Here is a 72,089-nt window from a genome sequence, read left to right as displayed (position 1 = left end):
TCGGCAGCAGTAGATCTTGGAATGACTGGTAGTGTTTGTCGGAAATCGCCAGATAATAAAATCATTGCACCACCAAAACATCTCGAGTCATTGCGCAGATCTTTTAATGTTCGGTCTAGATCTTCCAATGCGAGTTTGCGAGCCATTGTGCATTCGTCCCATATGGTGATTTTTGATGCTACTAAAACTTTGGCCATTGCAGAGTGTTTCGAAATGTTACATGTCGGTTGTTCAGTAGTTTGAAGGTTTAATGGCAATTTTAACGCTGAGTGAGCCGTACGGCATCCGTGTAACAATTTGGCCGCTAATCCAGAAGAAGAAAATTGCTACTGCAATTTCGGATCTCGCACGTACAGTGGCCAAAATCAATGACATGAGGAATGTCTTCCCAGTTCCACCGGGGCATCGAACGAAAATAAGCTGCTATTTTCATTAATCGGTGTATTATAGACTTCTATCTGCTAAGGATTCAACAGAGGTACGTTCGTTTGAACTGATTGGATTAGTTCATGTGGATCATATTCACGTTCACGTTCCAATTCTCTATTAAATGCGTCACTCATTCCGCGACCTGGCGCTGGCATTCCTTACCTAATTAAGAAACTGCCGCACATAACACATATCTTCGATCAAGAGCAAAGTGTGGGATGGAATCGGCTAAGGTGATTGTTGATAAATGACAATCAAAATGATCGAATTTGATCTACATAAGGTGATAGTCAAATTGATACCTAAAAAGCTATCACAAAAAAATGTGATAGTCGTTTTCAAACAAATTTGTTTATTCCGAATAGAGCTATCAGACGCTTACACAAACGACTGGAAAATTTTCTTAGTTCACTTTGTTTCTTTTAAAAAACACATTCCTGTGACCGACAAAGCTTACGACATTCGAAAAAAAAGCAAGAAAAGTAAGAATTTTATTCAAAATCAGTCAATTTGAAACTTTTATTTAGATATTTTCTAAGTATCAATTTAAAATTTCACCAAGGCAACAACGAATTTTGACACTTTGAATCTGAAATTGTTCAATCGAATTGAATTGAGTTGAATCATCTTACACAGAAGGAATGAAAATGATAGTCAATTTGACTATCAAAAAATTGATAGTCAACAATCACCTTAGCCGATTCCACCCCTGGTTATGGATTTCCTCATTCACCTCAAGATCGGAATTTCTTGAGCTGACGCGAATTCGATGTAAAATATCTTCTGACATGTTATCTTTGTATTTGTTCCACAGGTCACGTGGGTTCGATGGGAAGCATGTTGAAATGATGATAGCAAATAATGTGCGTATCTGACTTGGAGATGCAGAAATAATTGCTTCAGCGATTGTTGTGTCCTATTATTCTGTTGCCTAATTGCATTACGGCTTCGCTGGGAAAGATTAGATCTCCTAGGACGCGGCATTGACAACCTACAAAAAGACAATTTTCGGGAATTAAAAATTAAATAATTAATAAATAATTTTCGAAATTAATGTCTAAAACAAACACATATAACAGTACCTGAACTTTTTAGATATTTTACAAAAAATGAACGCACACATGATGCCTTCAGAAAAAAATAAAGTTGTGGCTTAAAGTACTCAGCAACCAGGCCATAAACTCCAACAAAAAAATAGTTTTTACTCAATTTGACAGGATTGGACAACAAATGTTTGACATATAATAAACAAATCAGCATCTATTGAAATGATTAAGTATTCACTACACATATCGAGTTTTCATTGTTTTTAAGATGTATTCTGCTATTCAGGACGGAAACAAATCCAACAAATCAAAAACTATGGCAATCGCGCCAGCCGTTCTCGAGTTATAAGTGTTGTAACAAACACGACTTTCTTTTATATATATAAGATATAAGTAACATTTCAATTTATTTCAGAGTGAATTGTTATTTCAATGGCAACAAAGCGAAGTCGATCCGTTAACTGGACACCAGCAAAATAAGTGCATTCAGTCGGTCTCAGAAGAAAACTGGTAGGGGAACACCCCCAAAGAACCTTCTGAGAAAGACATTGAAATATCTGCAATGTCGTCAGTGGACTTCCAATTAGATAATGCGGAAATTGATAGCGATGCAATTCACTCATATGAAATGTAAATTTATTTTCCTATTAAAAATAAATTTATGTTGACATATCATCTTTTATATTCCAGCCAAAACATACCACCACCTGAAACTGATATCAGCTGATGCAACAAAACCACAAAATTAATCTGAAATTTTTTCGGTTTCGAATACGTATCTGTTAGCATCCCGAACAAGGGCAATGTTATTTATATTGTAGATAACTTAATAGAGCACAGTTTAGTTAACGACGTTTGATTTCAATATCTTTCCTAGTTCCCGAGTTGGTAAGTCCAAATCCAATTTGTACCAATTTCGGTATCATTTTTTATAAATGTTCTAGTTTCTTATACAAAAATAAAGATTGGATTTATTTAACATATGTTATTTCATATTAAAAATAATATTTAGCATAAAATTATATAATTTTGAAATCAATGTTTTCATTTATTGTGGAGATTATCGAGCCGAAAATCTGTTTTTTTCTACTAAAATAAAATACTAATAATTGAAATTGAAAATATTCTAAGAACAAAATGCTTACAATATTGTTTGTCTTCAAAGAAATTTTAATTCAATATCTTGTCAATTGTTGCCAAGATATTTTAGTATAAAATCAATGTTCACGTATTTTTTTAGGTTTTCGTTTCTTGTAAAAAAAATGTCACTTCCATTTTTCTTCAAATTTTCGGGGCCGAGGCATTGATTCCATGCGCTTAACGTAACCCAGTCTTAGTCGTTGGACTTTTATCCTTTTGGCTAAGTCTACGTCGCTGTACAGCCCGTACCGCTCATCGTTCCATCTTCTCCTCCACTACCCTTCGATGCATACGGGACCGTAGATCACACTAAGAAATTTTCTATCTAAACGATCCAAGGTAATTTCTGCACCGTATAGCAAGACGGGGATGATAAGGGTCTTAAAGTTATTCCTCCTTTAATATCAGCGTTGGTGTAGTTTCCTGCCTAGGTAGACGAAGTCCTTAACTACCTCAAATTTGCGTGTGCCGGTGGTGAAGTTTTGACCGAGACGTGCGTCGGAGTTGTAAGTCCTTTCTTGACTACAGCATGAACTTTGTTTGGGCCTCATTAACAAATTTGTAACGCCTCTGCCTCAATACTCACAAAAGCCCTTTGATATCACTCTGAGTTCTTCCGATTATGTCAATGTCATCAGCATATGCTAATAGTTGGACAGAATTTTGAAAGATAGTGCCTCTAGTGTTGACGCGGGAGCTCTGCACTATTCTTTCAAGTACGATGTTAAAAAAATCGCATGACAGCACATTACCTTGTATACAACCTTTTTTGACATCGAAAGGTTCTGTGAAGTTATTTCCAACGTTTATGGAGTAGCGTGAATTCTCCATTATCATCCTGCGCAAATGGACGAGTTTGGCAGGGATGCAAAAACTATACATGGCTTTATACAGTTCGTCCCTGTAGATTCTGTCATACTCGGCCTTTAAGTCGATTAAAAGATCTGCCGCAATGTAAATATTTGATCGACTGTGGACTTTCCCGCTCTAAAACCACACTGATAAGGACCTATCAGATTGTTGACAATGTGCTTTAGACGTTCACATAGAAGATTTTCTAAGCGATATTAAGTATACTGATGCCTCTATAGTTAGTGCAGTATAGAGGGTGTCCTTTTTTGATAATCGGGCAAACAATACTAAAGTTTCATTCATCGGGCATGCTCCTAACCAAATAATCTCCAGCTGCTTTGAAGGGTTCAGCATTCAAGCCATCTGCTCAAGTGGCCTTGTTAGACTTTAGCTTAAAAATGGAAATCTTTACTTCGTCTAAATGGGGAAGAAAGGATTGTTGGCTTTCGTCGTCTATGTTAAATGGATCTTCCTGCGTGACAGCGGAAATTGGTTCGTCGTTGCCGTTATAGAGTCTGCAGAATTGGTCCTTTCATATCCTCAGCATTAACTGCGGTACTTATGAATTTCGTTTCAACTGTTCATACAAATTTCGAACTTCATTCCTGCTTTTGAACCTCTCAACATCTTCAACCGCACGCTTCTCATACTCTTTTATTTCTCTCTGAGATATCGATGTTCCTCTATCCTCTTCTGCTCATAGAGCTCATGAGCAGCGCTCGTCCTTTTAGTCAGCGCCAGTTTGCGTGCCTGTTGTTTGGCTGCATTTGCCTGCCAATATTCTTTATCAAACCAGGGGTTCCTTGTTGGTGGTTGCTTGAAACTTAGCACATCAGAGGTGGCTTCTCTGAATTCATCTTGGCAATGTTGCCACTGGTTTTCGATACATTGTGTTGGCGGCAGAGAACTTCAAGAGAGGTTATTTGTAACTCGGTCGGAAAAGGATTTGGCGATCTCTGGCGATTGTAACCGTTCGAAACTTTATCTTCCACGAACATCTGTTTGTTTTGCTTTGTGTCCATTTACCCGAAGTGCTACCTTGGCTACAACGGAAAATTCGGACATCCATGATGCTGGAAGCGTGTCTAGCGTCGATCGCAATATGGTCAATCTGGTTGACGGTAGATTGATCTGAAGAGCTCCAATTTTGTTTGTGGATGTTGAGGTGTGGAAAACACGTACTAGCTGCCATGACGTTTTGCCCCGCAGAAAAGTCGATGAGCCTGAATCCGTTGTCGTAATATGTCTTCCCTTCCTAGCTTGGCAATAGAATCACCAAGGAATATTTTAAGATCGTAGCTAGGACACTGTTTATATATTTTGTCTAAGAGCTCGAAAAACATATCTTTGGCGTTGTCATCCTTCTCTTTTGTGTGCATATTAGTTTAATGTTGCCAAATTTAGCTTTGATGCGGATTGTCATGAGGCGCTCGTTAATGCTCTTATAGCTCAAGACCTGTTTTCTAATTCTTGTTCCAATGATAAAGCCACATCCAAATAAGCGCTGTTGGTTTTCTCGTTAGCAGTCACCATAGTAAATATCGTAGTTTTCCATCCTCTTTTTTCCCAGCCCATCCAATCGTATTTTCTGGATGGCGGTGATGTTTGCTTTATAGCAGTCTAGGGCCTCAGCTAATTCCTTGGCTGCACTTTGTTTGTTAAAGGACCTAACATCTTACGATATGCAATGCGATATGAAGTTCCTGGTAAATTCCTTCACTGTCGTCTGAATGAATGGAGAGCTGTCTTAGTTGAAACACCTCTCTCCTAACATTTTAGTGTTTTAGATTTGATATTGGTTCGTTGAAAAGCAAAGAAAGTTGAAAATTGAAAGCAGTTTTATTTCCTTAGAATTAAAGGTACATTTTTATTCCGATTTCAGTTTTATTTATTAAACCTCATTCAACAGTGTCCAATTTTCTTCGGTTTTTACATTTCAGTTCGGACATTTTTTAATTCGATTGCTTGTAAAATAAGCAACTTATTCAACAGTTGGCTTATGATCTTTGATTTCAATATTTAATCTTTACTTTATCAACTTTTCAAATACCTTAATATCATTATGCGATTCGGATGAAATATGTTCTCTTGGTCGAAATAAATATTTTTGTTTATTTGTTTTTTAATAAATTTATATCAATACACTAAATAAATTCTGAACATGAATATTAAACTAATTCTATTCATGTGCGAACAAAATATTGTTTTATATTGTGTTATATTTTTACACATGACGGATATATGAACTATTTACAAATATGTATCTACCCAGTTTGGTTTATATTTTGATTCATGTATTGAAAAATTCAATAAATCACATCTATTTCTATACCCCTACAAGATTGATCATTTCAATTCGGATTTTGGTTCTGGTTCGACAAAATCGAATGAAAAGAGCATTACTGATGATGGTACACAGACGAAAGTATAAATCAGAATCAATTACCTATATATCGATTTGATTTGTGTACGAATATCAACTGGTATTGAAAATACAACACATGTAGGTACTAATATGGGAACCAGGATTTAAGCTTCCTAAAGGGAGAAAATATTTTGTAAAATAAACTGAAATACGTTTTTTTGGTTGTAGTGTAACGAATTTGTATATGATATATTCTGTTTTAAAATTCCCCCTTTTCCTTCACATATTTTTGTTGTAAAATTAAATCAATGTTTCCAATCTTTCACCTAATTCTAGGAAGAATGAAAAGTATTGCACCCACAACTTTCCTATACCGAAATCCGATCTATCAAATGTCATTTTGTAAACAAAAGCGTCCTTAAATTGAGATGAATTAATGATATCAAACAGGCTGGTTCCCATTTTCAATTGACCTTATTCCTTCGGCCCCTCAATTTGACTTGAGTTTTAACTCGACAAACAATAACAATTAGACACCAATTAGCATTGAGCTTTCCTAATAGAGTTTCATTTATCTTAAAAGAAAATAAATTTTCTCAAAGGAAAAAGAGTGTGGTTTGTCCTTAGAAATGTGCCTATACTTTGTTTCTATGCAATGTGACGTACCTTACCCTGCTTACTTTTTGGTTAGGTATTTCTTCTTTTTGTAAATTGTGAAATCCTATTAATTATAATTGGTATTGGTTTTGCTTTTGTCAACCACCAAAACACCCGGTAACACGTGCCATGCAACATTCGTTGAGTATTATAATAATAATTCCCTTTTTGGTTGGAATATCCATTTATTATTATCCTAGGGATAGGTTCTCGTATATTCTTTCATCTTACTTTCTACACACCCCCGCCCTTACCCATGATGGACAGAGCATATGACGACATTTATGAAATAAGTTGGTGGTTTTTCGCGTGACTTTTGATTTATTTATACTCAAAAAGATGATACTTTTTTTGCGCGTTACTTTTCATTCGGTAAACATGACGTCCTTAAATTAAATCTGGTATTTTGTTCTGAGGTGATGCAACTTCATGGAATAAAGATTGAAATTTTTAATAAATTACAAACATTTCTTTTCGAATTCATGTTTTTTACTGCAGAACATAATGAACTCTCATGTATACGTTAAAAAAAAACGAACTCGGATGTAAATTCTTTCTTTGGGAACTTTATTCATTTGGCAATTCATAGTAATAGCTCTGGTCGCCCGTTTATCAGATACAAAGGGTTATGAACGACTTAGCTCGATTTCTGCTTTAAATTAACTCCATCAGGTCAGATTCTATTAAAATTTTGAAAACTACATTTTCATCAAATCATTTTTGGATTTTCCAAGCCTCAAATTCGACACTTCGGCTTAATAACATCACCTTAATTACTCAAGGTGGAGCTATAGTCCTGTGTGAACTAAGGAACTTCTCCCTCTAGCTCGGTCCTAACTAGATGTCTCTAGTTGCGCACTCCAAGTTGGATGAGGTAACTTTCCACTTATACGTGCCAACTGATCACCGGTCTTCCTCTACAGACGTGGATTCGAAGACTTTTGTCTTAGTCCATGCTTCTGCACCACATAGCTGGACAGGGATGACAAGGGCCTTATATAGTGACAATTTGGTCGCTCGAGAGAGGGCTTTACTACTCAATAGCTTTCTTAGCTCAAGTGCGCTAGTGTTGTCGTCTGTGTTCATAGCCTAGGAGCCTTGGTAGCCAAAGTCATCTAAATTACGTCTGTCGATGACGACTGTTTTAACGTGACGTCGTTTGGTGATGTAGATCCTTTTATGATGACAATATGTACTTTTTGTTGCTCCCATTACCGCTTACCATTTTTACCGCTCCTGCCTCAATACTTACAAAAGCCCCATTGACATCACGCTGAGTTCTTCCTATTATGTTAATGTCATCAACATATGCCAGTAATTGGACATACTTCTGAAAAAAAGTGACTCTAGTTGTAACGCTATGCACTATTCTTTAAAAAACGATGTTAAGGAAATCACATGACAGCGCATCACCATGTCTAAAGCCTTTCTTGACATCGAAAGGTTCGGTTCAGTTGTTTTCAACCCTTATAGAGCAGCGTGAATTCTCCATGGTCATCCTGCAGAAACGAACTAGTTTGGCAGGGATGCCAAAACTAGACATCTTTGTAGGTGCTGTTATACAAGGCCTTGAAATCGATACAAAAAAAAAAGATGGTGGATGTCAATTTGATGTTCTTGGGTTTCGTTGAAGCAGAAAATAACACTACTGATCATCATTAACTTTTATTTTTTAAATGTTGTAAATAAGTCTTAAATATCTTGGATTTAAATTCAAATTCTGTAACTGTCGAAATTTACTTTTTAAATTCAAATCTGGCACTCACATTATACCAATCCCCATCTTTTTTATATTTATAAATTCGCCTTAAAAGTTTTACTGAAAATGTAACGTAATTTCTCTTTCGAAATTACATACATTTTTGTATGAATACCTTCTAACGAAATAAAATCTGCTGGACTCTATTGTACAACCCTTAGGGGGAATCGCTGTCTTTTTTCTTTAACAAATCTCGTCGTTTTATTTCGGTCGCTTTGATGGTCTTTATTCGAAAGCCATTCAAAGTCCTCGTTGTTTTTTCGCTACTGTTGATAATTCGATCAACCCATCAACCTGATCTAAAATCGTACTGATAAGGTTGTTGACGATGGGTTGTAGATTGTTCACATATAGAGAATATTTTGTAATCGAGGTTAAGGAAACTGATTCCTTCATAGGTGAGCAGTTTAGAATATCTTCCTTTTCAGAATACTGAGGTTCCAGACTTCAGCTTCAATAAATTAAAATGTCTCTTCTGAGTTGAAATTTGTACACCCAATCAGGAAAACTACGATATAACCAGTAGTCCTTTTGCTAACTGAACTTTAAACCCTTGTCTCGGGACCTAAATCCTTATGCAAAATATAGTTAAATATCATTTGTATGAAACAAATAATTCAAAAGATTGACGGTAAATGGACAAATCGGGGTTTTTGTCAAGACTACATGGGCTACAGCAGCAATACTCTCCATTTTTCTGAAAAAAAGAAGTACGCCTGGCATGATGGTTAGATCGTTGGACTGGGATTAATTTCAATCCTTGCATGTGCCATCTAAAGTTTTTTTCACTTGTGCTGCCTCTTAAGGAATTGACAAATCCTCCAAGAGTAATTCTTGTCATAAAAAGTGCTTTCTTCAAATTAGCCGTTCGGACTCGGTTTTAAATTGTAAGTCCCCTCCATCCCTGACAATAATATTGACAATAAAAAATGCTTGAAAGTTGTAAGTCACTAGGCTCTAGTTTTCAACGGACTGAAACAAAGCACACGGTTTCGATTCTTCTCATTACTTACAATCATTCTATTTTTAGTGATAAAGTAGTTTTTACTTGACAACGACTTTAACCTCTTTGGCAGCTGCTCAAATACCGAGATATTCAACCTAACACAACTTATTAGAAAACACTCCTTATTGCAACTTGTGGAACTGTTAAACTATGTTTATTACATTTTTTACGACTTGACCGTTAAAGATTGTTTTCTATTGATGATTGTGTGATGTTTACATGTCAATCTTAATAAAACAACATAAAGGCAAAATCTATTTACCCATTAGTATGCTTGTTGGTCCTAAATTATAGTTGTTGTCAATATAGCGTTTAATGTGTTAGCAGAGCACTTGACATAATAAGACAAGCCAATTCCAAATTAAAGCCAAGTATAGTAACAATAACTAAAACGCATGTTAGCTTGCCTCAAACACATACATATGTATAAGCCAGCAACGGATATATGTATGTACTTATATACGATGCGTCAGTTAAATTACTCAATTAATTATGCGAACACACTCGTAAATAGATAAAGCATTTGTAAACGTCTGATGTGTGTGCCTCTACCGTAATGGCCAATCAATCGCAAATTAAGGCCTAACGAAGGATGAAATGGTTTTGGATGGGGATTTCTTAAGGATACTCGTACACATGTTCATATGCATATATAGAATAGCATATTGAACATTATTAACCAAAACATTGTGTTAGTAGAGTTGGCAATTCAATTGTTTATTTATTACCGTTACCTATGTTATCAATACATTATAATGGGGAGGTCTAACTAAGTATAATTCAAGCTGATATTTGAAGTAGGTAACACTCACGGTTAAATTTGGAGATTATAATTGTTTACCATAAGAAGAAGATTCAAATTGATTTAAGGGAGATGTAAGTGATTTAGGTATTTTAGATATTACTTGCCATATATTGTAGGTGTACAAAATATTATGGTGTTCAAACAGTTGTGTTTTCTAATATAAACTTTTTTTTAAGTCTAACGATGTTAAGGTATAGTATTGGGAAGTTTTGGATTTAAAAACAAAATTTAAACCAACATTTTAATCATACTTTACTTCAAATTTGACGTAACTTGAACGATTTTACAGGTCCTAATTGATTCCTTAAGAAAAATTGCATTTTCTTCACACAAAAATATGAGGTACCTATCATTCCTCGAAAATTTAAAGAAAAAGATTACTATATATAGAAAAATATAATTTTATTTATACATATTTTTATATAATGAGTGGGGTGACCTTTAAAAATGTTAAGTTTTATGTTAATCTTTTTAATTTATTAACTTAAATAGGACGTCATTGCAATGGATCCGATCTGTCAAATTGAGGATTTTGACATTTCTCGACGTTGCAATTCAAGGTCCCTATAGAGTCAAGATAAAAGATTTTTAGATGTCTGTGCGTGCGTGTGTAAGTACGTCTGTACGTCCGTTCTTCCGTATGTCCGACTTCAAATAAATGTAATTATACAAATAACAATGCAGAAAAATGCAGAATGGGCTCCCAAGAAAATTGCGTGGGTGGTTTTTTTACCATAGCAGTTTAAAAAAAGTTGAAAATTTTGTTTAACCCTAAAGTTCAGTTCTTGTTCTCTTTAAAGACAGTTCTATACTTTTCTCTCTCTATTGTTTTTAATACTTTCATTATGGAAATCCAATGTTCCGAATGTAACTTCTTAACTTCTAAAAGTGATTTGATTCTTTGCGGTGTTTGTCTTTCCGGTTTTCATTTTAAATGTACAAAAATTAGTGTAACCATACGGGCTACCCTTGAATCAAACGAAAATATTTTTTGGAAGTGTGGTACCTGCATAAACATTTCATTCTTAGGTTGCATACCCAAAATTAAAGAACTTTATCAATTCTTTGTTGAGAATAAATCTGAGTTCGATAATCTAATGAAACCCCCACGCTTAACTCGCTCTCAGTCCAAACCGACGGCTGTTGAACCTAACAACAACAATAAACAATTACAGCTGTTTACAGGAAAAAACATTCCTTCTTATACCCGATCTCTTTACTCGCCTATGCATAAAACTTCCTCCGCTTCATCTCCCGCACTTAAAAGTGGTAATAACAAAACTCTTATTAAAAATAAAAAACCGATACCAACGTCTAAGCAAGGCACAAAGGCAACGGGTAAGCCACACTCTTCTTCACAAAGTGATGATTTTGCTAATGCTGCTCTCAGTGCGAAAGCTATGATCTCCAAAGGGTTTGTAACGACCGCTGCTGGTGTGCTACCTGTTACTCCATCCTCTCTGTCTGCTGGTCTTGACAGAACTGAAATTGATGATATGCAGGTTAGCTTGTTAGCTAGTGCCAGCAAAACTGATTCTAGTCACACAAATGAAAAAAATGATGTTGTTGTTGTTGATGATGATGTTCCTGCTATGAAGGAGGTTTTTGTTGTTGCCGATGGTGATGCTACTAAGAAAGAGGTTGTTGTTGTTATTTCGAGTGGTGCCGATGAAGCTGCTGCTGCTGTGGGTGATGTTGGGGCTGTAGATGATGACGTTTCTTCTAATATTTTCACTGATGCTGCTAGCAATAATGGGTTATATATTGATGATGCTGGTGCTGCTCTCGTTGACGTTGATCGTGCTGCCAATATGGATGCTGTTTTTAATAAAAGTGTTGCCAATGTAAGTGCGGCTACTACGTTTAATAAGAGTGCTGGTGATAGTGAATTGTCTGCCCCTAAATCATTATCTCTATCTGATTCTAAATTATCATGCCATAGTGATGTGAATCTTCGTGCTGTTATAAATAATAACCCTCAAAATAACGAAATTATTCCTAAACCTTCGATTAAAAACAATAACATTAAAAAATCCAAACTATATTATGGTACGGATGCTTTTTCATCCCTGAATGATGCTGCTGTTAATCGTTATAATTGGTTTCACCTGTCCAAATTCAGGGTTGGTACAGAACCAAATTTACTAATTGATCATATTGCTTCTAAAACTGAAATTCCTATCAATGATATAAAGTGCTTCAAGTTAGTGAAAACCAACTCTGACCTGTCTAATTTGAAATATGTTAATTTTAAAATAAGTGTTCCATCTAACATGCTTTCTATTGCCATGGATCAAAAGCTTTGGCCTAGATCGGTCCAAATTAAAAAATTCATTTCGCGGAAAAAAAACGAAGCGACTCCGGGGAATACCGAAACAAGTATTTAGGGACTACATCAACTAACTTAAATACCATATGCAACCTCTTTGCAAATTTTTTTCAATCGGTTTACTCCCCTCAACATGTTCCTCAAAATTATTCATCAGTTATAAGTGATAATTCCATCAATATAGGCAGCTTAAAGTTAAGCTGCAAAGATGTTGAGTCAGCTCTAAGGAATCTCAATGATGATAGTCAACCGGGACCTGATGGCATTCCACCAATTGTATTGAAAAACTGTGCTGCTGCTCTTTCAGGGCCATTAACTCTACTGTTCAATGTTTCTCTCGAAAAGGGCCTTTTTCTTGACGATTGGAAAATTTCCTATATTATTCCTATCCATAAATCTGGCTCTAAACAGGATGTTTCAAATTATCGTCCTATAAGTAAATTGTCTACGATTCCCAAAATTTTCGAGAAAATAGTTTATGATAAACTAACCTTTATTCTCAAAGAAACGATTGCGCCATCTCAACATGGATTTATAGCCGGAAGATCCACTACAACAAACCTATCTATTTTTTGTAACCAAATTACTAGAAATCTCGAAAATTTATTTCAAACTGATGTAGTCTTTACTGACTTTTCAAAGGCTTTCGATAGGGTCAACCATTTTATACTATTAAAAAAGATGGAATCTATCGGATTCCATTCTAATAGTTTAAAATGGTTTGCGTCCTATCTCATAGGTAGAACACAGTTTGTCCGCGTTAATGATTTACTTTCTGAAGTGATTCATGTAACTACTGGTGTTCCTCAAGGAAGTCACTTGGGACCCCTTCTATTCCTGATATTAATCAATGACATACCAACGGTTATCAACAATTCTCACTGCCTAATGTTTGCGGATGATATTAAAATTTTCCGCTGTATCAAATCCTTGGACGATTGTCTTTTACTTCAAAGTGACCTTGAGCGCTTATCTGTATGATGCACTGCTAACCAGCTTTTCTTAAATGTGTCTAAATGCCAATCTTTATCTTTCTCTCGTAGTCTTAGTCCAATTTGTTTCGAATACGAAATAAATAAAACAAAACTTACTAAGCTTAAAGAAAAGAAAGACCTAGGTGTAATATTTGATTACAAACTAAACTTCAACTCCGATATTGATTTTGTTGTTGCTAAAGCAAATACTATGCTAGGGTTTGTGGTTCGCAACTCAAAAGAGTTTAAAGATCCATTTACCCTTCGGTCATTATTTTATGCTTATGTGAGATCTTCCCTAGAATACTGCTAACTAATTTGGAATCCTTTTTATAAAACTCATTGTTTAAGAATTGAAAGGATTCAGAAAAAGTTTTCGCGAATTGTAGTTCATCGACTAAATTGGAACATTGAAATGCCTTCTTATGAAACCAGATGTAAACTACTTGGTCTAACACCACTTGATATTCGCCGTCGGTATTTTTCAGTGGTTTTCATACGTGATATTATTACTTCTCATATAAACTGCCCTTTACTTTTGTCCTTAGTCGATATATATGCTCCGTATAGGCAAACGCGATCTTCTACTCTATTTCATGAACCCTATCATAGAGTAAACTATGGTTTCAATGAGCCTCTAACTCGATGCATTAGAGAATCTAATATCATTTGTAATCATGTTGACTTCTTTTCCTACCAAAGTCGAGAATCTTTTAAAAAATATTTATTATATTTATTTCTTAATTCCTACACTGGTGGTTCAAGTTTTAGCCTTACATAATTTGATATTTTTATTTATATTTCACTTCTTTATTACTAAAGTTAAAACCTTGTTTCTGTAGTCTGTAAGATTATATTTTATTTGTTAATTATATTATATTAATCTGCTTGATGAATAAATAAATAATAAAAAAAAAATAATAATAATAAATATTTAATGAACAAATGACGCTAGAGACTTGAATTAAATTTCATATTATAATATTGTAACGTGATACAAAACAAATATAATTTTGGAAAAAATCCAATTAACGGTTTTTTTATAAATCAAAAAAACTGAAAAAAAATGGTCACATCGAAAATTTTACATTCAAAATATGATTTCATCTTCAAAACAATTTTGTGCAACGAAGAATAATGTTTGTGACATCTGAAAAAATTTTAAGAAAAATCTAATTGACAGTTTTTTTTTATAAAAAATAAAAACCTAAGAAAACATTACTTAAAATTGGGAAAAATTAAATTTCGACTTAAATATCTTTTCAAAACTTTGAGATATTGGCTTTAATTTAATTTTTTCTTTCAAAAAATATTGTTGTCAACATTTAGTAAAATTTTGAAAAAAATCGAATTGACATTTTTTTACAAAAAAATAAAAACCGAAAAAAAATTAATAAAAGTTGGTAAAAATGGCTTTCGACTCAAATATCTTTTCAAAAATTTAAGATAATAGCTTCTAACTAATTTTTGCTTATACAAAAATATTGTTTTCAACATTAGGACAAATTTTGAGAAAAAGCGAATGGACAGTTTTTTTACGAAAAATGTATAAAAGTTTTTAAAAAATTGATTTTCGACTCAAATATCTTTTCAAAAATTGTAGATATTGGCTTTGAACTTCTTATATCTTTCAAAAAATATTGCTGTTAATATTCAGTAAAATTTTGAAAAAAAATCGAATTGACAGTTTTTGTACAAAAGATTAAAAACCGAAAAAAAATTAACAAAAGTTGGTAAAAATTGATTTTCGACTCAAATATCTTTTCAAAAATTTGAAATGTTGGCTTCAAACTTATGTTATCTTATAAGAAATATTGTTTTCAACATTCGATACAATTATGAAAAAAATCGAATGGACAGTTTTTTTTTACAAAAAATAAAACTCTTAAAAAAAAACAATACTTAAACTTGGTAAAAATTTACTTTCGACCCAAATAGCTTTTTAAAAATTAAAAATATTGGCTTTATACTTATTTCTTCTCACAGAAAATATTATTTTCGATATTCAATATGATTTTTATACAAAAATCCCCTTAACAAAAGTAGATTTTGTAATCAAACTATATCATCATATGCAAAATATTGTTGATAATTTAATATTTCTTTTTTAATAATTCAACTGATTATTTTAACATAATTAACAAAAGTTTTAACAAAACACGAAGAACTGAAAACATTATAAACAAGACAAATCGGCAGACGGGATGGTAAGTTATAAGTGTGGGTTGCAACCCAGCCTTTTTTTTATTTTTAGGTAATTTAACTTTTTTTTAAATAATTGTGGAAAGAGGATTTAATTAGTTTCTTACTTGGTTTTAACATTTTTACGAATGTTTGGTGAAATTTTTAACTTTTATTTGATTATTACTCCCCTTTGGATTTACTAAATTTATTAATTTAATAATATTTTAGTGTTCTTTTATCGATGTTTACCGTAGGAAAAAGGTGCACTTACTGTTTTTTTTGTTTCAACAAAAAATTCATGTGTAATTTTTATAATCTCCCAGGGACTTACTAATTTTTAATCATATCCTTTTTCTGTTTATTTTAAATTTTAATTTCACAGCATTATCTGTCTACTTATATTAATACAATCCTTTATTTTGTTTTTATTTTTTAATTTTTTTTGTGCAACTGGCTTTTAACCTAATTTGCGTTTTAATTGAAATTCATAATTTATACATCCCCAACACCATCATGCACAAATGTTTGATTTATATAAACATACATCTATAGATAAATTATATCGAAGTAAAAAATCAAATGAATAATAAATCACGTTTAAACCACTCATGGGACATTTACATGACTGTCAGTTTTGTTACAAAGCATATTTATATGAATTAATATGCTTTTGTGTGTGTGTATGAGGTCCTGTACTTTCATCAATTATTATTATTTTCCAGAATGAGTTAAAAAATTTAATACCTTCAGTAGCAGTATATATGTATATGTGCCTACCAGGTACCTATGTATATGGTATACGAAATCAATCGACCCTTATTTGTATTATTATACAAATAGAGGAGGCAATTATTATAAAACATGCTCATTTTTTAAACATTTTTGTTGGTTTGTGTTTTTATTTGTTATTAATGTTTTGTCATCATTTTCATTTATCGTTATTTTAAATTTAGGTAAATATCAGGAGGCATATTAATATTCAATGTTCAATCAGTTTTATTTTCATTATGAATTTATGTTTCAAGTTTGACAGTTGGGTTCACCTTCGATTCTATAAATACTTAACTTTAAAATGCGATTTTAAACTTTCAATAATATAATCACATGCTGAAATGGTATAGGAAAGGGTGTCTTTTTTTAACACTTGAAAATACTGTATTATAATTGAGAATGTCTGCATTTTGACTGACATACAGTGTTGGGCAAAACATTAGCTCATCTTTTGTCATTAAAAAATCAATAACTTAAACAAATCAAGAAGACCACAAGAAAATATAGTTTTCATAACTTGAGTCAAATTGAAATATCTGAAAATATTCCATTCCAAAATCAGTGATTTTTTACAAAAAACCAAGCTGGAGAGTTTAAAATTTCCTTATGACCACATAAATATGGCCCTTAGAAAATGGAGGAACGTACTCTTTTTGGACGAGTCAAAATTCAATTTCAAGGGTTCCGATGGTTTTCGTCGTGTTCGCAGTTCAGCAAAAGAGTCACTAAATCCACGTTACACCAACGTTACTGTAAACACAAAAGAGGTAGCTAAATGGCGTCGGGATGATTTTCAGATCATGGACTGGGATCAATTCACCAAAAAGATTGTACAATAAATGGTGTTATGTACCGTGACATTTTTAACTTCCCATAGGTATAAAGTTATTGTCCAATTAAAAATGTTGACATTTCTTGACGTTTCAAGGTCTTTCGGAGTCGAAATAAAATATTTATAAAAAGATGTCTGTGCGTGCAGACATCTTTCTGCAAAAGATGCAGAAACGGCTCTCAAGAAAATTGCAAATTTGAAAACTTTGGCTAAATACCTAACGAACCAATAACGCTTGACACTTGAATTACTTTTTATATTATTTATTGTAACGTAATATTAAACCAAATGCAGTATATTTTTGGACAAAAAATCCGTTTTTTTGAAAAAAATAATTTGTAACCTCGAAAATTTCGAATAAAAAATGATTTCATCTGCAAACCAATTTCTTGCAACGAAAAAATAACGTTGTTATTATTTAATATAATTTGAGAGATTTTTTTATAAAAAATAAAAACCTAAAAATCATTACTCAAAGTTGGTATAAAATGAATTTCGACTAAAATATCTTTTCAAAAACTTGAGATTATGGCTTCCAACTTATTTTATCTTACAAGAAATATTGTTTTCAACAATCAGTAAGATTTTAAGAAAAATTGAATTGACAGTTTTCCTGCAAAAAATAAAAACTTTAAACAAAAGTTGGTAAAAATTGATTTCCGACTTTAATATCCTTTTTTTTTTGACTTTTAAAATGTTTTTGTCAACATTCACTAAAATTTTAAGAAAAATTCAATTGACAGCTTTTTTTAAAAAAAAATTAAGACCAAACAGAAAACAATACTAAAAAAAGGAAAAATTTACTTTTGACTCAAATAACTTTTCAAAAATTAAAAATATTGTCTTCAAACTTTTTTTAGTTCACAGAAAATATTGTTTTCAATATGCAGTAGTTGGTTCTTTTATAAAAATCTAACAGTCCGTTTTTTTTATAAAATAATAAAATATACAAAAAAAGTTCGCAGGTTTTAAAGGAAGGCAAATCGACAGACGCGATGGAAAGTTATCAGTGTGGGTCGGATCACAGCTTCTTTTTCAAAATATAATGCTGCCACACAGGATCACTGACCTAAATGGATATTTCAGCAGGACAACGACACAAAGCACACGTCCAATATGGTTAAGATGTGGTTTCAAGAAAACCGGATTGATGTGTTACAATGGCCAGCACAGTCCCCAGATTTTAACCCCATAGAAAATCTATGGGAAATTGTAGATCGATGGATTGCAAGGATTAATTGCAAAAATACGTAAGAAAGGATACCCCTCTAAATTTCGCCAATTACAGAAGCAACAGCCTCTTGAACATTGCATATAAGATCCTTTTTGCCGTATTATTTCAACGTCTGTAGGCGTTCGTCAACAACCTTATTGGTCCTTATCAATCAGTGTGGTTCAGACAAGGAAACTCCACCATTGACCAAATATTCACATTACGGCAGATCTTAAAAAAAGCCAGGAACTTCAAATCGATACCCACCACAAATGACTAGTTTTGGCATTCCTGTTAAATTTATCCTTTGGTACAGAATTAAAGTCCAACAACTTAGACGGATGGCTCATGAAGACATGTAGAACGAATGAACATCAACGCTATTACAGGGAAAGATTTGTCACAATTTGGGATGACCAGACCACAGAGAATTGGGAAAGTGAGCAATGATTTAGTTCGAGAACTAAATTATGACTCTGTCACTCTAGATAACAGAGGATGTTCCACTTTTAAATTCAGAACAAAAAATAGTTTTTGATACAGTTATACACAAGGTAGTTTGCTATATTGACAATATGCCACTAAATAAATAAAAATCGGAGAAGATTGTATGCCAATAGACTGTAACGGCTCGATTACGTTGACTCATGAATTCTGTCAAATGGTCTGTAGCACAGATGAATTAAAAAGTAATGTCTATCCAAATAGGGAGTGGTTGTGTTTTCCAGTCTTTTTAACGAGAAACCTTAACGCACAAAACTGTGTAATGGTACACGGCTACAGATCATTCACCTAGGACGAAGTATAAAAGCTATAATCAGGCCTGGAATAGCCAAAGGAAAAAATGTTTTCATTCGCATCATTCCGATTATTCTAAACGATTTGCCGTTTCAGTTTAAATGAGTGCAATTTCCTCTGAAAGCAGCATTGGAATAGCAATAAGTAAAGCTCAGGACAAACGCTGAAAGTTATAGAATTTATAAATTTGGTCGAGTCTCAAACCGACAAAATCTTTACGTTTTGGCCTAGGAAGAAAAAACAAAAAACGTCGTATAATGTATTGCAACGTATGGCCTCATCCCATCCCGGCACAATTGAAACATACGCACAAAAAAGTACAGCTTAGGTTTTTTCATGCTACTATCCAAAAAAACTATCTAATGGGGACGAAGTCGCGGGTAAAAGCTAGTAAAAAATAGACTATTGATCAGCTCTTGAACTGTGCAAACTGTTAAGTAGTTTTTTTTTCTTGTCAATGGTTATAAACTTAAGTTAACAACTTCAAAGGTAACATTGTTCAAAAACTAGCAGTTCCCTTAATTTAACTTTTAGCAATTCTTAAGCTTCTGCTAAAAGACATTTTAAATATTTAACAGCATAATTAAACGAATGCAAAGTTAGCACTCCAACTGAAGAATGCTCGACTTCCAACTCTGTTGTCTGTCCAATTCAAACAAAAATAAACTGCATATTTTGGCCAAAACTTAGGATACCAGCACCACCGCGAAAGATAAATAAGAAAAAGAAAAGTTCTTTCTCTTATGCACTTTAAAAATAAATGTTTTATTTTTTGCTTTCAGCTCCTCATCAAAGCGTCCTTCAGTCCAGCAGTAGGTACTTACCTACCAAAATATCAACAAAAAAAAAGAAGGAAAATATTCAAATTCCAATAAATGTACCTGACACCTAAAGAGTGAGAATTCCTTTTAAACTCGAAAACTTTTTTAACGTAATTTAAAATCCGTCAAAACTCGTTCCAACACTTAGGAACGCAAGCTGGAAAAAAAACACACAAAAATATAGAAAAAACTTTTGACGACTAGCCGTGTTCCGCCTCCGCGTATATCTACGCTAAAATATTCTCACATTTTTACAGCTGCTTCTGTTGCTGCTGCTATAGCTTCTATACTTCTGCATTGCAGTTTTCCATCAGCTCCTTAAAGACAAATCTCAATGCATTTTAACTCTCTCCTGTATAGTATCCAGAACGAAACGACATCCTTTTTAGTTTGGAGCGAGCTTCTTTCTCTAGCTACAGCTCGCGTCCTTTTTCTCATTCTCGTCCTAGTCCTTTCGATTCAAGTTCTTCAGTGTTAAGTTCAGTTCAGTTAAGCTAATATTTTTGTTTTTCCTTTCCTTCGTCATCGTCATCCTCGTCGTCCTCGTAAGTTTGATCGTGTTTGTGCGTTTTTTGTTGTTCTCATTTTCATTATTACTTTAGTACTTTCGTAGAGCTAGAGGAGTAGTTGATTAAGGACAGAAGATGGAACTGCAAGCGACTAGCACAAGTTGAGCACATACCTAGCTATCAACAATTTATAAAAGCAGCGTGACGAATCCTTCGTTAGGTAGGTACTAGGTAGATATACCTACGTTAATATCAACTTGAAGAAAGTTTTAAAATTCAATTCTCCTAAAATGGATGAAGAAAAACAAAATTTTAACTGAACTGTGCAAACTTGGCGAGAAAATAGTTCTTCAAAGTCTCTTTAGCCAGCCATAGCCATGGCCATCATCCAGCCAGATTACAGATTTCACAGAGGGCCTGAGGACCATGATGATGTTCTTAACTGTCCCCAAAGAAATTTTAAGCGTGGATAATTGCATAAGCAAAAAAGTGTCAAGAACACAAATTGATAAGATGTCAATGGTAATTCTCGGTTCAAATGGGATTATCAAGTGATTACTTTCAGTTTTTTTTTAATGTCGCCTTCCAAAATCCGAATCCCGAAATATAATGCAACTGATTGGAACCCGAAAATATTGGGAATGACTTGTCTGTCTATATGACAATTGCTTTGGGAAAACTTTTCCTTACTTTTCACCATCAAAAGCTTATTTTATTTGTGTTTGTAATTAAAATATTAAAAAAAGAAATAATTTGATTGCATTGATATTGATGATTAATACCTTTAGCTTTCACGTCATTTTCAAACCCCTTTTTTTCCCTGAACTTGCACTTAACCAAAACGAAAAACGAACTATTTCCCGGACAAACTATATACAGGAACAGGAGCAGCTGCATCCCAAGTCCCAATTCCAATCCCAGTACCAATTTCATTTCCAATCTGTACTCGTTAAGGATTTACAATTTTTCTCTGCTATTCGCATGAGCTGGAGTAATTTTCGCGTATGCCATTATCTTTGATGTCAGTGTCTGACTCTCGGGTAAAGGGATTGCAAATCGCTGATGCAAAGCCACCATTAGAACCAATCAACTACGTCGAATGGAATTCTTCGTTCCATTAACTCATTTGTCTACGATAACTAAAAGTGCAGAGAATTTATGTACAAGGGAAGCAGAATTCTGCGTCTCACACCACCTACATAAGCGCATATGTAGGAGTAAAGCATTTGAAACAGCCTGGTTCATTCGATTGGGGTTGGATTTTAAGTGACTTAATAAAGAGTTTTAAAACGATATGGCTTTAGAGACATCTTTTTTAAAACTGTTCTTCCATAATATTTCAGCAAACAAAATATTGTAAAATTAAGTTTCATAAACTAAAGTTAACTAATTTAATAATAAAACTCGCACAATACTTTTGAAAACAAACATTAAAGCCATTTTCTGTTCACTAACTTCCTAAAGAGCCAAGTTTGATTTTAAGAAAACTCTTAGCTTCCAATAACTTGGGGCTTTATTTTTATCAAAAACAGTGGAAATTCCACAAAAATTTGATTTTTTATTACATTTCTTAACCTTTAAAAACTAAAATGGCAGGCTGGGTCACAAGTCGTCGCCAGAACCCTTCGATGTCAAAAAAGGTTTTAGACAAGGTAATGCGCTGTCATGTGATTTTTTTAACATCGTGCTTGAAAGAGTAGTGCAGAGCTCACACGTAAACACTAGATGCACTATCTTTCAAAAGTCTGTCCAATTACTGGCATATGCTGATGACATTGACATAATCGGAGGAACTCAGCGTGATGTCAATGGGGCTTTTGTGAGTATTGAGGCAGAGGCAGCAATGGGTTTAACAGTTAATGAGGGCAAAACAAAGTACATGCTGTCGTCAAGAAAGGACATACAATACCGACGTCTTGGTCAAAACGTCACCATCGACAGACGTATTTTTGAGGTAGTCAAGGACTTCGTCCGCTGTAACGCAGAAAACAACACCAGCGCCGAGCTCAAACGCATTATAACTCTTGCTAACCGCTGTTTCTTTGGACTAAGAAAACAATTAAGTGGAAAAGTCCTCTCTCGAGGGACCAAAGCGTTGCTATAAAAGACCCTTATTATCCCCGTCCTGTTATACGCTGCAGAAGCGCGAACTTGGAGACATCTAGCTAGGGACCGAGCTAGATGGAGAAGTTTGTTGCGTAAGGCCCTAGTTTGCACAGGACTGTAGCGCATAGAAAAGAAATACATCAGATCTTCTGGATCTTGCCGGACAGTTTAAAATCAACATTTTATTGTAAATTCGTTAAGCAAGTTCCTATAAAGCGAAGGCGAGTACATGATTCGACAAAAAAAAGAGGCTGGGGTGCTACCCACACTGATAACTTCCCACCCCGTCTGTCGATTTGTCTTGCTTAAAAGTTTGTCTATATGTACTCGTATCAATTTTTACCAAATTTGCGTACTATTTTTTTGTAGATTTTATTTTTTATGAAAAAACGGACTTCTGGATTAAAAAAAACTACTTAATATCGAAAAGAATATTTTTTATGAAATAGTATTGTTTTTTTTTTAGAGTTTTATTTTTTGTAAAAGAACTGTCAATTGGACTTTTTTCAAAATTTTATCGAATGTTGAAAACAATATTTCTTATAAGATAAAATAAGTTTGAAAAGATATTTGAGTCGAAAATCATTTTTTACCAACTTTTGTTTTTTGGGTTTTTAATTTTTAGTACAAAAACTGTCAATTCGATTTTTTTTAAATTTTACTGAATGTTGACAACAATATTTCTTGAAAGATAGAAGTATATTACAGCCAATATCTCAAAGTTTTGAAAAGAAATTTGAGTCGAAAATCAATTTTTAGCAACTTTTATTAATTTTTTTTTAAGTTTTTATTTTTTGTAAAAAAACTGTCAGTTCGATTTTTCTCAACATTTTTCAGACTGTTGAAAACAATATTTCTTGTAAGATAAATAAGTTTGAAGCCTAAAGTTAACTTTTTATTCGAAATTAAAATTGATTCTTTAATAGGCAAATTTATTTTCAAATACAAAATAAAAAGAATATAAAATAACAATCAAGTGATTCGAAGTGTTCATCAAACACGCCTCCATCAGTACAGAAATTTCACAAACTAAAAGTAAACGAAGAATGGGTTCAATTTTCATCAAAATAAGGAAAGGGTAAAGCAAAATGTTAGACGAAAAAAACTGCGGCAAAAAGTCGAGTTGCGTCAAAAATATACGAATTCCCATACTTCATAGTTAAGGTGACCATACGTTATAAAATTTCAATAACTTATTTTTTAAACCCAAAATATTATTATTATTATACTTTATTGAACAATAATATAATTACATAATTCAAAAAATATTTATCAGAGCATTAGTTATCACCTCAAAACTCAAAATAATAAATCGTTAAATTATTGTTTTAAGTTTGAAAATTTCACAAGTTAGTTTTCAAAAAAAAAAAAAAATACCAAAAAACTTTGACATTCATTTAAAAATATGAATTTTTGTGTAATGCTTCTTGTATGCATCCTTAACACTTTTTAAAAGGTCCCAACATTTGGAGAAAAGCAAATCGGTTTAGTTTGGTAAGAGAGGCTGAAGTGAAGTCTTATCGTAATACCTTGAAATTTTGAAGATCTATCAAACATTTTAAGACACTTGTTGTCACAGCGTTTAGAGGTGTGGTTTTCAATACTTTTTTCAGTGCTGTACTTGTACTCAAATTTGTCTACTATTTTATAGCAACTATTTCCCGAATGAATGTTCGGTTCGAAAGACAAGCCATACAGCTAATGAAACAATCAATTTTTCGGAAAATTCAACATCACGGTGGGGGGCTTACTTCTTAACCATACAATTAAATATAATGCATTTTATTTCTTCTTAAAAACCACGCTTCCAAAAATCACACTTTACAATTGATAAATGAAGAGTAAACGATCGAAAACATTGTGATAAAATACATTAAATTCCAAAATCCATACAAAAATGTAAGACAATTATATTTATGATGTGGACATTTTCTGGATTTGTTATGTTTGGATAGATATTTTTGTTAGTAAAAAATCACAATGTGTTTCCAAAAATGCCTCTATCTTCTAAAAATGGGTAATTTGCTTTAATAAATGCAAATACATTTCTGTTTCATAAAATGACAAGTTAATGAAGTTTGAAATCATATTTTTTCTAAAGTTGTTTTTAATTCAAAATGCGGGTTGGAAGACTTACACGGTGCTACTCGTATGTGATGTACAAGGACTTACATATAAATAAAATCCTCTACCTAATTGCAATTTTGAAACAAGTCAATTTTTATGATTATTTCTGATTTTAAAAATTTACGTCAAACACAAATACATACAAAATATACAAACAAGAAAAAAAATTTCCATTCTACTTGACATTTAATTTGTTTTAACTTCCAATAGTGTGTCGACATTTTGTGACGTTTCAAGGTCCTAAAATGAAAAAAGAGGTAAGGATGCGACACACACTTATAACTTCCCATCCAGTCTGTCGATTTGTTTTGCTTAAAACGTTAAAAAACGTTCAAAGCAATATTTGTATGAAATAAATAATTTAAAGTCAATATCTCTCTGTATTTACCTTCACCTAATCCTTTAGTAGAAAACCATTTCTTATCAGTTTTTTCTTGTTTTGTAAAAATAACTTAGAAACAATTTTGTTTTCTTTTTTATATTGTAGGCGCACTCAAGGGGATATGAAGGGAATACCCTTATACTGATTATACACAGTGCGAGTAATTAGGAAGGGAGGATAGAATTTGAAAGGAGATACCGATGAACATTGGTGGGAAATATTTAGTCTGGTAAAGCATTCAACATTCGTATAGTGCGACTAAATAAAGCATCTCTGTACTTAAAAGCACGACCGAAATTAAGCCCAAGGGTAAACTGATGGGCATTCCTAAAAGAACGAGTATTGCGGTGCTCGACGGTGCTCGAGAGATGCAAAAGTTTCAGTTAGACAACGGACACCTATCATTTTTAGAGCTCTCTTTTGAATTCTGTCCAAGAGACTCAAGTGGGTTATAGGAGCACCTGCTCAATTGGGAATTGGGAATTGTACTCAAGTTTTAGACGAATATAGGCTTTATAAATTATAACCAGATCAGAAGGGTTAAAAGACTTCTTGCATCGTCGGAGAAAATCTAAACACTTAGCAGCATTTTTGGCGAATTCAAATATGTGCTCACTCCACAACAAGTGGTTTGTAATGCACATACCTAGGACTAATAGCTGTTCAGTCTCCTCGATGCAAGTACCACTCATGGATAGTGGTATTGGGGGAGGGTTACGCTTTTGCGACAGTAGACAGCATTGAGTTTTCGAAGCATTCAATTCTACACGGTTTTTGATTCCCCATTGAACAATTCTGTCAAGATCAGAATTTATTGAGCAAGAACAAGGATGAGAACATAAAAACGAATATGAAAAGCTGAGGGTGCTGTCATCCGCGAAACAATTTAGTGGGTTGGAAGTTTCAGACAAAAGATCATTTATAAAAATGAGGAAGAGCGTCGGAGACAAAACGGAGCCCTGGGGAACACCAGCGAATTTTGTGAATATCAGATTTGAACCCGTCTAATACTACTTGAATTGAACGATCCGAAAGGTTATTTCTAACCCAACGAAGAAGGGATTCATCAATACCAAATGCTCGCATTATCGGTAAGAGAGCTTGATGCCAAACTGTATCAAATGCTTTTGAAATATCAAGTGCAATAATCTTACTTTCTCCAAAACGATGTAAAGATTTGTTCCACTGTTCGGTGAGATAAACCATGAGATCTCCAGTAGACCTATTGTAACGAAAGCCATACTGGCAGTCATTAAGAAGCTTTCGTTCTTCAAGATATTTCTTAAGTTGAAAATTGAAAAGCGTTTCCATGACCTCGGACAGAAGGGATGTTAATGCAATTGGATGATAGTAGGATGGTGAGGAGGATTCGCCTTTTTTAGGGACAGGCTGGACAAATGCAGTTGTTCATCCACTCAGAAAGAGACCTGTAGAATAGGACAGATGGGAAAGCATTGGTTTTGCCAGCGTTGAAGAACACCTCTTCAGAACAATAGCGGGGATACTATCCGGGCCAGTGGATTTGTGTATGTCAAGATTTTTAAGTACTCTAGTAACTGAACGAGTGCGAAAGAAGATTCGTCCCATAGAATCGTTAGCCCTTTCAAGTACAGGCGGAGTCATGTCACTCACTGGCAGCATCGAATTAATAGCAAACTTTGCTGCAAGCTAATTAGCTTTATCAATCGAGCTTACATAGGGAGTGTCATTGGAAACAAGAGTCGGAACCGACGAAGACGTAGTGTTACTCACATTTTGTACAGTGACCAGAAATTTTTACTTACATTGGGACACTGTAGTATATTTTGCCGTAATTTCTGGTTACAGGTCTTTCTAGATTGTTTGAACTTATTCAGGTTTTACTCAGTTGGGTTGGCTTTGTAATTCCGGAAACTTAAATTTTTGATCCTAATAACATCTATACAACTCGGATCAAACCATGAGTTTTCTTTGGGTTTGATAGATTTTACCCAATTCGGGATAAAATTTCTCATTCCGCAAAGAATTAAGTTTGTAATCATATCTGCACTTGAATCCACGTCGCTATCGAGAAAGCATAGTGACCAGCTAAAGTTCCTGAAAATCCGAGACCGTCCCAGTTGACTTTCTCATATTGCCAAACGGTTCTCGTAGGCGTTTTAACATTAACTGGCGTTTTTTGGCATGAGAAATTTGCAGATATGACACCATGGTCTGATATGCCTAAAAGCGATAATACACTGACAGTATATTTATTAGGATCAGAAGTAAGAAACAAGTCTAGAGTGTTGGCAGATTGACCTGCAACGTCAGGAATCCGAGTTGGCTCGTCAACTAACTGAGTCAAGTGGTTTAACTCAGCAAAAATCTCGACATACCTTCCTTCGGATGTTGTCTGACCCGAATAACGCAGCCACGCGCGGAAAATGGGATACAATTCTCTGGATAGAATCGGACAGCGCATCGAATTTGTTACCGAGTATTTAGTCGAAAACCAATGTTTACGAATTTTAATAGCATTTTTCTTAGTTTACAATTTTGTATATTCAGAATAAAATCATTTTGAAGTCAATACCTTTATTTATTCACGAGATATCAAGTCGCACATCAATTTTTACCAATTTCGCGTATTATTTTTTGTAGATTTAAACTTTTTTTTAAATACAATTGTTGAATTTTTATAAAAAAAAATACTTAATGTCAAAAACAATATTTTCCATCAGATGAAATTAGTGTGAAGCCAATATTTTTTTAATTTTTGAAAAGATATTTGAGTCGAAAATCAATTTTACCAAGTTTAGGTTTTTATTTTATGTAAAAAAAACTATAAGCACGATTTTCTCAAATTCTTGAGTCGATGTCAATAACGTTATTTTTCGTTGCATAAAATTATTTTGGAGATAAAATCATTTTTTGTTGGTTAGTTAAAATAATTTTTTTTTTAGTTATTTAAGACTTAGACTGTGCTATGTCATATATGGACCTTTGGTGTTTTGTGAATAATGCTATTGAAATGTGTATAGTGTTTTTGTCTACCAAATTGCAGCGTAGTGGAATTTTTTTTTAAACGAGTACATTTTTGTGGTAATTTCTGATTTCGTTTGTCGGCCATTTTCTCTCACAGTATAAGAAAATTAAAGATAAATGTTAATTTTATTACAATTTCCTCACATGTTAAATTCTTAAAAAACATAATTTAATTTTTGCTGGAGCAATAAATCTGATGGACGCGTTCAGTGATGGATACATTCAGAAAAATTTCAACTATGTTAAAGCATAAATAAGGGATTTTGTCAATATTATCTGTCGTTACTGAAAAAATTAAAACGATGCTTTTATATTTAAAATTAGTAATTTAATCTACATATGTATGTATATGTTCCAAATATCCAAACATATTCCCACGAAGAGGGCAATTGTCATTAATAATTCATCATGATGTTTAAAACATTAAAACTTACGTATATTCTGTTCATCGATTCGAATCCGTTTGATAAATATTTTATTAAAAAAAATATGGTCACCAAAATATAGTTTGGAGGGATTGGTATATATTTTTGATGCAAGTTCCTAGCCATGCAACAAACCAAAAATACCGAATGACTGACTAACACGACGACGACGACGTGGTCTGGTACCAACTACATTATACTCGTACTTTTATATCTACGTATGAGCATGAGACGAGAATACCTTCTATAGTGAGTAGTGAGTATAGAGTACGTATAGAATTTCGATTTAAGAGTTGAACTCCATGAATAGACAATATTGCAATTGCAACCTACCACCCACTTTCCACCTCCACCCCCCGCTGTGCTACCGCTTTGCAATTTATTGTGATATCACATTTTATACTGCGCTAGTTTTGTCTTCCCTATAAACTATTCAGCTCACATATACCTACACAAAAGTCAAATACAAACATACACCTCCTCATTCAATGCGAGTAATATGTGTAAATTTCAATTTCATACTACATTACAATGATTTATTTTGTTGAATAATGGAATTTTGAAGTTCGTTTTTCTACAAAATGGATTGATATGGCGAAAATAATGACAAATTACAATATTATGGAGGTAGCTAGGTAAAGGTAAATGGTGACGTTTAATAATTTAATTTTGATTATAAGTTAGCTTACCTGTGAAGTTCGGAGGAAAATATGTATCAATGTTAAAAGTTTCACGAATTAAACATGTACATAATAATATAGAAGCTCTAAATAATATAATACGGCAGTGTATTTCTGTCTTCATTTAACGTGAAGTATATTAATGAAAAAAATCGTTGATTTTAATGTATGGATTTGTAATTCATAGTAATGGAGGTTTTCCGATATAATTTTTTCAATAAAGCTAAAAATATTTAAAATATTCCACAAATTGTGTTATTTATTTAAAGTTAATACATAGCCTTTCTCTAAGCTCTGTTTACACATTTTTGAAGGGGTTGGGCGTAAGACCCAGGAAATTGAAATACATACCAAATGAAAGCTAAAAAAAGACTGAAATGCGACCCACACTGTCCACTTCCCATCCCGTCTTTCGATGTGCTTAAAAGGTTTGCAGTTTTTCGTGTTTTGTTAGAAAAGTTATCATTTAAATTAATCTAAAAATAATTGATTGTGTTGGATTTTAACATCTATTTTTGTTAACGAGATTTTTAGTCGAGATTTTTACTAATTTTTGTAGCATTTCTTCAAGTTTTTATTTCTTACGTAAACAAATACAAACGAATGAAAGAGAGATATTGAGACTCTAACATTAATTTTTACCGAATTTGCATACTATTTTTTGTAGATTTAATTTTTTTATGAAAAAACCGACTGTTAATGTTGAAAACAATATGTTTTACAAAATAAAATTAATTTGAAGCCTAATTCTTAAATTTTTGAAAATCAATTTTTATCAACTTTTGTTAATTTTTTGTAAAAACCTGTCAATTAGATTTTTCTTAAAATTTTATTGAATGTTGACAATAATATTTTTTAAAAGATAAAAAAAGTTTAAAGCCAATATCTCAAAGTTTTGAAAAGATATTTAAGTTGACAATCAATTTTTACGAATTTTGAATAATGTTGGGTTTAGGTTTTTATTTTCTTATAAAAAAACTGTCAATTTGTTTTTTTTTTTACAAAATTTTACCAAATGTCAAAAACGTAATTCTTCGTTGTACACAATTGTTTTGGAGATATAATCATTTTTTATTCGTAAAATTTTCGAGGTGACAGATTTTTGTTCAGTTTTTTTTTATTTATAAAATCCCGTCAATTAACTTGTTTGGTATCACGTTACAATACATAATATAAAATTTGATTCAATTCTCTAACGTCGTTGGTTCGTGAGTTATTTATGGTTAACCAAAATGTTCAACTTTTTCTAAAACTGCTATGGTAAAAAAAACCACCACGCAATTTTTTTGAGAGTTCTACAGTTTTAAGCTGAATCCAAACGGATAGTTTTAGAAAGCACTTTTTATGAAAAGAATTATTTTAGGAAGATTTGTCCATTCCTCGCAAGAGGTACTACCAGCGAAAAAATCTTTAGATGGCACAGGCACGGATCGAAACTAAGACCACTTGCATAACAGTCTACCGCACCACGGTTACTATACCAAATAAAAGCTAATACAATTTGTTTATTGAAGACATACCTTTCATTTCTAATATGAATTGTACAGGAACAATAGATAAACAATGGTGGATCGAGAGGGAGCGGGTGCCGTAGGGACATGTCTCCCCCATGTGAGATTATTTTTTTAAATTTCGTAGGAATTCCTCTGAATTCAAAACTATCGTATCGCCTTAATGGATATGGTCCCCTTAATATTTTTAATTATTTTTGTTTAATATATGAACATAAAATTTCTACCTTACTGTTTAAACTTAGTTACTTTTGACTGAGGACTGGGACAATAACAAAACTATGAAGCGCTCAGCACAAATTCATCAACTTTAAGGGGGTTCAAATGAGCCATAAAATAAAAACAAAATCTTTGTTCTTTAATGATCGTAAGAAGTAACTTTTAATAGGAGATCGCCAATTTAATATTAAGTTAATGTTAAATTAATAAAACTCGTTTTCAATTCCATGATATTTTTGTTGGCGCACATAAAAAGTGTAAAGCTTTCTTAAAGTGTTTTTTATTTTCAATTTGTTTTGGATGCTTTAAAACTAAAATTTAAAGACAAATCTGTGGAGATTTGAAGTGAATAGAGGCTATGCAACTTGTAATTTGAGAGTGAGACACTCAATTTTTCCCAACTTATTTGCTCACGTTAATTTGTTTTTATTTAATTAAATTTAATTTTGGAGATATTATGTACTCAAATGCATATTTTTTCTCAAATTAAGAACCAAACATTTTGTTCTTTACAATTTTTAAGTTTTGTGGACTCCTTAAAGATCAAAATATTTTCAAAAGATAGTTTATTACAATTTGTCTTTTAGAGTCCGCTCCAATCTACTAGTACGCAGACTGATAACGATAGTTATAATACACTCCCGAAAATTGAGTCCGAAAAATTTTTCACATAGGTACTGTTTTATTTTCTTACGAAAAAATATCACATTTTTCCTGCAAAGTTTCTAATTTTCTGGGCTCTTTGATCTATTTTTTTTGAAGCGTTTTTCGCATTTATAGAAATTCCAACAAGAACAGAATATTAATATTTTTAAAAAAAGGGACCTTTCTAAACAAGTTCTAACATTTCTGCATGAAATGCACCAAAAACCCTCTTAATTATTGTATCTTATTTAAGCATATTTAAAAAAAAACTGGTGGAATCTTGGAATGCTTTCATATGAGTTGTCCAATTTAAATACATAGACCACATTTTGCTAATCTAAATCTTATAACTAAAATAAGAAATATGTAAACGTAAGGTTTAGATACACAATTATGTAATTTAAATTTTGTCAGCCTCTTTAACAAAAGATTAAAAATTTTAAGCGACGCTCAAAGACTTGTCATATTCGTATTATTTTTCTATATCCTAAAATTATAGAAAAAGTCCTAAAACTACCCTAAAGCTTTGTTGTGTTCCTCTCAAAGTGTCAAAACAAAAAGCCAATAAAAAAAAATTTAAGAATTGCAGAATTGTACCACTTTTGTAAAAACAAAATACGATTTCAGCAACAACAGAAAGTATATGATGTACAAAATCAAAATAAAACTTTTAAATAAAAATGTACTCTAACTTTTAAATGAATTCAATGATTATAAACATTTAACGAAAAGTATTTTGTATATTTCATTTGTTACAATTAGTTGGTACACTTTTTTCAAAGATCAAAAATACACGGCTTGTGTATGAGGACAAAAAAACAATCCACTGAGTATCTAAGGTTTTCAAATTTATAATACGTTTTTGATTATCATATTAGTAAACTTGTTGCACCTGGTTCTTACTCAAAATAAGTTGAGATATTAATAACTGTATTCGACTTATTCCTTGTCTGACAAAAATGTAAAGAATCTTCTAAAGTCTCCATTTATTACAAAATTATTCCACGTTAAGTATTTTTACTTGAGACATATAGACGAAAAAAGTGGGTCCTCCAATTCCGTCCGCCTGTCTGACTGTTCTGGCCCCTACACAGCCCATCGCATTATGTCGATTGACTTGCAATTTATAAGTACAAAAATTAAATATCTTAAGCAAAAACTACCAAAGTTTTCTGAAAATTATTTCAATCGATAAAAATATTGTTCTTAGCATAATATATTTCTCTTAGAAAAATAGTGGTAGTTTTGTTATAAGAAATACATATTTTCAAAGTTTTCTATTAAAATATCTCAGGAATATAAAAACTAATAAAAACAATTTTTTTCGACTCGAGTATCTTGGAAAAAAAGACGGATATTTATTCCAAACTTTTTTTTTATCTTTCACAAAATGTTGTTATAAATATTTTGTAAAGCTGGTATAAATGTTAATAGGCGGCCATGGAATGAAAATTTTTTTATCAGAGTAAGTCACATCCCAGCCGCATTTTTAACTTTCCATAGAATATTATTGCAATCGGTCCGATTTGTCAAATTTTGACGTTTCAAGTTCTCTAAAATCAAAATAAAAGATTTTTAGAGAGATGTCTGTACATGTGTATGTACGGTCCAAACGTCCGTATGTCCGCACGTTCTTGAGCTTTTTTTTGTCGTTCATAGCTGAAGAACTATAAGAGATATCGACTTCAAATAAATTTTGTTGTACAGTAATAATAGGGAATAATAGTGTTCATTTTACTTATTAAAACTAACCTTTCTTATTAATTAACTGTTATATAGTTTTAAGTTTAAATGATGAATAAAAATACAATATAATACAAAATACGATACAATACAAAAATACAAAAAATGCGCAGAAAGATGAAGAAAGATAGAGAAGAAATGATTCTCAAAAAAAAGGTTTTTTTTTACCAAAGCAATTTTAAAATAAAGTGAACATTTATCTCACGAACCAATAATAATAGCAACTTGAATTAAATTTTATATTAGGTATACAATTTGACGTGATACCAAACTTATAAAATTTAAAAAAAATCAATTAAATGTTTTTTTATAAATCAAAAAACTTAAAAAAAAATAATATTTAACTCGAATATTTTACGAACAAAAAATGATGTTACCTCCAAAATATTTGGAATAACGAATAACGAAGAATTACTTTTTTGACGTCAGGTAAAATTGTGAGAAAAATGGAATTGACAGTTTTTTTACAAAAAAATAAAAACCTAAAAAAAACATTACTAAAAATTGATTTTCGACTCAAATATCTTTTCAAAAATTAAAAAAATTGGATAATTTTATTTTTTATAAACGGTGATTTTTTAAGAGCTTGAGAACTTTTTAAAAAAAAAAAACGCATACAATTTTGCAAAATCTCATCGATTCTTTATTTGAAACGTTAGATTGGTCCATGACATTTACTTTTTGAAGATAATTTCATTTAAATGTTGACCGCGGCTGCGTCTTAGGTGGTCCATTCAGAAAGTCCAATTTTGGGTAACTTTTTCGAGCATTTCGGCCGGAATAGCCCGAATTTCTTCGGAAATGTTGTCTTCCAAAGCTGGAATAGTTGCTGGCTTATTTGTGTAGACTTTAGACTTGACGTAGCCCTAAAGGCGTCAAATCGCATGATCTTGGTGGCCAACTTACCGGTCCATTCCTTGAGATGAATTGTTCTCCGAAGTTTTCCCTCAAAATGGCCATAGAATCGCGAGCTGTGTGGCATTTAGCGCCATCTTGTTGAAACCACATGTCAACCAAGTTCAGTTCTTCCATTTCTGGCAACAAAAAGTTTGTTAGCATTGAACGATAGCGATCGCCATTCACCGTAATGTTACGTCCAACAGCATCTTTGAAAAAATACGATCCAATGATTCCACCAGCGTACAAACCACACCAAACAGTGCATTTTTCGGGATGCATGGGCAGTTCTTGAACGGCTTCTGGTTGCTCTTCACTCCAAATACGGCAATTTTGCTTATTTACGTAGCCATTCAACCAGAAATGAGCCTCATCGCTGAACAAAATTTGTCGATAAAAAATCGGATTTTCTGCCAACTTTTCTAGGGCCCATTCACTGAAAATTCGACGTTGTGGCAGATCGTTCGGCTTCAGTTCTTGCACGAGCTGTGTTTTATACGGTTTTACACCAAGATCTTTGCGTAAAATCTTCCATGTGGTCCAATAACACAAACCCAATTGCTGCGAACGGCGACGAATCGACATTTCACGGTCTTCAGCAACACTCTCAGAAACAGACGCAATATTCTCTTCTGTACGCACTGTACGCATTCGTGTGGTTGGTTTAATGTCCAATAAAGTAAACTGAGTGCGAAACTTGATCACAATCGCATTAATTGTTTGCTCACTTGGTCGATTATGTAGACCATAAATCGGACGTAAAGCGCGAAACACATTTCGAACCGAACACTGATTTTGGTAATAAAATTCAATGATTTGCAAGCGCTGCTCGTTAGTAAGTCTATTCATGATGAAATGTCAAAGCATACTGAGCATCTTTCTCTTTGACACCATGTCTGAAATCCCGCGTGATCTGTCAAATACTAATGCATGAAAATCCTAACCTCAAAAAAATCACCCTTTATTTAGAGAACAAATTAATAAAGTAATAAGTTCCGTCAAGTTGGGAACATCGTAGATTTGAGAGAGAAGGTTATTTTTTGTTCAGCTGAGTTGTGAATACTATATAAGGAATTCAGGCTTTGAATGTGATACTTCCAGCCTTACGGAACTAAAGTAATTTTGTAGTATATAGGATTTTTACATAAAATATTTTAGTTTTGCATGATGATTTAAACAGATACATGATAAAGATATTTACAAATTGAAACTTCGAAATTTGGAGATCGATAAGCTTTGAAAACGAAACAAAAACAATAAATAATTTTCGTCTAGAGAAAAGTGAAACGATGGAATCGTAGCTTTTCTAGAATCGAGTCGTTGTTAATGAAATACGACCTAGACATTGTCAAAAGCCCTTTTGACTAGTAATTTTTAAGAAGGTCCTTCTAGGCACTTTCATCAGAAGTGGGAAACATCCTAAGCCAGTGTATAAACAATTAAGAATTTTGAATATTATGGTCCTATAAAGAAGAAGAAGAAGTTCGAGATGTTTCTGAAGAAATAATTGGAAGAAAAATCCAGGTATTTGTAAATTTGGAATCATTAGGGAAAAGGAAGTCTTTATTTAAGGTGAAAAAGATACGTAATTATTTTTATATATTTATATATCCAGTCAAATTCTGCCCAGTTCTTTGTGTAAAAAGAAATAAAATAGAATACGGGCGTTAATAAAGGTCGGGAGAGTGGTGTTAAGGAGGTTCAGGACGATCAGCAAAATGTAACCAATTAAAAAGCAGTAGGAGAAATTCGATTAGCCAAAGATAATGATTGACAAAAAAATAATGAGAAGTTGTCCTGTCTTTGACTCTGATCGTTTGCGTGTAGATATTAAAAAATGGTGTAAAGTTGTTGATTTAGGGCTTAAACGAGACAGTTTAGAAGATTTTGATATTATACAACAAATTCAATCTGCATTATTGGTTTAACAAATGTGTGTTCTGCTTTATCTTTCTGCATTGATCTTTCGTCGTTGATTCATACCTTTACAAGTGGTATAAATGTTGCCGCGGTTTTTGGAGGGTGGCGAATTTTGAAAGTTGTGAATCCATCTCATGCAACGATTTTAGCGTGGGAAAATTGCTCAAATTCATCAGTTACCATTTAAAATTCCTGAAGATATGATAGATCGATTTGTTATTAATTTTTGAGATAGTTACTCGCCTTTTGCTGTTGTATTGGTTCAAAAAATAATAGTAATTAGTGCAATTAATAAAATAACAAGTAAAGACCGTTATTTATTGCCAAGAATAGATGATTATTTAGACCAATTAGGTGGAAAAAATGTTAAATTGCATTAGTTTAAATGGATGATGTAGTTATTATATCAACAAGTGTTGAAGAAGGCATAAAGCGAATTGATCTTGTATTGAAAGCTTTGACTGAATGTGGATTTTCATTGAATATTGAAAAATGCTAATTTCTTCATTTAAATAAATAAAATAAATTAGGTGGCGCAACAATCCGTCGTGAACCAGTAGTCACCTACAACTCTCAACCATTCCTGTGTGCAAGTAATTGCAGGGATGGAGGGGATCTACAGTTTATATGCCGAATCCAAACGGCTAATTTGAGAAGGCACTTCTTCTTACTCTTGGATAAATTGTCAATTCCTCGCAAGAGGCAGTACCCGTGAAAAAACTTATGTGGCACAGGATCGAACCCAAGACTTCTCGCATGACAGTCCAACGCACTAACCATCGACCATGACCCATCTTGGACGCTGTATCGATGAACTTAAATCTTGATTTGTTCCAAAGCTTTGCGGCTGGTGTGAACCAAAAGTGATTTACGCAAGGTAATAATACGTTTCTTGGAACCAATAGAGCATCCTTTAAACATGACAAAGTCATTGTTAACTTCACCATAGTGGGGGAAACCACGCAATGCTCTTATCGGTCAAATCGTCCTCAGTCGATGCATTGTTCTTAATGACCTTGCCGTCCTTAGTGTGGATACCAGCTCCAATGCGGTAGATCTTCTTGTTGATCTCGGTACGGTGATGGTAACCCTTTTGACCGGCACGTGCTACAGTGCTTGGATGCCAAGCACCAATACAGGCGACCTAACGCAGACCCTTGTGCGTCTTGCGTAACAATTTCTTTGTGTGCCAATGCACGGCTGGTCACGCTCTTGAATCCATTACTCTTGGTAACACCAACGCAGTCAATAACCTCATCTTGTCCGAAGACCTTTGAGACGGGCACTGCTTGTTCCAAGTGCTCCTTGACCCACTTAACCTTGTCTTCAATTGAACCACCGTTCAACTGGATTTCCATGATGTGAGCCTTCTTTTAGCCTTGCTTGATCAGACGGATCTGTGAGTGGGCAATGACACGGATGACCTTGCAATAACGGATCATCTTTCTGAAGTCATTCTCAATGCTCTTCTTACCGACATCATCGGTCCATTTTTTGCTGGCCTTGGTGAAAGCCTTCTTCTTGCTCATATACCAGTTCTTGTAGAAACGACGACGGCATTCTTCAGACAAGTGCTGGGCCCCGACGTTAACGAGGGCATGTAGACCGAATGGCGTTTCAATGTAACTAACAGCTCCTACAACAATCATTGGTGGTGTTTCCAAAACAGTCACAGACTCAACAACTTCCTTCCTTGATCTTTGATCCAGGAAGGTCAGCCTCACGTACAATGTGAGTCAAACCGGCCTTGTATCCAACAAAGCAAGTTAGATGCTTTGGTTTGGAGGCATAATCCTAAGGAAAGGCCTTAACCTTTACACGGTGTCTAGCTGTACGCTTCTTGGGGTAGAAAGCCATGGAACCATGGCGGGCGTGGCGCCGAAAACTTACGATGAGACATAATTAAAAATTATTAAAACGCGTCCTATCGACTCAGCCGAAGATTATAGAAGATTATATGGCTATTGATATATAGAATCAGGTAAGAGAAAATGATACTGAAGTTATTTCAAAGTACACTATAGTCAGAGTGCTTTTATACTAAAAAGATAAGTTATGAGTTCCTCAAACATGTCGATTGTCTTTATTAGAAAATACCATGAAAGTGATTGCCATATATATTAAAAAAAAAAAACTATTTTGAAAATGAGAGAACATTTTTGGATGCCGTCGATGGCAAGGAATATCAGAACATTTAGCGAACCATGTGTAATGTATGTATTTGTGTGGTTCCTTTTGCTCCAAAATCTAAAGGAGTTGATCGTTATGTACTCATTATCATCGAATACAAACAATACAATGTATTAGAGATTTTATACCCTTGTTTGGAGTGTTCAATACCAAGGAGAATTTTAAGTGATAGGAATATTACCTTTGCACCGGATAAGATGATGTTGATCACTAGAATAAAGGGTAATTTTATTTAAATACCAAATTGAGAAATTGGTGACCTGTTTGAGTTATAATATGTTTCGTTTGAAAGTTTTTTTTTTTTAATTATGCAATAGGCAAGCTTAAGATTGCCTCTGAGCTATTGTTAGTATAAATTGTTTTAATTGGTTTATTTGTGAAAGAACAATTTTGAAGTTGTTGGTACAATAGACAAGCTTAAAGCTGTAGTTGTTCTCAGTGGTGAATATGTTCAAGCTTTCGTATTAAATCTTGATTCTGCTTTCTTAATTTTGTTAATAAAGATAAAATTTTGTTATTGCATAAAAGCAAAATTGGTTTAATTTAAGATTCTGGGAATGATTTAAAAGAAACTGGGAATGCGAATATTTGTGATGATAATGCCTGAGTTCAATTTTGTTTGTATTAATTCAAATTCTTAAAACATTTATAATTGGTCCTTTTTTGTTCCATTTTATTTTAATTGATAATTTTTGATGTTCAAAATTACATATTATCCTTAATGTTGATTCAATATAACTATTTTATACATTAAATCGAAGTCAAAATAAATTTCAAACTTATAAACTTGAAATGATTGGTTTTGCGTTTAAGAACCAAAACTTATAAAATGCATCGAGAGCGCTGTATTTGCAGGATGGCCGTTATATATAAAGATATTTACAAATTGAAACTTTGAAAGTTTGTTATTTATAAGCTTTGAAAACGTTGTTAAGGATTGTTTGAAAACGAAACAAAAACAATAAATAATTTTCGTCTAGTGAAAAGTGAAACGATGAGAGTGCATTCTTATTGTAGCTTTTCTAAAATCAAGTAGTTGTTATTGAAATACGCTCTACACTTTTTGAATAGCCCTTTTGACTGAAAATTATTAAGAAGGTCCTTTTAAGCCCTTTCATACAAATATATATACATGATAGATAAAGATATTCAAAATTAACACTTTGTAAATTTGTTATTAGCAGATCGATAAGCTTTGAAAGCGTCGTTAAGGATTGTTTGAAAATGAAACAAAAACAATAAATAATTTTCGTCTAGAGAAAAGTGATACGATGAGAATTGGGGCATTCTCATCGTAGCTTTTCTAGAAGCAAGTCCTTGTGATTGGAATACGACCTAGACATTTTAATAGCCCTTTTAATTATACATAATTTATTATAAAAGTCCTTCTTGGCCCTTTCATCAGAAGTGGGGTACATCCAAAGCCAGAAGAAGAATTTTGATTATTGGGATCCTAAAGAAAATTCAAGACAGAATTGTTGCTGAGGAAAAATTTCGAGATATTTCTAAAGAAATAATTGGAAGAAAAGTCCAGGTATTTGGAGTTTAAAAATGAAAAAAAGAAGAAGAACATTTGTTTCAAGATAGAAAAGATAAGTAATTTTTTATTTTTTTTTCTTATATTTTTATTTGTCCAGTTCAGTCCTGTCCAGTTCTGTATTCATTTTGTTTTATTTATTTTTAAACACATACATATAATTAACATAAACTATCCTACGTATTAAAAACAATTTATTTTAAAATTGGCTCCATTTAACATTTAAAAATTATATACGCAAATTACTACAAGTGCATATGCATAAAAGTAAAAAGTAAAAAAAAAGTAAATTTTAAAATAAATTAACTCAAAAGAAATTATGGCACCAGGTGAATTTTCAAAATGTTGCCAATTCAAACTTTTTCTATCTAAGTAGTGAAATAGTGTAAGTTATATTTATTACTATGTTTTATAAAATTCATCTTAAAGTTTTTGGAAATTTTATCCATGCAAAATTTTCAAGGTTTGTGTTTTTATATAAAAGGGTTGTGATGAGAACGCAGTTGTTCTTTTACTTAAACTTAAATTCATATACATAATGTATAGAACCAAATCAAGTAAAGGTGAAAATATTGAACAAAAATATAATGCAAAGTAAAAATTTTGATAAATATTTTGTTTTTATTTTAAGCTTTTAAATATTTTCGTCTTTTGCAGGTGTTCACCTTGATGGCTGAAAAACGGAAAGTTAAACTCCAAACATTTTATGAGTTTCAAATAATTAAAATTAAAAAAATAGGCTGGGATGTGACCCATGCTGATAGCTTCCCATCCCGTCTGTCGATTTTTCTTGCTTAAAAGTTAGTAGGTTTTCGTGTTGGGTTAAAAAAAATTTGTTAGTTGAATTATTCTTACTAATTTTAAAATTACCAACAATATTTCTCATATAATGAAATAGTTTAGTTTAAAAATCCATCTTTGTTAACGAGATTTTTAGTTAAAAAAATATGTTAACCAATGAAATTAATTTGAGAGATATCAAGAACCGAACATCAATTTTTAACAAATTTGCGTATTATTTTTCGTAGATATTAATTTCTTATAAAAAACGGACTGTTGAAATTTTATAAAAATAAAATGAAAAATAAAAATACGGAATATTGAAAACAATATTTTCGGTAAAATAAAATAAGTTTGAAAACAATGTTCTTAATTTTTGAAAAGCTATTTGAGTGGTAAGTAAATTTTTCTGTTAGGTTTTTACAACATAACTGTCAATTAGATTTTTCTCAATATTTAACTGAATGATGACAACAACATATTTAGAAAGTTTAAACTAGTTTAAAGCCAATATCGATTTTTCTTAAAATATTACTGAATGTTGACAGCAAAATTTAGTAGTTAAAAGCCAATATCTCAAAGTTTTGAACAGATGTTTGAGTCGAAATTCCATTTTTCCAACTTTGAGTATTGTTTTATGAAGGTTTTTATTTTTGTATTATAATAAAACTATCCATTCGATTTTTCTTAAAATTTTACAAGATGTTAAAAACGTTATTCTTCGTTGCACAAAATCATTTTGGAGATAAAATCATTTTGTATTAGTAAAATTTTCGAAGTGGCAAATTTTTGTTCATTTTTTTTATTTATAAAAAACTGTTAATTGATTTTTTTTTTCAAAAAATATCACGTTACAAAATACTGTATACAATTTAATTTAAGTCTCTAGCGTTTTTGGTTCGTAAGATATTTAGGGTTAACCAAAATGTTCACCTTTTTTTTAAACTGCTATGGTAAAATAACCACCCACGCAATTTTCTTGAGAGCCCTTGCTGCATCATTCTGCATTATTATCTGTATAACAAAATTTATTTGAAGTCGATATCTCCTGTCGTTTTTGAGCTATGGTCGACGAAAAAACTTCGCGAATGTAAGGACGTAGGAACGTACGTATACACACACACACACACACACAGACATCTTTCTAAAAATCTTATATTTCGACTCTTGGGACCTTGAAACGTCGAGAAATGTCAAAATTTTCAATTCGACAAATCGGACCCATAACAATATCAGATAAAAGAATTCATAATTAACATTTTATAAAACTAAATAATAGTCAAAGATGTTTTAATATTAATGTATGGGTACTCTTTCTAAAATTATTTTGATAATTATATACTGTTAGCGTCAAAAGAAAGTGTACAGCATTGAACTACATTTTTGCAACACTGTTAAATCAGGGGATTCAATATTTTAGAATAGAAAATAATGAAGTTGAAATACAATAAAAAAATTTAAAAAATTTGTTTCTGTTTTTAAACGTCAAAAAAAAGTGTAAAACATGCCACACATACTGTACAACTTTCCGCTTATCAGGAAAACAACCGTTAAATTAATTTTGTTTTCTTTACAGCTTATGACTAATTGATCAAAAGTGTCATTGAGTGCATTTCCACCCAGCTTTTGCTTAAATTTTTTTTTTGCAGCAGAAGCAAGACAACTTATTATGAAATTAAGAAAGGAAGGAAAATTTTACCACGAAATAGCCAAAACAATGGGCAGATGCCATAACACTTTGAACAAAATTGTGGACAAATTTCAAAAGTTCCGACCTCGTTCCGCAAGGCCAGTTTCGCACTCCAAGTTGGGTGAGGTCACTTTCCACTTGTGCGCGCCACCTGATCCGCGGTATTCCTCTACTGACGAATTCCTTTTCTTGACTACATCAAAGTTACGTTTGTCGATGGCGACGTTTTGACCATGTCCTTTCTTGTCGACAGCACGTGCTTTATTTTGCCCTCATTAACCGTTAAACCCATTTTTGCCGCCTCTGCCTCAATACTCACAAAAGCCCCGTTGACATCACCCTGAGTTTTTTCGATTATGTCAATGTCATCAGCATATGCCAGTAATTGGACAGACTTTTAAAAGATAGTGCCTCTAGTGTTGACGTGTGAGCTCTGCACTATTCTTTCAAGCACGATATTAAAAAAATCACATGACAGCGCATCACCTTGTCTAAAACCTTTTTTGACATCAAAAGGTTCTGTTAAGTTGTTTCCAACCTTTATGGAGCAGCGTGAATTCTCCATGGTCATCCTGCACAAACGGACGAGTTTGGCAGGGATGCCAAAACTAGACATGGCTCTATACAGCTCGTCCCTGCAGTAGATGCTGTCATATGCGGCCTTGAAATCGATGAAAAGATGGTGGGTGCCGATTTGATGTTCTTGGGTTTTTCCACGATCTGCCGTAATGTGAATATTTGATCAACTGTGGACTTTCCTGGTCTAAAACCACACTGATAAGGATTTATCAGGTTGTTGACGATGGGCTTTAGACAGCAGAGAAGATTTTATAGGCGATGTTAAGTAGACTGATTCCTCTATAGTTGGTGCAGTTTAGACGGTCTCCTTTTTGCAAAAAATACTGCGGTTCCATTCATCAGGCATATTTTCTTCCGACCATATCTTACAGATAAGTTGGTGCATGCTCCTAACCAACTTATCTCCAGCTGCTTTAAAGAGCTCTGCATTCAAGCCATCCCCTCCAGCTGCTTTATTAGACTTCAGCTTAGATATGGCAATATTTACTTCGTCTCAGTCGGGAGGACGGGATTGTTGGCTTTCGTTGTTTATGTTGAATGAATCATCCTGTCTGACAGCGGAATTCAGTTCGTCGTCGCCGTTATACAGTCTGCAGAAGCGGTCCTTCCATATCCTCAGCATTGACTGCGGTTCCACTATGATGTTTCCACTTTCGTCTTTGCAGCTTTCTGTTCTAGGTTTATTTACCTGTGAATTTCGTTTCACTTGTTCATAAAACTTTAGAACTTCATTCCTGCTTTTAAACCTCTCAACATCTTCTACCGCAAGCTTCTCATGCCCTCTCTTTTTCCTTCTGAGAAGTCTTCGTTCCTCTCGCCTCTTTTGTTCTTTTATGCAGCGCCGGTGCGCCGCCGCTTTGCGTGCCTGTTGTTTGGCTGAATTTGCCTGCCGACATTCCTAATCAAACCAGGGGTTCCTTGTTGGTGGCTGTTTGAATCCCAACACACCAGAGGTGGCTTCTCTGATTGCATCTTGGCACTGTTGCCACTGGTTTTCGATACATTGTGTTGGCGGCAGAGAACTTCGAGAGAGGTTACTTGTAACTCGGTCTGAAAAGGATTTGGCGAACTCTGGCGATTGTAGCCGTTCGCCGTTTCGCCTTTTGTCTGGAAATCCGAAGTGCTATCTTGGCTACAACGAGGTAGTCCGAGTTGATGTTAGCTTCTTGGAAAGTTCGTACATCCATAATGCTGGAAGCATGTCTGGCGTCGATCGCAACATAGTCAATCTGGAGTATCTGGATAAGCAGATCCGAAAGAGGAATATTTCAAACAGAGAGTCACTAAAGTCAATTCTAGTTGAAAAGTGGTAAAAAATCCCAACCGAATTAACAAGAAAGCTGGTAGAATCAATGCCCAGACGCTTGATGCTATTTTTTAAAGGGAAGCAGGCAAAGTACTAATTTTAAGTTTTTACTTTATTTGAATAATAAATAGTTTAATAATAAGTTTACGCTTTAAAACTGAAATATTTTCTTTTATTTTTGTATTGTTTTTTTTTACGTTATTAATTTCTGTTAAGTTTTATATGGCAATTCATTGAAAATAAACTATCTTAAAAAATAACATAAGTATTTAACTAAAATATCGAACCCACTTGTTTTAACAGGATTGCAAAAATGCAGTTAATAGCTGTACACTTTCTTTTTACGCGCACAATAAATAAATTATAGGTTTATGGCCAAAGAATTTTGGGATTCTAGTTTACACAGATTGCTTTTTATTCACAGATTTGTTGAAAAAAAGAGATATTAATCTCACATTTTGTATTTCAAAAACAAAGTTAAATCAATATTCTTGAATCAACGATTTTGAGAGATTTTTAAAATCTCTAGTATCACAAATCGTTCTTATCTTGAATCCAAAGAAAACTCTATATTTCTCGTTAAAATGCTGTATTTTATTTGAAAGGCTTAAGATGTTCAAGAAGAAAACAAACCTTTGCCGCCTTTTCAACTGCTCCTGGTAATTTAAAGACTAAATACATTTTTAATAGATTTAATTTATCTGTTCATTTCTTTTATAAAAACAAGTTGCTTAGTAATCTATAAAATAAATCGTTCAACTAAGTGAAAAAAACTGATTTTCCCATTAAAACTTTAAAATATTTAAGTTTAATACAAACAATAAAATATCAATATCTATACGTAATTTAAACAAAAATATCAAAAATGAATCCCATTTTTTTCTTCTTTGAATTGTAAAATTATATTGGTTTTCGTGAATAGCTGTACTTATGCAGAAGCCAAAACTATCTCTCCATAGCACTAACTTGTTCTTGCAAATAATCTAATTGATTGACACTATCCTTAATTGCGTCACACTGATAGCCAACATGTTGTCGAATAAGTTCCATTTTGCGTAAATTCTGTGCACACGTATCCATAGTAGATTCTGATTGAGCTAAACTCTTTGCACTATGAGCTAAAATCTGTGAAAGAATAATGTTAATTAAAAACGAATATTATAAATTATTTTGAATTTAAGAATTTCATACGAAACTCACCTCATTTGACTTGGATCCTCTAACCACCTGACGCGCCACGGATCCAATGTTGTTCACATTAATACTAACCCGTTCACACAACCGTTTCTTGCTGTCGCCAAAAAGGTGTCGGGCACTGCTACTCGATGCTGATGCCATCTGTATGTTGGAAGTGCGACTAAGAGTGCAATGGTTTATGTCCAAACTTAATTGATTTAGTATCTTTTTTAATGCTCTGAAGGATTGGGGCAATGTTTTGAGATTGATACCTTAAATATTAAGATTATTGGCGTAATTTATGTAATTTGATATTAAAGACAGTTGCTTCTATATTTGTATGAAATAATATAATTTTTTTAACAATCAATTCACATAATTTATTAAGAAAAACAAATTTGTTACCAAGAGCTGTGAACAAGATAAACAAGAAAATTTATTTTTATTTGACGATACCAAACGTCAGTGTCATTTTGAACAGGGATGGCAGATGAGTGACATGCGCAATGGTTTTTATGTATGTAGAGACTTCCCAAATTGTAATAGATCAGCAGCAGAAATACAGTGGAGTAGCGAAATTATTTAAAGAAAATAAAACGTACAAAATAATAAGGAAAATTTACGATTTGATGACACAAGTTTAACGTAAAATGCGTTTTTAAAAAATTAATTCATAAATGCAGACTGTTAATTATTTAAACCAAGAAATACCTGATTCAATATTTCGTATATATTAAACGGGTACTAAAAGGGTTATAAATACCCTTTACATGTTTAAAGTTTAAACACAGTGCGAGCTTTAGGAAAATAGGAAAGGATTAAAAAGGAATAATGATGCACATTGGTTTTAAAGTTTTGAATATCAAAATGATAGGGAAAAACAGAGCTGGGTAAAACATTCCACATTCTCAATATGCTGTTAAAAAAGAATGTCTATACTTGACAGTCCGTCCGAAATTCCTAGAAGTACGAGTATTACGGCTGAATTGTTTGAGGGGGGAATGCAACTGGCTAATTCGGTTATAAAAATATCGGTAGAACAACGAAAGGCATTGCAGCGGTGTTCAAGTGACGTAATTGTTTTGGTTATATGGTTCTATCGCCTATCATTTTCTCTTTTTAGATACTGTCCAAAATACTTAAACTTGTTTAAGGGACACCTGCAGCATTTTGGGCGATATCGAATACGTGATCATTCCATAAGAGGTGATCTGTGATATACATACCGAGTACTGGAAGTTGAAAGTTTCCTGGATGTAAGTGCATCTCATGGATAGCGGATTCGGGGGTGGGTTACACTTTTACGAAACGAGACAGCATTGAGTTTTTGAAGCATTAAATTCTACACGGTTATGATTCAGCATTGTACAATGCTGTCGAGATCAGAATTTAATGAGCTTATCGTACGCTGCCTTTGAAGTTCCAAATCCAAAGGACAAGGATGATAATCTAAAAACGAATATGAAAAGCTGAGGGTACTGTCATCCGCGAAACAATTTACTAAGTTAGAAGTTTCAGACAAAAGATCATTTATAAAAATAAGAAAGAGCGTCGGAGACTGAACGGAGCCCTGTTGCCACCAGCGTTTATCTTGTGAATATCAGAATATTTAGCAATGACTATTAAACTGTGCGACTTTAGTGAGTTAAGTTCTGTGGTTTAATGTTCCTCAATGCTTTAAAATCTTATTTATTCCTTTAAACATTACTTTGGTTCACTTTAATTATTATCAGCCGATCTAAATTGTTAAACCTATATTTCCATATTGAAGCACTTATGTCAAGCTTATGCCAGCAACTCACAAAAATCATATTCAATGAAAACTGATATGCATTTTGGTGCAACCCCAAAATTTGGATTTTTTTTGTTAAAATGAACAAAATAATGAGCAATAAGGTGGTTTTTGAGAAAATTAGAATTTTCAATTTTGGGCTAAGCAAATTTTCATAAATATAAATTGGGTCTGCTGTTATATTTCGCCTTAAGAAAATGAAAAAAACTTCTAACGCGAATCGGCTTAAGCCTTATTTTGTTTGTTTGACTTTGAGCTCAATCAACACAAACACTTGCGCTGCAGGTGCGAGGACAGACAGACCGACATACTGAATGGATGAACTACATTTTTCGACTTCTCTACCATCGTAATGTCATGTTTGGTTTAAATCTCGAGTTCGAAATTTTTGCTAATGCAATACTTGCCATATAGTTCCTATATGTTGCAAGTAAAAAGCATCAGGCATATTTGAGCACTATTTCTTAAAATACGATTGATTAGTCTTTAAAAACTGCGAATTGAACTTCAAAATTTGCATTGAATTTCAATGGCTCATGGCTCTGCACATTATGTTTCGAGTAATGAAATTGACAACCCTAAAACAAAGTTTTAATTTTACTCGTTTCCCATTATGAAGATATCGTCGAGGCAATGCTGTCCGTTAAATCAGATGCGGTAGACAGAGATGGGATCAATCCGAAGTTTTTGCAAATTCTACTTCCTCATATTCTAACATACATAACTCATTTATTTAATCCTATACTTACCAGTTCTGAGTATCCTCGAATATGGAAATATGCTAAGATACTTCTTATCCCTAAGGCTTTAAACTGTGCTAACCCAGAATATAGACCTATTGCTATCCTGCCATTCCTGTCTAAATTCTTCGAAAAACTAATTCTAAAACAGATGCAAGGACACCTTACAAACAATAGCCTGCTAGATACAAACCAGTCCGGGTGTCATGCAAAAATAAGCTGTAAAACGGCGCTTTTACTTGTTGTTCATGATATACGCAGAGCGATGGACATGAATTGAGGTACGTTCTTAACGTTGCTAGATTTTTCAAAAGCTTTCGATACTGTCGATCACTTAGTACTGTGCCAAAAACTTAAGTATGATTTCAAATTCTCTCGTTTTGCGGTGAAACTTCTGCACTAAAACTTATCTAATCGACAACAATGCGTTGCAGTTGGAAATCAGACATCTTTATTTCTGACAGTCCCAGCAGGTGTCCCTCAGGGTTCTATTCTTGTTCCTCTATTTATTTCACTTTACGTTAACGAGCTTATGATGTTCAAATGGTAGACATGTGCATTCAAGAGGACACAAGCGTCCACAGGTTTTTCTCAAAACCAACCTTTGTCTATCAACTCCTACTCTTACCTCCATGTGGTGAACATCGGGTGCCTAGTACCTCAACTGGATATTGGGTTCCAACCCCAGTGAAAAGTTGTCGGGGGCAGCAAACGAGAGAGGTGGGGATAGGTGTTTCCACTAAGGCACCCCTCCTTATCCAGACGGCAGCGGAGGAATTCCCAAGATGGAATCAACGGTGGCGTCTACAGTTCCAGTAAGGTTGAACTACTTAGTGAACACCTTATAGGGCTTCTTCGACTTATTCGGAGCCCAGGCCTATAAAGAGCGGTTTTATGCGGCTCCCCATCCTTGGAGTTATACTAAGGATCTGGCCCTCCAGGTTGGGGGTTTTGCGTCGGGGTGACTTTCTGGCCACGTAAAAGCTTTCATAGTTGCGAAGCACCAACAAGCCTCGGATACGGATGGATTTACTGTTGAACCAACGCAAACGAATAAAGGACAACGAACTTCGGATATGCACGTGGAATGTTAGGTCCCTTAACAGACCACGTGCGGCCGAAGAATTAGCGGAGGCCCTAGACCGCTATAAAGCAGATATCACCGCCATCGAGGAAATACGATGGGATGGGCCGGCAAAAAGAGGATGAAAAACTGCGATATTTACTATGGTGACTGCTAGCACGAAAACCAACAGCGCTTATTTGGATGCGGCTTCGTCATTGGAGCCAGACTAAGGCAAGAAGTCTTGAGCTATAGGTGCATCAATGAATGCCTCGTGACCATACGCATCAAGGCTAAATTTGGCAACATTAGCCTGATATGCGCGCACCCCCACAGAAGAGAAAGACGACAACCAAACATATGTTCTTCGAGCTAGATTGACCATATTGCGATCGATGCCAGACACGCTTCCAGCATTATGGATATACGAACTTTCCGAGGAGCTAACATCGACTCGGACCACTACCTCGTTGTAGCTAAGGTAGCACTTCGGATTTCCAGACCCAAGGCAAAACAGGCAGGTGCTGGGAGAAGGTACAACGTCGAACGGCTAAAATCGCCAGAGATCGCCAAATCCCTTTTCCGACCGAGTTACAAGTAATCTCTCTCGAAGTTCTCTGCCGCCAACACAATGTATCGAAAACCAGTGGCAACAGTGCCAAGATGCAATCAGAGAAGCCGCCACTGGTGTGTTGGGATTCAAACAGCCACCAACAAGGAACCCCTGGTTTGATTAGGAATGTCGGCAGGCAAATTCAGCCAAACAACAGGCACGCAAAGCGGCGGCGCACCGGCGCTGCATAAAAGAACAAAAGAGGCGAGAGGAACGAAGACTTCTCAGAAGGAAAAAGAGAGGGCATGAGAAGCTTGCGGTAGAAGATGTTGAGAGGTTTAAAAGCAGGAATGCAGTTCGAAAGTTTTATGAACAGGTGAAACGAAATTCACAGGTACATAAACCTAGAACCGAAGGCTGCAAAGACGAAAGTGGAAACATCATAGTCGAACCGCAGTCAATGCTGAGGATATGGAATTACCACTTCTGTGGACTATATAACAGCGACAACGAACCAAATTCCTCTGTCAGGCAGTATGACCCATTCAACATAATAGATGAAAACTAACAATCCCGTCCTCCCTTCTTAAACGAAGTTAAGATTGCCATATCTAAGCTGAAGTCTTATAGAGCCGCTGGAGTGGATGGCTTGAATGCCCAGCTCTTTAAAGCAGCTTGTGATAAGTTGGTTAGGAGCATGCACCTACTTATCTGTAAGATATGGTCGGAAGAAAACATGACCGATGAATGAAACCTCAGTATTGTTTGCCCGATCCTGAAAAAAGGAGACCCTCTAAACTGCACCAACTATTGAGGCATCAGTCTACTTAACATCGCCTATAAAATCTTCTCTGCCGTAATATGTGAACGTCTTAAACCCATCGTCAACAACCTGATAGGTGCTTATCAGTGTGGTTTTAGACCAGGAAACTCCACAGTTGACCAAATATTCACTTACGACAGATCTTGTAAAAACCCAAAAACACCAAATCGACACCCACCATCTTTTCATAGATTTCAAGGCCGCATATGACAGCATTTACAGGGACGAGCTGTATAGAGCCATGTCTAGTTTTGGCATCCCTGCCAAACTCGTCCGTTTGTGCAGGATGACCATGGAGAATTCACGCTGCTCCATAAAGGTTGGAAACAACTTAACAGAACCTTTCGATGTCAAAAGGTTTTAGACAAGATGATGCGCTGTCATGTGATTTTTTTAACTTCGTGCTTGAAAGAATAGTGCAGAGCTCACACGTCAACACTAGAGGCACTATCTTTCAAAAGTCCGTCCAATTGCTGGCATATGCTGATGACATTGAAATAATCGGAAGAACTCAGTGTGATGTCAATGGGGCTTTTTTGAGTATTGAGGCAGAGGCGGCAAAAATATGTTTAACGGTTAATGAGGGAAAAACAAAGTACATGCTGTCGTCTAGAAATGACATACAACACCGACGTCTTGGTCAAAACGTCACAATCGACAGACGTAACTTTGAGGTAGTCAAGGACTTCGTCTACCTAGGCGCTGTAAACGCAGAAATCAACACCAGCGCTGAGATCAAACGCAGAATAACTCTTGCTAACCGCTGTTTCTTTGTACTAAGAAAGCGATTGAGTGGTAAAATCCTCTCTCGAGGTACCAAAGTGTTGCTATATAAGACCCTTATCATCCCCGTCCTACTATACGGTGCAGAAGCATGGACTATGACAAAAGCGGATGAAAGCACCTTGGGTCGCTTCGAGAGAAAAGTTCTTCGTGTGATCTATGGTCCCGTATGCATCGAAGGGGAGTGGAGGAGAAGATGGAACGACGAGCTGTACGGGCTGTACAGCGACGTAGACTTAACCAGAAGAGTAAAAGTCCAACGACTAAGATGGCTGGGTCACGTAGAGCGCATGGACACCAATGCTCCGGCCGGGAAAGTCTTCGAATACACACCCACAGGGCAGCGCAGTAGAGGATGACCGCAGATCAGGTGGCGCGCACAAGTGAAAGTTGATCTCACCCAACTTTGAGCGCGAAACTGGAGACATCTAGCTAGGGACGAGCTAGATGGAGAAGTTTGTTGGGTGAGGCCCTAGTTTGCACAGGACTGTAGCGTAAGTAAGTAAGTTAACGAGCTTATTCCACCGGTTAAATCTTGTAAGTTCATTTGTTTGCTGATGACGTCCAATTATACTTGGACACTCCTGTAGATAGCATAAGAAATGCTATTAACTATGTTATTTAGGATATTGTAGTTATACTACAGTGGACTTTCAAGCATAACCTCACCCTCAATCCAAGAAAATCTAAAATTTTGTGTATTTACAAACGCACCCTTGATAAGTCAAGCTTTCCACCGGGTCTACCAAAGACAAATATATTTACTTATTAATTGAAAATTCAATACTTGAAATTCTGGAACGTTCTAACATATTTTATAAAGTCTTCACAAATAATAAGAATGTAATCTTAATGTGAAATATGAATTAATAAATATGAAATATTTATGAAATAAATAGTTTTTAAAAGATCTTACTTAAATACGGAAATATTCACAATGGCTTCTTCCAAGTGAAACACGTTTTTATAGACTTTTTAGTAGTTCATTATTTCATATTGGGAAATTCCAATTAATTTTATGAATATGTAATGGTGAAATACGTATGTACCTATTTACGGGCAGTAAACGTTTCCAGGTACAATATTTCCACCAGCTATAAAAAACGAAAATCTATTACAAAACTTGAGGCCTCATAGTAGTTGTTGACACTGTTCTTATATATATTCCCATTTGTGAACGTTTTTTTACGCACAGATTTGACAATATTTTAAGATTTTTAAACAGTCTGTAGATACCTTGTTTTAGTTAATCAAACATTTGTATTAATAAGGATATTAGATGTACCCATGCTGCGTAGGTTATAAAATCTACGTAAATATCATAATGCCATATGTCAAATACGCATTCCACCATCAAATACACGAATTTGTATCAGCAATTTGCATAGGAAGGCAGGTACTTACTCCAGCTTCGTCCTTTTCTCTAAAACAAAAATAATAAGAACACAGACCAACCAACGACCAACCTAATGTTGTCCTTGGCAGAGAAACTCAGACAAAACCTTTTATATTTAAATCCCCTAAGGACATTAACCTTTTTTCATTAAACGTTACATTTTTATACACATACACATCTTAAATATAGACATACTCCCACATTCACACTCACAACCACAATTTTGGTTTGTTTTGTCGTCATCATTACAATCGCAAGTTTTTTCGAGAATGTTAAAATAAATACAAAAAACAAAATGTCAAACCTCATTTCAAATATTGCTTTAAGCTTTAACAGTTTGCATTAAATGGAGAGGTTGATTGTGGGGTTCTGTCCTGTTCTTTTACAGTTGGAACGGTATAGAATGGAGATATGTAAAATGTAGTATTTTTTTTTTTTTGTGTACTTTATTTATATATTTGTCCTTTTTTTGTGTCACAGAAAAAGAAAAAGTACAAAACACACAAACCTCTCTTTCTCCAATGCGTCAAAGAAAAAGTTGTTCGTTTGTTTTTCAAAAGGTACTAGAGGTTTGGTAATAGGTAAATGGTAACGGTAAGAGGATAAAACAGAGACTGGTGTAACGTTGGTATTATATGGTTTTGTTGCCCAGACACAACGCTATAGCTAGATATAACTGCAAAGCAGTAGATGGAGCATGTTAGTAGTTTTTGTTGTTTCTGTTGTTGTTGCAATTTGAGGTAATTTTAAGCTCTAAATTTTAATCAGCATAGATACGTACAAGTTAGATGTGCTTACAATAGTTGCTGAAGTTCTTTACAGTTACCGTGTATAGTTTTTGAGTTTTGTATGTGAAAATTAAAGACAACAAAAGGTAAAGGTAAATAGCTATGGAATTAGTTTTAGAGGGTGTCCGATAAAGTAAGTACCGATATTACTAATCCTTAAACAAAACTTAAAGACGATAATTTTTTGTATGATTGCACAATATTTTAAGGTTGGTAATTACAGTTTAATAGATTTGAAAATTGTATATTTTAACTCACTGTTCGATATTGACATTTACCCTACATAGGGTGACTATGAGTTTGACTCGATTTGACTACTTCACAACAAAAAACTAAGATCGATGGTTTGGTTTGACAGATAGGTTCCTCCGCGTTGCAGAGTATTTAGATGTGTGTTATCTTTGAATGAACATGTGAAGCTGGAGCTTAGATGTTCGTATAACTCATCATTATATCTTCTCCGCCAGATGTTACTTTGCCTGTCGACACAAACAGGACTATAGATCGTACGCAGAACCTTCCTCTCGAAGATACCAAGAGATCCTTTATCCGCCTGGGAGAATGTCCATGCTTCTGCACCATAAAGCAAGACTGGGATGATTAAGGTTCTGTACAGTGTCTCTTTGGTACCTCGTGATAGGGCCTTATTCCCCAACTGCTTGCTTAGGCGAAAGAAACAGCGATTGACAATGGTAATTCTACGTTTGATCTACGCGCTGATGTCATTTGTAGAATTAACAGCAGTGCCCTGATAAACAAATTCGTTTACCACCTCGAAGTTATACCTGTCAATTGCCACGTTTTGGCCAAGTCTACGGTGTGAATCGACACTCTTTGACAACAGTAAATACTTCGTTTTGTCCTCGTTAATGTCAAGAGCCATTTTCTTCGCCTGAGACACGATATTAGAGCAGTCTCCCGTCACTGCTCGTTTGGTTCTTCCTATAATGTCGATGTCATCTACATATCCACTTGTATTGGCGTTGGTGTTACGCACCACTCTTTCAAGATAGCTTTTTCTTACCATAAGTAAAAAATTAGTTATATGTAACTAATTAATCCAGACTTCTTAAATTTTTGACTAAGTCAACGAAATCAATGTTCTGACTATACTTTGTTAAATTTGCGTGTTGCCAACTATTTCATCAGCATGAGGTGGCAAATAAATACAAATTTTATGTTTACTATTTTGAGACACCCTTTATAATATATTGTGGTTGGGGTTTATTCAGCCATCTTGGTAAGTAAGTAGTTTGAAATTAAACTATTTTTTGTCGATGTAACCAATTTTATAATAAATTTAATCTTCAAATGCGTACAATGCACAAATAAAGTACGTATAAGTATCGACGGAAAATGTACTTAAGATCGAAACAAGTTAATTCGTCGGCCTTTAATTTCAATCTTATCAGATCAGTTAAAATTCTCGGAATTTACTAAACAACAATAAATCAGACAAAAGTATGGTGGTTACGCCGACGATATAATTGGTGCAATATGGTCTTCGTTGATCTTCAAAGGCAGCGACAAACGATTAAAAGTGTAGTGAGGAACCTTGGTTTGGTTAGATCTGTGTTTGTCGTTTATCAGACATATAATTGTCAGAGGAGTCTGCGATCTGTCAAAACGGTTACAGCAGTCGGCTTGACCCCAGAGTCATGTTAAATGGCCCTCATACGGTCAATGATCGTTTATAGTTATCCTGTGTGGTTCAACGGTGTCCCTTCTCAGATGGAGAAGTTACGGGTATTTGAGCGGCAGTGGTTACGACGCTGGATGTACCAGCTTACATCAAAGAGCCGAATTTTCTTATATTCAATTTCGTGATATAACTCGTTCGAGGTCATATGCAAGAGCTATATTTTCGATTCAGAATTTATTTTTCTGGGCGTTCTATCCGAACGTCGAGTACTTTTAGAGTTCAGGCTTAATCTACTTCATTCCGTTAGAGGTATTAATCTTTTAAGATATATGCGGTCTGATGCAGGATAGATTGGCAGTTCCTTTGGTCTGCCACTTCAGACGAATGACCGTGGATAGGCTACACTTTACCATCGCGACGTCATGTAACAAGACGGAGAAGAGTTACTTTAGTATAGTAGGGCTGTGTACGAACGGGACCGAATTAATATAGTGAAGCAGGAGAACCAGTTTTGGGAGCTTCAATCGTCACTTGATAATGAGTAGAAAGGCATTAGTATTAGTTATATAGTTTAAATAAGAGTGTCCGTATGGGGCCAGTAAGTTAGTTGAAAATTATGGTTAAAAAGAGGCTGGGATACGACCCACACTGATAACTTCCCATCCCGTCTGTCGATTTGTCTTGCTTAAAAGTTTGTCTATAAATGTGCGTACTATTTATGTAGATTTCATAATTTTTGGAAAAAAAAACTGTTGGATTTTTATATAAAAATTACTGAATATCGAAAACAATATTTTCTGTGAAATAAAATAAGTTTAAAGAAAATATTTTTAATTTTTGAAAAGCTATTTGAGCCGAAAGTAAATTTTCACCAAGTTTTAGTATCGTTTTTTTTAGAGTTTTGTTTTTTGTAAAAAAAACTGTCAATTCGATTTTTTTCAAAATTTCTTAGAATGGTTGAAAAAATATTTCTTATAAGATAAAATTAGTTTGAAGCCAATATTTCAAATTTTTGAAAAGATATTTGAGTCGAAAATCAATTTTTACCAACTTTTGTTAATTTTTTTTTATTTTTTAATTTTTTCTACAAGAACTGTCAATTCGATTTTTCTCAAAATGTTTCATAATGTTGAAAACAATATTCCTTATAAGTAAAAATTAGTTAGAAGCTATTATTTCAAATTTTTGAAAAGATATTTCAGTCGAAATCATTTTTTACCAACTTTTGTTAATTTTTTTTCGGTTTTTAATTTTTTTGTAAAAAACTGTCGATTCGATTTTTTTCAAGGTTTTACTGAATGTTGACAACAATATTTTTTGAAAGATAAAAGTAAATTAAAGCCAATATCTCGAAGTTTTGAAAAGATATTTTAATAGATATTCAATTTTTACGAACTTAGAGTAATGTTTTTCTAAGATTTTTATTTTTTATAAAAAAATTGTCAATTCGTTTTTCTCAAAATTTTATCAGATGTCAAAAACATTATTGATAAAATTGTTTTGAAGATGAAATCATATTTTAGTCGTAAAATTTTGAAGGTGACAAATTTTTTTTTTCAGTTTTTTTGATTTATAAAAAAAATGTCAAATGGATTTTTTCAAAAAATATACTTTTTTGATATCACGTTACAATGTATTATATAAAATTTAATTCAAGTCTCTAGTGTTTTTGGTTCGTAAGATATTTAGGGTTAACCAAAATTTTCACCTTTATTTTCAAACTGCTATGGTAAAACCACCCACGCAATTTTCTTGAGAGCCCTTTTTGCATCTTTCTGCCTTATTATCTATATAACAAAATTTATTTGAAATCGATACCTCATCTGGTTCTTGAGCTGTGGACGACGAAAAAAACGTCGCGAACGTACGGACACACGCACGCACCGACATCTTCGAGAAATGTCAACATTTTCAATTTGACAAATCGGACCCATTGCAATAACTTCCTATGGGAAGTTACTAAGGCTTCTTTAATTGCCTAGATTTAAGATATGTAAAAAAAAGGGTGTAGAGCTGTCATTACAAAGGTCTTGGGTACAATCTCTGCCTGTGCCATCTAAAGTTTTTCTCAATGGCATACTGGCGAGGAATTGAAAAATCCTCTCTGTGGTGTGATCCACATTAAAAAACTTTTTAACAAAACTCGAAAACCTACAAAAACAACAACAAAAAACTGATAAGGAATGGTTTTCGACTCAAGTATTAGAAAAGAAAAATACTGACATCAAAACATTTATCTCACACAAAATATTTAAGCGAGACAAATCAACGGATGGGATGGAAAGTTATCAGTGTGGGTTGCATCATAGCCTCTTTTTTTTAATTAATTATATTTTATAAGCTTGAAATAATAGAATGGCTTACAAAACGGACTCTTTAAAAGGACAAAGTGTACTTTAATCAGTTTTGCCTTTTTTGTTGAAAACCTTTTTACCACAATGGCTTCATTGTTTTTTTTAAGATTTACTTGGGACACGTGGAATATAACAACTTATGAAGATTTATCAAACATTTTATGAAATACTATAAATATTTTAACTGAAAATATGAATATAAGAAAGAAATTATAGATTTTTCAAACCATCACGAATTTTATAGAAGAAAAAATACCTCATGAATTTAGACAGCCTTAAAGAGCCTTTTAAACAGGTTTTTAGAGTTTAAAAAAAACTCTCAAAAACCTCTTTGAATTAAGGACATCAAAATTTGTTTTATAATCTTTTAATATATTTCAAGAACTTAAAAATATTGAAATGCATTTCGTGGCGCCCGAGGAAAACCATGGCCTATAGTACTTTCAACTATAAACCACTCCTTTGTGGGAATAAATTCAGTAATAGAGGGGAACTACAGTTTGTATGCCAAATCCGAACGAGGAACTGGAAAGCATCACTTTTAATGTAAAGGGTGTCCCAATACTAACGCAAGATTTGAATTTGCCGCCATTTGTGCAGTGAAGTGTTGGCAACCCTGAAAAAAAAGCAATTTGACAGCTAACAGTATAGGGTTATTAAAAATGGAGCTTTACACGATAGAACAACGTGTCTTCATTATTAAAGAATATTTCAAAAATAGTGAAAGCTTGGCGGCTGCAGTTCGAAAATTTCATACAAAATATGGTCGGAATAGTGTTTATTAAACTTAGAGGATTTCTCGAATGATTGTCATACGCACTTACTTTTACGCCACGGATACTGTAACAGTTTTTGAGTGATTTTCGTTTCGAATTTTAAAATGTTATATTTCAAAAACCTGAGTTTATAGATTCATGTTTAATTAGAAATAATACCATCAAAACCTTCCAAAGAAGTATAAAGAGAGTAACCTTGTTCCCAAATATTAGTTAAATTTTTTTGTATATCCAAGTCCATTCGGGATCTAACGGTTAGAGAGTGTTTTTTTAATTTGATTTCTTTAATTCCTAGTTACTTTTATGCTCTTTATTATTTCTAAAGTAGATTAATTAAAATAAACCACACAAATTAATAAAACTTATCAAAATTCAGTGGGCAGCAGCGTTGCAGAACTAGGTTAGCGCATGATTACATATTTTTCGCCTTCGTGATAACTAAAAAAGCTAAATAACTATTAAAACGGTAACATTTTTGGAATGCAACAAAAACTTAAAACAATATAAGTACCAATTTAAAAACGATTCAAAGGAATTTTATATAAAAAACAAAAGTAAAGAGAGTTCTGATGACTTACAGCAAAAAAGTCACACTCATAATAATTTACTCCCGTATTTATTTTAAAATACGAATTTATGGTGTTCGTTTTTTGGTTCCATAATAATTAAGTACAATTTTTTGCATGTTAACATAGCAAACAACTTAAAAATAAAATAAAAATAAAACTGAAGCCAAGCATTTGCATTTTCAAAGAAAATGAAATAATGTTTTCTTTTCATGAAATAATATTCCTTGGAAAGCTTAATATTATATATAATTTTATTCTGATGATGTTTTTGTTTTATGAAAATATTTTATGCACGAAAATAAACGAGTAGTTCAGTTGCATTCAGTCTACATACATAATAATATTATATAATATAGTAACGATGATTATTTAAATAAAAGCTATGTTAGTACAAACCTAGGTATACCTCTTTTTTTTTTTATAAAAGTACGTATTTATGAAATGCAAATACCTTTGCCTGCACTAAAATTCTTTTTAAATAAAAAATAAAATTATAGCAGCGATGAAGTTTTGAGGTTGAATGTTTACATAGATTTTGGAGTTATATCTTTCTGTAGGCTACATACATTGAAAATTTAAGCTCTAATTTGCAAAAGATTTTGGATGTTTGCTTTTGGGGAAATATGTAAATGTAAATAAAATTTGAGTGAGGGTTGAATTTAGCAAAATAGCGTAATATCAAATAAGTGTGCTGCAATTTCTGCTATAGTAAGTCGACAATTAAAGGATCTTCAAAAATTTAGCAAAAAATAATTAATTAAAAAAAAGAGGGTTGGAATGCGACCCACAGACAGACGGCTTAGCATAACTTCCTATCCTGTTTGTCGATTTGTCTTGCTTGAAACTTTAACAAAATATTCATTAGAGTATTTTGTGTGAGATAAATAATTTGAAGTCGATATCTTTCTTTGTTCTTCTAATTCTCGAGTCGAAAACCATTTCTTATCAGTTTTGTGTCATTTTTGTATTTTTTCGTGTTGTGTTAAAAAAGTTTCCAATTGAATTTTTCTAAAAAATTGCAATGAAATAGTTTGATTTCATAATCTTTTTTTGTCAATAAGATCTTAACTCGAAACCAATTTTTAGCACTTTTTAGTAGCATTTTTTGAAATTTCTTATATCTTATAAAAACACATACATACATATTGGATTTTTCTTAGAAAAATAAGCACAGAATGAAATAATTTTGAAGTAAATATCTAAATATATCCGCGAGATGTCGAGAATCAAACATCAATTCTTACCAACATTATATTGCGCAGGTATTATTTTTCTGTAGCTTTTAATTTTTATAAAAAAAAACTGATTTTTCGATTTTTATACACATTTTACTGAAAGTCTAATACAATATATCCTTTAAGATGAAATTAGATTTAAAACCAACATCTTAAATATTTGAGGCAAAAATTAAATTTTTTTGTAAAAAAACGCCAATTCGATTTATCTAAAAAGTTTCAAAGATGTCAAAAACATTATTCTAAGTAGCATGCAATTCTTTTGGAGATAAAAAAAAACGTTAACTGATTTTTAACTTCCCAAAGGAAGTTATTGTAATGGGTCCAATTTGTCAAATTGAAAATTTTGACATTTCTCGACGTTTGAAGGTCCATAGAGTCGAAATAAAAGATTTTTAGAAAGATGTCTGTGCGTGCGTCTGTACGTACGTTCGTACGTCCGTACGTAGGAGATTTCATATCAAAAATCATTGTGTGCAACGAAGAATAATGTTTTTGATATCTCATAAAATTTTGAGAAAAATCGAATTGACAGTTTTTTTTATAAAAAATAAAAATCTAAATAAAACATTACAAAAAGTTGGTAAAAATTGAATATCGATTCAATACTTTTCAAAAACTTGAAATTTAGGCTTTAAATTAATTTTGCCTTATAAGAAATTTACATTCTGAAAAATGTTGAGAAAAATCGAATTTACAGTTTTTTTTACAAAAAATAAAAACCTAAAAAAAAATTAATAAAAGTTGGTAAAAATTGATTTTCGACTCAAATATCTTTTCAAAACTTTGTGATATTGGCTTTAATTTACTTTTGTCTTTCAACAAATATTGTTGTCAACATTCAGTAAAATTTTGAAAAAATCGAATTGGCATTTTTTTACAAAAAAATAAAAACCGAAAAAAAATTAACAAAAGTTGGTAAAAAATGATTTTCGACTCAAATATATTTTCAAAAGATAATAGCTTCTAACTAATTTTTACTTATAAGAAATATTGTTTTCAACATTAGGAAAAATTTTGAGAAAAATCTAATTCTCAGTTTTTTTTACAAAAAATAAAAACATAAAAAAATGTATAAAAGTTGGTAAAAATTGATTTTAGGCTTAAATATCTTTTTAAAAATTGTAGATATTGGCTTCAAAGTAATTTTGTTTTATAAGATATATTGCTGTTAACATTCGATAATATGTTGAAAAAAAATCGAATCGACAGTTTTTTTTACAAAAATAAAACTCTAAAAAAAACAAAATTAAAACTTGGTAAAAATTCACTTTCGACTACAAATAGCTTTTCAAAAATTAAAAATATTGGCTTCAAATTTATTTTATTTCACAAGAAATTATCAGTGTGGGTCGCATCCCAGCCTCTTTTTTTAATTATATCACGTTACAATATAAAATTTAATTTTAAATTGCTCTGGTGACAAAATAACACACTCAATTTTTTTCAAATTTTTGTTTGCACCTTTCTGTGTTAATTTCTGAATAACAAAAGGCTTCTCTAAAGTACAAACGTACGAGGATACGAGCCAGCGAACGTACGAACATATTGTAACAAGTTTTTGTCACATCTAAGACTCTATTAATAAATTTCTACATGATTTCAAAATTGAGATGACAGCTAAGAAAAGATAAGAAATAAGATGTCAGAAAGATAAAAAACGTGGTCAGGTAAAGAGCGCGAGTTGCTAAGTTAATAATGTTGACCATCTTGCGCCAATTCTTGCACGTATCCCTTGCCAAATGAGTCCGGAACAGAATTGTCTCCGACTTCTGGATATTTATTTTCAGTTTCCAGTCGTCGCAATATCGCTGAATTTTGTCAAAATCACGCTGCAAGAGAATTTTGATAACCTCAACCTTTCGGGCAGGTCTTTACGCAATAAGATCGTCGGCGTACGCAATTGTCTTTTTAAGATTACCTAGCTGGTGTAAATACTGAAGAGAATCGGCGAATTCACCGCTCCCTGTTGAAGACAATTTTTAATTGAGAATGTTGTGGTAGAAGTTACGTTGGCACTTTTGACAACAAACTTTCTACCGTTAAGCATATCATAAGAATATACAACAATGGCTTGCTTATGCCAAGCCTGCTCAGTTTTAGGTAAAGACCCTCTAACCATACGGTGTCAAAGGCCTTTTACAAATAACCCAGAACAGCACCTGTGCATTGTTGTTTTGATTTATTCCATTATATATCAGAAACGAGCTTATATGCAGCATGAATTGTGTCATGACCTGCCTTGAACCCGAACTGTTTATCCGGAATTATTTTGTTGTCCGCAAGCCCACTTAGTCAGAGCCCTATTAAAGATTTTTTCGAAAACCTTGCTGATGCTCGGAAGAAGACTTATCGACCGAAGATTTGATGGGTTGGAGTTGTACTTTCCCTTTTTCGGGAGAGGATGAACCACAGTGGTCTTCCAAAGCACTGGATAATATGCATTATTCAGTGCATTATTGAAGAGTGTGATGTAAATGTCAATTGCCTCCATTTTGTATTGAATTGAAGATGAGCTGAAGCTCAAACTTTGTCATTTTTATTTTTTGAAAAGATATATGAGAAGAAAATCATTTTTTACGAACTTTTAGAAATGCTTTTTTAAGTTTTTATTTTTTGTAAAAAAACTATCAATTCGATTTTTCTCAACATTTTACATTTTAATTAGATTTGTTTAAAGCCAATATCTCAAAGTTTTGAAAAGATATTTGAGTCGAAAATCAATTTTTACCAACTTTTGTTAAATTTGCTTCAAAGTTTTTATTTTTTGTAAAAAATCCGTCAATTCGATTTTTTTCAAAATTTGACCGAACATTGACAACAATATTTTTTGATAGATAAAAGCAACCTTTAGCCAATATCCCAAAAATTTGAAAAGATATCCGAGTCGAAATTCAATTTTTACCAACTTTGAGTAATGTTTTTTTTGGTTTTTATTTTTTATAAAAAAAAACTGTCAATACTATTTTTCTCAAAATTTTACTAGATATTAAAAACGTTATTTTTCTTTGCACAAAGTTGTTTTGGATATAAAATCATTCTGTGTTCGTAAAATTTTCGAGGTGACATATTTTTTTTGATTTATAAAAAAACTGTTAATTGGATTTTTTCAAAACATGTACATGTCTGGTATCACGTTAAATTGTATTATATAAAATTTAGTTCAAGCCTCATGCGTGTTTTGTTCGTAAGATATTTGGGGTTAACCATCATTTTTACCTTTTTTTTTAAACTGCTATGGTAAAAAAATTCGCAATCGCAATTTTCTTGAGAGACGTACGAACGTACGTACACACGCACACACAGGCATCTTTCTAAAAATCTTTTATTTTGACTCTAAGGACCTAGAAACGTCGAGAAATTTCGAGAAATTTCAAAATTTTCATTTTGTCAAATCGTACCCATTACAATAACTTCCTATGGGAAGTTAAAAAGAAACAGTTATGTCTTTTTTAAACAAATCGAGAGGATAACGACAAAATTTTGATATGACTTTACAAGCGTTGGAAATAGTTATCCATTATTTTTTACTCATGACTGTTTCTTAGCATAAAACGCTCAATTATCGATATGCATTTTAAAAAATGTTTAAAATACTCATTTAATCAAACTTTGTATTTTTATTTTTATTAACGCGAAAATCTTTTTAAGTTATATCTATCTATGTATATTTTATAAAAAGCAATGTCTAATTTTGCATTCAATTTTTATATCAATTTCAAAAATGTTGCCCAATTTATATTTCGTATTGCTTAATTTTTCATTAAAATGTTTAAGTTCCGTATCAAGCGCCATATACATAATTCGAATCAAATGACAAGAATAATATTATTCTTTATGAACTGTCCCCCCTAAAGGCTTTGAATATTATTTTACTATATCATAAATTAATATCAAAAACATCCATTTAGGTATTTAGTTATTTTCGAGAGGAGATATACAAAAAATATCTTAAAAATCCCAATTACGAAACGGTATAACATTTTCTTGGTAACAAATTTAATGACGAAAAATCAAGAATTATGTGAAATTTTAAAATGAAGCCAGAAAAATATACCTATGTTAAAAAATATTAATTAAAATGAAAACCAATCCCCCCTATGTTCACTCGAAAACAAAGAAATTTTTCAACTAAACAGAAAAAACAAACATCTCACAAATATGACGTGTCCCAGAATTTAATATTTCAAAATAATATTCGTTATCTGAGAGAAGCGAGACGAGTTGCAAGGAGTCATTCCTCCGTCGGACTATGTGCACGAAAACGTTGCGAGCGAGTCCTAGATAGTTTTTCCTATTTCCTTTTTTTTCAAACTACCAGTTTCAGGAGAGAAAATAGCGAGGTTCTTTATTTTCTCTGTCAACCAACTTCAATGAAGGGGGAAAATGCTACAATGGTATTTTTGTGCATTTCAAAATTAATTTCGTTGAATTGTATGTTTTGTGTGAGTGTGTGTTTTATTTTTTTTGTACTTGTGTTATAGGAATAGGAAAAGTATCTACGTGGAAGCTATAGTGGTTTCAAAAAATCCGGGGAGAGATTTATGTCAAGGTTTTAATCAAATTATCTTACAATAGGATTTGGTTGAGAAGTCCAAAAAGTTTTGCAATGTTTTGTTTTATAGAATACCGTTGATCTGCCTCTACGTGTGATTGCACTAAGTCTCAGTTGAATGGATGACTAGAGAAAATAAAACCTTCTATACCTAACCTACTCTCGCTGGATAGTGGTTGAGATGTGAAGATACACTTTTTTAATCTCTGAAACACAAATGGAAACAAATCGCTCTAAATAATTAAACGGGGAGAACGCTTTGAAAATGGAGAATTCTTTGAATTCTGAATACATACATTCCAAAAAAAAAAAATAAGTTTTTATCTGTTTGACATTGAGAAGATTTTGGATTTTTAAATTGGTATCAAAAACAACTTCCACAATTTTGATTAAATTCGGCCATGTTAAGGAAAAATAAAAAAAAGCTTACCCAATTCTTGTTAAAAATACAGGATTTTCTTCTTTTGTTTTTAATTAGGTATGTGATTTTTTGGAAGTAATCAATAAAAAAGTTCATCATCTTGGTAAGATGTTAAAGCAAGAAACGTTTATATAAAAACTTATAAAAATTTCATCTGAGGAAATAAATGGGTTTTCAAATATATTGTAACTTCACAATTTTTAGCTTTATGCTGCTAAGGTACCTACTCTTAAACCAGTTAGCTTTCAACCTCTTAATGAAAAAACATTGGAACAAAAGAAGGTTTTTATTGAAATTCCATACTATTCTTTCGTGTAGGTGAAGTAGATTTTGAGATTTCGTAAGTAATGCTTATCTAATGAAACAGAATTATATTTCAATATGAAGATTCGATTTTGCTATTTAATAATGACGTTGATAGCAAAGCTTTCTGGAAGAAAGTAACAACCCTATACAAACAAGGCTTTAGTTACTATAAAGTGAAAAGACACACTAATTGGTAGAAGAACCTTATTTTACAAACTCTCAAATTTAGGCATGATACGAAGATGCTCAAAATACTGCAACAGCCCTATCACGTAAATCTCTCAGCTGTATGGTACCAAACAGAAACAGGAGTAAAATAAGGCTGTCAACTTAGTCCACTCCTTTTCTCTCTCTTCTTGGATGGCCTCAGTGTAGATCTAAAAGGAGGTTGTGGATGACTTAGTAATATTGGCTGACAATACAAATAAAATGCAACTGATGATCAATTAACTGCAAACTTTTTGTGGCTTATGGAACTTAAAGCTAAACAAGGTTAGTCAAAAATCTTTACTTTCCGGAATGGAACTGGAAGGTTTGCAAGTAATGAAAAATGACACTGGAGAAACGGAAAATTAGAAAAGGTTAAACAGTACCTTGAGTCAAGTTTTTAAAGAAAAAAAATATTGGGTTAGGTGTTGAAGCAGTTTTTCGGTTTCGGTCAGGAAATGTAACAATTCGAAGAAGTGAAAAAAACTTAACAAAAGTATTTTATCAAACAATATTCTTAAGGTGGCGTTACAGTCCTGTATGAACTAGTTCCTTCAAAAAACGTTCAGACTTCCAAATAAGACCCCATACTATACACTTCACACGGAGCCCGGATTACATCCATTGTTCACATACGAGTACACCCTAAAGCTAAATCTTAACTACATGAAGAAGGTGATGAACCAACCAGTACATCGACTAGTATTTAAAATTGCTTTTGGTTTAGGCTCTGCAGGGAATGCAATGTTAGTGAACTAATAAATGGACAGTGGCCCACACATGAACACCTTAAACAAATTTAAGGCCACCCAATTCGCAAGCAAATCCAATTAGCAAAAGGAGATTGACGTACAAGGTATCTTCAACATGACCTGAGAATTAAGAATTTCTTCAGTGATGATCTATTTAGATATGTTATCGACAATCTGTAAGACCAGAGGTGAACTCTTGACTTTAAACTACAAATAATAAGAAACAAAAAGTCAGAATCAACAAGTCAGAATCAACAAGTACCCTATGCAACCTCAGGAATAGAAGACACACAAAGTTAAAAACAATAAGAATAAAGGAAGCTTGAGTGTCAACCCACACTGATAACTTCCCATATCACCTGTAGATTTATCTAACTCAAAACTTTAACGAAACATTCATGACGATATTTTGGGTGAGAAAATATTTTGAAGTCAATACCTCTCTTTATTCTCCTAATGTCCAACATTTTTTATTGTTTTTGAAGGCTTTCGTATTTGTTAAAAAAGTTGTCGTTTAAATTTTCCTAAAAAATTAATTAAAAATGCCAACAATATATTTTAAATGATGATATTTGATTTCAAACTATATACGTTGTAACGACATTTCTAGTTGAAAACGAGTTTTCACCAGTTTCAGAAGCATTTCTTGAAAGTTTTTATTTCTTATAAAATACAAATACAAGTTGAATTTTACAAAAATTAAGAACAGAAAGAAATTATTTTGAAAGCAATGCCTTCATTTCATCCCGAGATATCGAAAATCAAACCTTTTTTTAACCAATTTTGCGAAGTTCTTTTTTAAGGATTTTAATGTTTGTGAAAAAACTTAAAATTGAATTTTTAAAAGCCTGAATGACAAAAACATAATTTGTTATAAGATAAAGTTAGTTTTCACTTTGTATTTAAATTGCTATGTTAAAATTCTATATTTTTGAGAGTACTTTGAGCATTTTCTGTTTTATTATTTGTATATAAATAAGAAAATCCTAGAACACCAAATCGACACCCATCGTCTTTTCATCGATTTCAAGGCCGCATATGATAGCATCTACAGGGACGAGCTGTATAAAGCCATGTCTAATTTTGGCATCCCCACCGACGTCTTGGTCAAAACGTCACCATCGACAAACGTAACTATGAAGTTGTCAAAGACTTCGTCTACCTAGGATCCGCTGTAAACGCCATAAAAAAAAAAACAGCGCTGAGATCAAACGCAGAATAACTCTTGCTAACCGCTGTTTCTTTGGACTTAGAAAGCAATTGAGTGGTAAAGTCCTCTCTCTAGGGACCAAAGTGTTGCTATTTAAGACTCTTATCATCCCCGTCCTGCTATTCGGTTCAGGAGCATGGACTATGACAAAAGCGGATGGAAGCACCTTGGGTCGCTTCGAGAAAAAAGTTCTTCGTGTGATTTACGGTCCCGTATGCATCGAAGGGGAGTGGAGGAGAAGATGGATCGACGAGCTGTACGGGCTGTACAGCGACGTAGACTTAGCCAGAAGGGTAAAAGTCCAACGACTAAGATGGCTGGGTCACGTAGAGCGCATGGAAACCAATGCTTTGGCCCGAAAAGTCTTCGAATCCACACCCACAGAACAGCGCAGTAGAGGAAGACCGCGGGTCAGGTGGCGCGCACAAGTGGAAGGTGACCTCACCCAACTTGGAGCTCGAAACTGGAGACATCTAGCTAGGGACCGAGCTATAGATGGAGAAGTTTGTTGGGTGAGGCCCTAGTTCACACAGGATTGTAGCGCCACCTTAAGTAAGTATGTAAGTATATAAATAAATGTATTTAAAGTCGATATCTCTGCTAGTTCTTGAGATATAGATGACTTCTCGAACGTACGGTCTCACGGACACACAGACATGTCTCTTAAAATTATTTATTTACATTCTAGAATTCTTGAAATGTCAAATATTTTAATTTGACAAAACGGACAGATTTTGATAACTTCCTATAGGTATGTTACTTTAGGAAAAAGCTTGAAAGCCAACCCTAAAAATCTAAATGAGTCTATCATCATTCCCTTCATATGAGTTTATCATAATTACTCCATATGACAACCTTTATGATAACTTTTTTGAAATATAAATTAATTACATTTTCAATAATTAAAAACTAGACAAAGCCTTAGCTTCCAGGACTTTTCGCTAGGAGCCAAAAATCTAGTTTTCGTACGTTATATACAACAAAGAGTCAAAAAAAGCTTCGCCTCAAAGCTTCATCATGGGTCAACAACAACATGACAAAGACTTCCAAATGTCTATATCTTCCAAGTTTTTTTCTGAAAAGATAGGCCATTCGTGGAAGACGCGTCAATCCACTTTTAAACAGATGGATCAAAAACAAATGAAGGGGTTGGTGGAGGCGTGTAAGTTTCTCTTTCTGCCTTCCTTATTATTGTAGCGTATTTCTGGCGAAAGATGCTTGTAGTCTTGTCCTGGCTTAAAGAAAACGTGATATCAACAGTCAACACCTGATACCCATATTTTCTCAGATAGTCAGGCAGCTATCAAATCTGTGGACTCTGTCTCTTTTAACTCTGTAACAGTCCATAACTGCCGATCATCTCTAATGGAGATAACACAACAGTTTAACATTCACCTTTGCTGGGTGCAGGGCCATAGAGACATTTCAAAAAATTCCAAGGCAGGTGGAACTTGCCAGAAATGGTACCGTACAACCCATTCTATCACATTTAGCTCATTATGGCTACTGTTAGCTCTACAAAGCAGGCAAACATCGCCTAGAATAGCATAACCAGAATTAATTCGCTCAAGGTACTTTTTATCTCTAAGCAGATCGCATATAAGCCCGATAATCGGTGCCTTAGCCAGGCACTGTCTAATGGGAAAGCACGCGGCTAGGCGTATTTTCAAATGTAATTGCAGAATCTGTATGGATGTGGAAGAGGAGGAAATAGTTCTCCACCTATTCTGTACTTATCCTGCTATAGCCCAAGAAACGTAAGGCTTACCTAGGAAAAATTTTCTTTATAAATGTTAGAGACCTCAATCATATTAACATAATACGTCTTTCACATTTCGTAAGGGACACAAAATAGTTTCATTTAGCTTAGAATAAAGCCTCGAGATTTATGTAGTAGTGGGCTATTAAACTGTCTTAAGGGTGTCCTTTTTCTTCAGGAAAAGCCACTTTTACCTAACCTAACTCATGTGACTTAGTTTTTGGAAATTCTCATAAGTTGTATAAAGGAACTTATCGAATTTTATGCTTTCAAGACTTTTAACAATACATTTTTGTGACATTGAAACCTCAAAAAATCAATTTGAAAGTTAAAAACAACAATTCTATTTTGTTATACATAATTTTGAACTTTGCCATCAAATAGTGAAGTTTCGTCGAGAAATTTGTAACCTCATATTCGTATAATTCTTATTTCTTATTTTTTTTTTGGTTCACAAATTTTTGGTGGTTGACAACTCCAACACGTAAAAATTACGCTGCCAGGTAATTTCTTTCGCAAAAAAACCATAATTGGTTGTGTTATGTGGCTCATTACCCCTTACAGATTCTAATCAAATAAAATCAGAGTCAGGATTTTTATTGCCGGCTAAAAACTTTCAATTGCTGCCAACAAGGGGATATCAATAAATTCGGATCATTAGCAATACTTTCGCTCGTAGAAGCAATTTTTTCGACAGGACCTTTCATACTGGTCTCAGGAATAAAATGATGAGTGTTCCAAATATACAAATTTTATGGTTGAATTGTTTAAAGTAAACAATAAAATTAGCCTTTTTTAGCTAAAAGGTTAAGTGTATATTAAACGTGACTTTCAGAACTATACATCAGAACGGCAACACTACAAAAAATAAGTGTGCAATGTGATTTGAACTTTCAATAGAAATGATTGTATTCAATCCAACATTAAATGGATAATATTTTATCCAAACAAAAAGTATAGTACTGCAAAATCCGTTATTAGAGTGAAAGTATTTCTTAATCCTTTTGAAATAATTTAAATCCTAGAATTGAATTTGATATAAATATGGATTCCGGATCAATAAAAAGAAAAAAAAATATCCAACGAATGAAAACCTGAAAGCAGAATAGGACATCATAAAGTGAACAGCATTTTTAGTCAAGCAATATATTAAAAACAAAATTCAAAACGAAAATAAAAAAATACTAAGTGCATTAAAAAATTCCAGTATATGGTATCCTCCGATGCTATACGATGGAGGGTACCTATACATTCAAACTTAATTCCTCTTTTGATTTCCGTTACAAAAGGGTTAATTTCTTTAATCAGAAATACTTGGAATGTGAAATGCCCTCAGTTCGATTCGTTTTCATTTCGTGTGCATCTTTTGGTTTTAGTGTGATGATGATGATGATGATATATGTACGTACCTACATCCGAACTAACACCAACACACACACACACCACACATACATATAACTCATTCAAAGGATATCGATTTTTCTCTCTTTAACATCGATGATGCTGTAGCTGCTACTGCGAGTACATATATCTACACCTGATGCATATAACAGTCAATTAAAAATTCCATCCCTTTTGCAGTAAGCTTAGCTCTGTGATGGGGGTATTCTTTACATAGCTTTAATTAAATTCTATGTTCCTCTTCCCACTAAATCTATCCATCTACTATATCAAAAACAGGATATAGACGGGGTCCAGATAACGCTCTCCTATATCTCTCTCATCTCGCTGTACCTTTAAGCCGTTTATTTGCGGATAGAATTACTAAAAGAACCATTCAAATAAATAATTTACTTTTTATACAAAAAAAACAAGGTGTTTTTTCACAGAATAAAGTCACTTCAATAAATACGGTGAAAAGTCGGAATCCAAAGTAATTACTATCATACACCCCTACACTCTACACACTCCAATATTAAAATATGTGATTATACCTATTTTTTTTATTAAAAAAAGAAAACATAAAAACATGCATCCCTATGGACATTGGACATACAACCTTTTCAACAGATGTGTTAGGAGAGGTTTAAGCCATTTTCAAGGGTTGGTTGTTTAAAACTTCATAAAATTATAAAATATACGTATGTACGTAGTATACATAGGATGTATACGAAAGTATAAATAAATTAAAAAAAAAACTAAAACAAATCAATATTTACATTTATGAAATGTTTTTAAGTCAAAATAGACATTTGAGCCAATCATTTACAGTAATTTGCAATATTCGTGTTCAATGGGATTCAATAAAACTAAACCTATACTCGTTATAATTGAGAACCACCATAATCCGGAATAGAAAATAAACTGATGGTGCCACAAAACTAATTTGCATTTTAGTGAATTCAGACCAAATAGTGTACAACATATTACATTGTATTACATGTTTCTATACATAGTTAGAATATATGTAAATTATAAGTACTCTAAGGTACAATATTGTATATTGACTGTTATACCTGGCTGGCATTCATTTTAGGAACGTTCATTGCTTTTTAAGTGTGAACTGAATATTTAGGTTGTTGCTTTACATTTAGTGGTTAATATAAACGTTGGGATAACCACAAGAGTAGGGTTTATATTAATTTGAAAATAGTTTTGTGTTTTAGTTGTGCTTGTGAAGTATTTTAAATCAGCTTTAAAAGCTTACAAATTGAGGCCTACTTGAAATATTGAGTTTGTTTAAGGTTTTCATCAACTAAAATATTAACAAAAACACCACAAGATTATATTTTCAAAATTGAAATTGAACACAAGTCAATAAAAAGTGGCCTTGGGTTTATATTATGGTTTTAAGCTTCTCATAGGAAGATATCGTAATCGGTTCGATCAATAGAATTAAATATTTTGATATTTCTCAATTTTTCGAGGTCCCTAGAATTGAAATCATAGGTTCTTAGACACGAGTACCTCGACTTAAAATAATTGTAATCGCTTTTCAAAAACTAAGTCGGTGACT

The 72,089-nt window shown here is 33.2% G+C and overlaps 1 protein-coding gene and 1 pseudogene across 1 annotated transcript; both read right to left on the bottom strand.

Annotated features, from left to right (window-relative positions):
• Nucleotides 1-20,125: 20,125 nt before the first annotated feature.
• On the bottom strand, nucleotides 20,126-38,051 carry LOC129950757 (60S ribosomal protein L3-like; annotated as a pseudogene).
• Nucleotides 38,052-44,909: 6,858 nt separating this feature from the next.
• LOC129940009 (uncharacterized) lies at nucleotides 44,910-45,718 on the bottom strand. The gene is made up of 2 exons (XM_056048229.1): nucleotides 45,434-45,718; nucleotides 44,910-45,358 (listed from the first exon to the last, which is right to left on the bottom strand). The coding sequence occupies exons 1-2, from the start codon at nucleotides 45,569-45,571 to the stop codon at nucleotides 45,179-45,181; spliced, it is 318 nt and encodes a 105-aa protein (XP_055904204.1). The 5' UTR covers nucleotides 45,572-45,718; the 3' UTR covers nucleotides 44,910-45,178.
• Nucleotides 45,719-72,089: the final 26,371 nt, after the last annotated feature.

This window comes from Eupeodes corollae, chromosome 1, assembly GCF_945859685.1.
Source record: "Eupeodes corollae chromosome 1, idEupCoro1.1, whole genome shotgun sequence".
In the NCBI taxonomy this organism is placed as follows: domain Eukaryota; kingdom Metazoa; phylum Arthropoda; class Insecta; order Diptera; family Syrphidae; genus Eupeodes; species Eupeodes corollae.
Note: the sequence above shows the minus strand (reverse complement) of the source record. Positions and strands in the feature narration are given on the sequence as shown.

Coding starts and splice junctions, on each gene's coding strand:
- LOC129940009 (XM_056048229.1), bottom strand. CDS start 45,571: ATGGCATCAGCATCGAGTAGCAGTGCCCGACACCTTTTTGGCGACAGC. Junction 45,359..45,433: donor GAGGATCCAAGTCAAATGAG/GTGAGTTTCGTA, acceptor ATTCTTTCACAG/ATTTTAGCTCATAGTGCAAA.